The following is a 60948-nucleotide window of genomic DNA, read 5'->3' as shown; positions in this document are numbered from 1 at the left end:
AATATTATTGTATATGTAATAATGTAAAAATGGTTCTGTTTAAAATCCAGTATAAATAAAAATCAATCTACATAATTTTCTCTTATTCTAATATACTCAAAAGTAAAGTTGTCAATGAAGCAAGAGACACTTACCATTTCGGAACACCTGGTTTTATTCTCTGTGTACTTTTTCTAGAGTCTTTGTGTAATGAATGAAGAGATTCAACTAGGGTTATCACAGATCAATTCAACATGATTACAACAATTACTGTTCAAAAAATTAACAGTTCCTGTCCCTAATATACCTCCACAATGCATTCTAAATATATATAAATAACCTTTAACGTTTCATAGTATAACAATTACCATTGCAAAGCATTCAACAGAGGACCTAAGGTGTGACCCCCAACAGACTTTCTCTTGTTGTGTCAGTCGGCAGCAACAAATGCTTTACCAAGTTACCACACCATATTGTCTTGAAAAGAAACCATGGGTTGTTTGCATAAAATTTCAGAGTCTAGTTACCTTAAAATAAGATAGTCTCATCACCATTGGTTGCTTTGTAGGAATTTCATTGCCTTTAGCATTAAAAATATGCTGGTTTCAAAGATAAGCCACAGATCCATTGGAGATAACAGCATTGAAAATGTCAAGTTTGATACCTTTAAAGGCCATTTCACTTAGTAGGTATCTTTTTAATAATAAACTAATATTCTCCAATCAGTGTTCAAATTCATGTTATTGTTTACATTTCCGGTATGTATTCTCCATTTGGCCTTAGCAACAATATTGAATGTTTACACTTAGGTAAACGTGACATCAAGTCTGACAACCCTTCACACTAAAATGGAATCAGCTGTTTCACTATTCCATCAGTGGTCTGGCTGTTCCATCAGTGGTCTGGCTGTTCCATCAGTGCGTCTAACATCCAATGAATGATGATTAATAATTTTTCAAAGTAGTGTAAATTAACATATAATTGTCAAAATGTAAATATAAGAAATAATATTCCTTTTTCTTGTTTACTGGTGTGTGAACTGAAATTTTTTTTACAGATATTTAAACAAAACATATGTCATTTAAATCATTTGTATAACCTAATGTAGTTTACAAACCAATAAACAACAGGAAAGAAAAAAAAATTTAAATAATTTCTCACTTTGCATGCAACTACTACTTTGAATATAGACCAATATTGAGTTAGTCTAAAAACAAAAACTTTAAAACCCTTCCTATAAAATGACATATGCTATGGCATATTTTCAAGATTAAAAGGTCTTTTCCTTGCAGCCACTTTTAAAGAAGTAACTAATTAAATGAATCCTAAATGCAGCAAGTGTTCCAAGAATTTGAATTTATAAATCCCAATGTACAATATGTATGCAGATTGAAACGTTAAGAAATTTAACATGCACTGTAATTCAGCTCTATCAAGGTAGACACATAGTTACCAAGTTCTATGAAGTCCATGCCACAGATACTGATTCCATGGCTTCCAGTCTTCTTATCCTTAAGCCAGCTGACAAAAAAAGGCGCCAATTTTTTTGCAAGTGTATCTTTAAGACTACTACTAAAGTTAGCAATAACTGTGGCCACTCCAGGTGTGAGGACACCTTGCCACACATAAAAAACATTGTCTATTCTCCCTGTCTTGTACTGGTTATCCAAGAAAGACATCAAGTCTGGAATATTTGGAGTGTTTGCCCAGGGTGCTCGGATTGTTGTGCCAGGCCAAAAGGTCAGGTGTTCTTTGACAACATCATTCTGATAGAAAATGAGGACCTGAAGATTGTGCTCCCACATCATATCCAGAGTAACACTTTCCATGTCTATATAAGGACACATCTTGCTCCCAAATTTGTCTGTCAGCATTGTTAGAAGATTAACATGATCTGTATTGGACATGCAGTAAAAATGATTGAAATCCAAAATCAGCACTTCTTTTGGATGCTTTTCTAAGAATGAACTGACATCATCTAAGCAAGCTGATACTTTGGCCCCAAGCAGCCCATGCAGGAAATGGAAATCTTGTGTCTTTGATGACCAGCAGACACGACAGTCGAGGTACCGTATTCCTTGTTCCAGCTGTTGAGATACATTGAGATTCTGGGTGACGGACCATCGGTACATTATGTCTTTACCAGCTGTACCAAACATACGGATAAGATCCTGGATCCACTGTGGTTCATCTGGCCCCACATCTCCTGCTGGAGTGACGGAGTAGCTGAAGGAGTCATGGGATCCTTGGCAAAAGGAAAAACAAAGTTAAAACAAACCCATTATCTAGAAGTAGAACACGGGATATCAAGCTGCACATAAAAGGTCTCAAGGTAAATTTTCAACCTCAGTGGCAACCTGACCTTTCAAAAAAATTTCATACTTTCATTAATTTGAAACTTTTAATTTCATGTTGAATTTTCTCTCTTCTTCTTCATGACAGTTTTCAGTCTTCTTGTTTTGATGACATTCTTTACTCATTATCAATGAATCAATCATTGACTGAAGTGCACCCTGGTTTTAATTTGTATCTAATATCAATATCTTTCTTTTCCATTAATGGCATATGGACTTTAATAAAGATCAACCACGGTCCTTGACTGAAATTTCTTAAAGTCACCAATCAATATGAAGAAGATAATTAGAGACATTTTCAAAATGATGGCTACACAAACTAGATACACATTTGATGGATTGGCCAACAAGATATTCTTGTGATGGGTCATCTAACAAGATTACCTGTACCAGAGATGGATCAGCCAACATGATCAACCTGTGATGAACCAGACAACTAGATACACATGAGATAGATCAGCCCACGAGATGAATTGTCACCAAGCTACGATGATGCAGCTATAAAAGATCAGAAGCGAGGTTCTCGATCCTTCACATTACACATCATTGTAATACTTCTCTTGGGATCTGTTAATCACTGCTACCATCATCACTCCAAGTCATTCAGATATTTTAAATATAGTTTTCAATAGTTAGGAATTTCTTTTAATACAAAACTTCAATTTCAACTTTGCAGGTACAAGTCTATTGGGCATATTTATATGAGCATCTTATACTTGAAAAACAAAGGGACATAAAACAGGATTCCTTTACTGATACATCAACCAGCACCAAGGCATTGGACTTTTCCAACTCTTTGTGTTATCCTTCCAAAGGGACATAAAGTACGTGCCAAACATCAAACAGTGGGAAATATACATGATACATGACTGATACATTACTGCCATTTTATATACAGAAAAGATATGTTACATACACTGGATAAGGTTGACGCAGGAGATAGGATTTAAACACATAACTTTTGACTGTAAGGGCATTTATCCATGCTAGGTGGGGCTACTGGGATGGGTAGACAGAGATACTTTGGAGGTGTAATGGGTACATGTTTTATACACAAGATAGTAAATTATATTGTTGAAAAGTATTGAACCTTATCCCTACCTTTTCAGATGATGATCCGAAACAGAAACAGAAATATGTGTATGCCTGCTATTATATTGAAAAAAAATCTATAACTGTGTGCCAGAATCACTATAACAGACTACCCTATCTGTATACACTAATTCATACCAAACTGGATATTACCCATTTACCATTAAGCAGTCATTATCCAATTTCACTGATAAACTAATCTATCTGAACCTGTGAAGGAGTTGAGAGTACAGGTTGCCTTACAAGTTTTGGCTTGTGAGAATTTCCCTTTAGTTGAGCTGTAGAGTATACCGAAAGGTCATTAGTTGGAATCCCAGTGGTTGCATTGTGTTTTTATTTACTCCTTCCTGTTACACCTGTTTAAATCTTGTGCCCATTATTGCTATGCTAGATAAAAAGGATTCATAGATCATTCATTGAACATATCTGATTCAGTATGTATTGCATATTGTTTGATGCAACAGAAATGATACATAAATTACAAAAAAGAAAAAATGTGTTTGTGGATGCACACTTTAGACTGTATACCAGTCTATGTGATGCATACTTATATACATCAACCAGTATATTATGTAGGTGTAAACCTTTTCAGTATTGTATAGTCATGTATAGATGTATGGGTTACAATACGGGTAAATACACATACCAGCTGTATGTTTGATGAAGTAATTAGAATGCAAACTTGATACAATAGAAATATGTTTGTATCTTTTAGGATAGAGTGAAACTTTATCGACAGAGACGTCAGATGTATCTTACCTACTGCAGATTTTGCAGTATTACTTAAGCAGGCCCAAATTCTGCTAAAAACATAACTTGTATCTACAATAAACGGCAAAATATATATTTAATGATTTCAATATTTTGGAAAAAAAGTATCAAACCCTAAGACTCACAGGGTAATATTGTTATCAAACTTTAATACGAGATTTTTTTTTTGTGATTCGATGCCATTAGTAAGAGGGGCAAAAGGCGTCTTTCCTTCAAGCTACTTTCATAGAAGCAATTCATAAAATCCGATCCAATACTGAATTGAGAAACTTATCTTCCTTTCTTGGTTTCTACTGTATGCATCTAGGCTACTGACTTCAGTTATTTCAAAACCGGCAAACAAAGCTCTTGGTGAAATAGTTTGGAGAAAACTGCGACACCCTTGGTCCAAAATCTCTTGATCAGGGTACTTTACAGTACAGTAGAGCATCCATTGAAGTTAAAAGTTATCACAAACGTGACTTTCCTGCTCCCTGGTAAGTGACAATAAAGTGAAAACAAAAGGACTGGGTCGGAAATTGCTTAAAAATAATACCCGGAATGGCTAGAAGGTTTAGTGGTGTCTGTACACAACTCTCGGGAAGATGTGACATCCAGTCTGCTAAGTGGTAATCAGTCTTCGGACCTGCCATGTCTAAAGCCTGCAAAAATGTCAGTTCCGCGTCACAATGTTGGAGTGGTCTCCCCTCTACATTTCCATTCGGAAAACAACTCGGGCCATTCGGCTATCAATTATTTAACAATAGCAGTTGGCCTTAATGAATCGATTGCGCTTCAGGCAAAATGTATTCAAAATTTTAAATGTAGAGCGAAATCACAAATATTTCGAAGAATGTTCTCGCAGAGGAATAAGTCCTCGATTCTCATCAGTGATTCGGTTTAATGAAGGTGGCGCTGTCAATGGTACTTTCGGTTTCACCAACCATTTGGCGGAAAATAGAAAAAAATGTAAGTGGTTGGCTTATAGGCAACTTGTAGTCTTTAAAATGTATTTTAAATGTTTCACCCAATTCGTTTACACCATTTGCAATAAAACCATAAACAGATTGATGCCACACGATGTATGTTTCGAACATCTCAACGTCAACATTTGACAAAACTACCATTTCTTGGTCACTGCAATGTAAAACACATTAAAAACTACACAGCCAGTCATTTGACCTCTTTTGCAACACCGGATACAGAAAAGAGTATGTAAAGACCAACCACAATATAGTATAATTTTACTGAAAAATAAATAGGAACTATTGCGTCCAAAACGTTAAAAATATTGATCTATTAATATGGCAGTATTAGTTTGTATGAATTGAAATAAACTATTTGTTTGCTTTTTTTTCATCCACCGAACATTCTTAATTTTAAGCCAACCATCATCAAATTTAGGGCCTGTTAAAACCGCCCATTGTCCGTCGTCCGTTTGTTCAGGCTGTCATCGCTAGTCCCTCTCCTGACAACAAGACATTATTGAAGATATAACATGATGGCAAAAAGGTCAAACTTATATACAAACTACCTAAAATGAAAAAGTAATAAGAGAAAGAAAGAGTGGGGAGGGAGGTGACAAAAGGGGACAGGAAGATGGATGGGCGGGGATTCTGGTTACAGTCGCTGTCCACTAGTTAGTATCAAACCTCGAACTTGATTTTATAAATGACCGTACAGCATGTACTTTGTTACTATTTGTTTCAAAAAGGGTGACTGGATAAATACCAATGTTTGCATCAAACAATCTTATTCGAGGATTAGAAAATTTTGAATAGAGAAAAACTAAATCTTCATTACCATCACCACACTAACGCTCAGGTTAAACACAAATACCTACGTGGTACTTTTAAGACCATTACATTTTTGTCTAATTCATGCTAAAAGAACAGAGAGGTATCAGTTACCAACGTTAAGACAATTTAGTGAAACACGTGATAATGTTGATAGTTTGGTATTGAATGTAAAAGTTTATGGGGCACTTTTCACAGAATTATCGATTTCTTCCATAAGTTAATTGAAGAAGAGATAAAAGATTTTTAAGAATATCTTATCTAAAGCGTGGTATCTGATAGTTACCTGGATTACGAAAATCACTATGAAGATCATTTCTTCTAAAAGGAAGCAAATTATAAAGATACTCTGGTACTAATCGATTATGTATCTTGTAAAAAGTAGAAAGTTTACATTGTTCCCTTCTAAACTTTAAAGGAATCCAACCAGTTTCAAAGTAAAGTGCCTCACAAGAGGCAGCAGAGGATAGGCCAGTTACAACTCTGGCTGCTTCTAACTGTACCCTCTCTAAGGTTATTGACGTTTCAACAGAGCAACCATCCCACACATTAATTTCTATGAGTAGATACAAAAAGAAGAAATGACAATAAGTGAATGTGATTTCGTGTGAATTTAAGATATATTATCTTATTAACAACTTATATCATGAATCTAGCTTAAACTTTATTATATTATTTACCATATCAAATGAATGGTAGTCTGGCCCCTATCTCTAGAATACTACATTATCAAAAAAAATCAATCTAGTAGTTCTGATCTCTGCAGTAGACCTGATCCTAGACTGAATGCTATATCTATATTATTTAATCAATTTAAAAAAAAATTGGTCCAATCATAATTGTGATCTCTTCGACATCTCTGATACCCAAGTTTCACAGTAAGGAGAGATAAGCTAGAAGACCGGACGATTTAGCAAGATATTACTTGAACATAGGAGCTGACAGCCAGTCTAAATGACTGCTATAGTTTAAATAAACGTGCATTATGTATGTGTATAAACCCTTTTAAAAAGCCAGAGATAACTTTATGTTCGTTCAATCTTTTTATTTCACTCATTAAATTATTTTGAAATACAGTTTGGTTAGACAAAAATAACAAGCTGAAAGTTCGTGCCTGCAAGATCAATCGTTTTATTTAAGGCACTAAACTTAACAATGGAACCATATTCACTACAGTTGATTGCAATTTTCGCTGAGAGAAAAAGCACTTTGGACCAACATAGACTTGAATATTTACCAATCCAGCTGAAGAAAGGACAGGTCATCAAATGTAGTTTTATGTAGGCCCGTCAGCATTAGTCTCGTGAAATAGTGACATTACATATGTTATTTACGTTGTTGATATTGCTGTGAAAACAACAATACTTAAACAAATATAGGACGTGTAAACCCAATATTCTGCCTCTTAAACAAACATTTATTTTAGAACGATTTTCATTATTTTTTAGACTGATTTTGTTTTTTCTACATTTTTTGTTGTTTAGGGTTTCTAAAACAGCCAATGGAAAACAGATCAAATCAGTGCATATAATTGTCATAAAAGGATAATTTGTTTTAGAGAATTTCGGTCTAATAGAACCACTTTTCGTTTTAACACGTATTTAATGTTATCTCAAAACGTACAGTGGACAAGGTCCCAACACAACACGATTCACCTAAAAGGAACTTTTTACACAGATAAGTAATATCTTCATACTAAATATGTGTTCTTTATCATAAAGCTGTATGGAAGTCACTTAATGTATAAAGGCCTTACAAAACATTCAATAAGTTTGCCAACCTCATTCTATAAACAGTATAACATTTCATTTTCAGCCATAGCAGCGTACTTCACTTTCAATCACACGAAGGAGCAATTCATTGGTACTTTATCACCCCAAAATATCACTTCCAGATTTGTTGTGAAGTACCCCAGACTTATGTCCCTTAATGTTCTACTTGAGATCTGGCAAGATTAGAGAGAGTAAAATATGAGTTGGTGGTTCTGTCCTTTACGTTCGTAAAGTGAAGAAAACCTAAACCTTTGGCATTACTTGTGTTGAGTATCTTTTTTTATAAATGCTATTATTTGTGTTAAAATGTATTTGATTCGTATTTAATACTGGAAAAAATTATCACAGATAATGATCACGGGTAGACTTCGTGACTGAACACCTAAGACAGGCGTTTCCACTACGTCACTAAATAGCGGTGATCCGTAGATATTATTACGGTCAGATCACTTCCACCAAATCCAACATTTGTCTGGCGATGTAAGTTTTAAAATACTATTACAATGAGTTCGATTATTTATTATCCAATAAGGATCCATACGATTCCAAAATGTCTTGTAGTTCAGCTTTGAACTGTGTGTTCATTTCAGTTTTCATGTCAAACCTGGAAATATAAAAATACATTTGTTAATATGTAGAGAACATTTAATGGTTTCCAGTTTGATATCATATGTATTTCACAAGTATGAGGGATTGTCTTCATGTTTTTTAATGTATCTCTATACGACTTCTAGCTTTCTATCAAACTAATAGTTTTGTTTATTTCACCGGCAACAATCATGACGTTCATGTCATCATTATACTGATTCTGAAATGCCAGTCCCCGAATCAAAGAATCCTGACTTCTCTGTCAGGACATATCGAGATAAAGTGGTAATGTGCCTTGATTATTAAGGAAAATAAGTATTTAATAATAAAATCAATAATTTACTTGTTCCCACTATAATATGCGTTATGTCATCATCAATCTATGACGATACACCTACCATTGTCGAGATGCTACCATCGTCCACCTCACTCCCATATTCATTTCAAGGGTTATCATTGCGTCCAGTAACTTCCGTAAAGCTACTACGTGGCTCTGAGCTCCATTTCGACCTTCCAGTAAAATCTGCACAACATATCGCATAGATTACTTCAATATGTTTATTTCAGTCGATGATTATGACAGATACATGAGTTTAAGAAGACTAATAACTTATTGACAAAATACAACTTAAAAAAGCGTGAAACTGACAACAAAAAAAACAACAAAAAACAAAAACAAATTGTCACAAGAATTCATTTCACACCGTAGCCTTTACTGTCATTAGGATTAATTTAACCCTTTTCGAAACAAACATTTTCATTGGCCAATTTTGTTTATGTCTTCACCCCATAACATAAAAAATCAACATCTTTTTGTAACTTCATTTTTGATAGGTCTAAAAATTAATAATCAATTATGAATATCAAAAACGTTACAACTGTAATCAAACCATAAGAATTCATTTCTGTCATAAACCGCAAAGTACATTCCGTTTTTATGCTATGGTTCGATAACATAAAACGTAGAAAGTTAGATAAAATTCATACTTTCAGCATCTTAAATTCATCCGAGCTATTTCCTTTCTTAAGACGTTCTATGTCTGTTTTCTGTATATCTAAGTGTTTGGCGATGTCGAGATTCGGTGTTAGTGCCTGGGCTAGAAGCAACAGGAACTGGTCCGACATTGGCTTTGGGTAGTCTAGCAAAAAATAAAACGTATTTTGATATACTGTCATATAACGATGTACGATAGTAATTAGTGTCCAAGAATTCTGATGAATCTTTCTACATCAGGCTTTAAGTAATATAAACGTACCATTTTCTACTTCAGTCACTCCTTTCAATATAAAAACAAAATGGCGATTCGCCCAACATGCCTTTCAATTTTTTAACGATACTGTGACGTCTTGATAGCCATTAACACTTGTTTAAATCACTAATGTTCCGAATATTTATGTACTGTAATCTATTGCCTTGGAGTAAAACACCATAGTTTGATGAAAATGATATAAGTTGTATTTACCTCCAGGGTTGATAAGGTCAGGATCTTTGAAGGCCATCTGAACCCATTTCCAAAAGTTGGATTTCTGATTGCTATGCTGATCGAACCTGTGAAGGGATAAAATAGACTTAAGCAATAAACTTTATTTAGAAAACAAATACAATTTTAGATATATAATTTGTTGGGATGATCTTTGAGTCAGTGTCATCGTAAACCTACGGACAACCTTCTCGCAGAGAGTTAAAATGTTCTATTATCAAGGTTTTCTGAACATTGTAGGTCATATTCTACGATACCATAAAACACTTGACATGATTGTCAATTTCCATTCTTTACAAGACAGCAATAACCATTAGGAGGTAGTTTATATCATTTAGAGGGAAACAGTCTGTACAGGATGATATACCATTCATCAACAGGAGTTGGTTGACAGTGTTCATTATGAACTTTACTGATGTTGCCGTCTTTACACGGCAGAATAATACGGTAAACGTACATGCTTTAGCGGTAATCCTGTTATAGAACTTTATACACGGTTAATATGAAAATAGGAATAACGCTAATTGCATTTTCTGTATGTCGTTTATATAGGAATTATTGCGATGGCGCGAATTCATCTTTGCCCTTATTTGTGATTGCGCCGAAATAAGTACGTTTTCAGTATAATACATTTTTCGAAGTGTAATATAAATCACCTACTAGCAAGTGTATTAATTCTGTAAAGAAGCATACTTTACCATTCTTTCATCATAAGAGACACGACTGTACAAAGATCACGACGACCTCCCTTGGCTAAGGCCGTCAACAGGACAGGCAATCCAAGATCATCGCGCGAGCGGCCATTTTCCTGCCATTCTTTGAAAAACTATCGAAAAAAATAATCGGAATAGGTCTAGAGAATAGCTAATTGCGTTCATTATATCAGCATCAAAGAATGAAATAATTAGATATACACGTATATGGAAAATACCAATAAAGATGTATACTTATTTGTGTAAAGCAAGAAACGTTTTTTCCAAGGTAAAGTGACTGATTTTAAAACCAGTTATGTCTTGGCCTTAAAAAGAATTCTATTTTTGTAAACAAATAAGGAGTGTAAAGAGTCGAAGCAACTTACATGCATGATCTTGTCTTGTTCAGTACCATTAGGTTCAAGAAGTACTTTCTCTACTTCTGGAAAATTCCATCCCATCATCACTGCGATTTTGTACCACTCCTCGTCCAGTTCCTTAACTACCGTGTACAGAAACTCGTCATTTGTGAAAACTGGAAACAAACCATATTACAAATGTAACCTGCAAGTCACGCTTTAATTCACTTAAATTATCAGATATATGAACGAGATTGATTGAATTATGGAACTAGTGTTCTATACGTTGGTAGGTTTTGGCTTTTCTTTCGATCACTTAGAATTTCCCCAGTCGCCTTATTGGCTTCATAAGTTATACTCTTGCCATCAATGGCGAGTCATAGAAGGACGAAACGGCTGTATGTCATAGTTTAATTAATTATTTAGAAGGTGCTATTCACCACTGTGTCTTTAGTACAGTCTTGTATAAAAAGAACTCCTGATATTAAACTTTACCTTTCTCGCTTCCTTTCCCGCCCTGGTATTTGACTGGTTTCGATGCGGCTACTGGTGTTTTAGTCGCTGGGGAAGCCTTAGGAGCTTGCGGTGATTTTGGAGGATCAGCCGTTACCGCTATAGGTTTTGGCTCTTTTTTCTCGACGTCAGTAGGTTCCTGTACCTGTATTAATGGTACGGCAGAAGCCGATGTATCCTTTTCTGATTTATCAAAAGCGACATGAACGTTCGTGAGTAGAGTCTCTAATGGTTTTCCTGGGCCCTCTGCTTCCAGTTGTTCCGCGGTCTTCTTCACAATTTTGTACTCAAATATTCGAACACTTCCACTCTCGTTTTTAATATTGTTCTTCACGCTTGCTGTAAACACTGCAAAGTTGCCTCGTTTCGGATGGAACTGAATAATCATGAAACCGTCTTCTGCTCCTTGTGGTCTTAGATTTTTGGACGCAATAATTTTGAATCGTTGTCTCGTTGAACCTTTAAAACAAAGACTATCACCTGGCCTTTGGTCGATGAAACCATCACTTATCCATTTTTTCTTTGCTTGTTCACTTGATGCTTCAGTATTGCACTCAACTACTGTTTTGAAAGTGTTATTTTTCTTGTCATGTTTTGTTAAAACTATGAACACAATAGAATATTCATGATGTGTAGATTTTTGAAACACGAGACCAATTTGAGGTTTTAATTTCACCATATCTGTTCCTGGTTTGACTTCCACAATTACCTTCCTGTAAATTAAGAATTCTTCTATAGATGGAAAAAAATAAGAATTTACTTCTTTGAATTAATTACTTCTTCAATTAAAATGGAAAAGTTATTAACAAATGCAGAAAACATTAAATCATTATACTAAGGCCACGTTTTGTAATGCAATTTATAGCAATTCACCTCTAAATAAAGGACTTTTGTGTCTAAAGCTACGTTTCCCTGCTCCCCTTTACAGACATTTGTACTTTGTATAAATTAAGTCTATGAGACAGGTTTGACTGGTTTTTTTTTTTTTTAACTTTTGTAAACAATTTATCAGTTAAATAGCAATATATTGACCGTAATATTATACTTACATCGCACTGTCGCTGATGCTTATGTCGACCCCTTCAGGTGTGACATTTACTGGGTCATCCCTAGCACTCCAGCCACTGTCAGTAATAGATGCTGTGGCAACGGTGTCAGCAGAAAACAGTTTTAGATTTTTACCACCGCACGGTAGACGAAGCAGTAGTGGGTTTTTGGGGTTTTCACGAGTCTCTGTTTTCAAGCAGTTGAATGACGTCATTGATACGATATCGTTTACCCCTTCCGAACCAATAACACCGGGATTAGGGATTGATACAGTCTACAAAAATCCGACGAAATATCCTAGCATTAATGATAGCTATACATGTAACAGCCAACTTAGCAGGAACATTAGAAATATTCATTGATAATTGTCATCTTTAAAAATTGATCGAAAATATGTATGATTGATATGGTAGACATAGAGAACAGACAATTTATGTATACACTGACTGATATTATCATTATCTCTGAGACAAAAACGAATTCATTTACCTGTAACACTAATTTTACGTCACGTGAGTAAGTGTTTGGTTGAACTTTAACCTCCATCATAGGGTTGACTTTGGAGGTAAATGTTCCACCTTCTGTTGGCACCTTAAACAGGTCAGTCTTGGGCCTACACACCAGGACAAAGGAGCTAAACTGGGAAATGTCCACCATTATTACACAGTAGGGAGTCTATAAATAGTAATCACAAAGAAAACAAGTCAATATCGAACCAATATATATATTGTACATGTATTGTCCATCATGATATTGGGCAAGCTCAGACAGTGGGCTTATAAAAAGATGCATTTGGTGATAGCTCTGAACTGCAAGCGGGCTTCTTACCCGATATGGGATTCACTCAAATAGGCATATTACCACTGCACTCTTTAATTGTATTGGCTTTCTTTATTAGTGAATAAGAAAAACAATAAAAAAAAAAATGAACCATTATGAAATGGCTTGAAATAAATTGAAAAAAAAGTCGAAAAGATGTTTTCCAGGTTTTTCAATATGTACCATGTGACTGAAGTACAGATAAGCATTTATCACGTTTCTGATGGCAGGGCTTTCCTGTTTTTATGTACGTTATCAATGGACCAATAGAATTGTATTCATATCCTGATTATATATATATATATATATATATATATATATATATATATATATATATATAGTGTTATAACAACGTAGAATTAGTATATACTCACATCACTCTCGACTTTATTAAGGGAAGCAATGGACATCACATGACCTTTCTCTGTTCTGAGCACTATTTCCTCCTTAGCTTTGGGTCCCGAGTAAATAGGAACTGTTAGTCTAACAAGAGTTGGTTTTCCCGTTCTTCCGAGTCTGTACTGGAAAGCATCGCTGCATATATCTTCGTTATTTTCAAACTCAAATCCTAAATCACTTTCGTCTGTGGTCTGACGTCGACACATCAGCGAGAACTTGTCGTCTGCTGGTCCTGAACTGTAGTCGATAGTGAGGCCAAGTTTCCAACATTCCGTTATACCGCCACCTTGTACTTCAACTGTCTGCATCGTCATTTCTCTGTACACGATACAAACAGAATAGTGACATACAAAACAAGAAGCACTCGTAGTAGGACTCCGAGTATCCGAACACAGTATGACTCTGATTATTCGAAGCTAAATGATCCGCAATTTCAATTTTCCGACATGTAAGTTATTCAAACATTTATTATATGTACCAATAAATATGATACAGAGGTATTTCAGTAGTGTGTTTATGGAGAAATGTTTTTGTCTATTACTGGTTAGGAAAGAGTGACAATACATGATTTATTATGACCACATAATAACACATGATAGTGTAAAAGTGACAACAAGAGTTTTCATTATATGAGATTTACAAAATGAGTAATAGAATTTCTCATTTTACCGAATCACTGGTGGGATTATATAATTAATTCGAGACGAGTTTCGTAAATCTCATATAAAATTTAATGTAAACTTCTATCTATCACATAACGTTTTGAAAGCTTTTGTGATAACAACATTTTATCAGACCAAAATAAAATCTAAACTGGCGATGTCTCACTCCACAGCTCTTTCTTTGGTAACATCACAATGTGTAGACACCATGGATCTATAGCTTCGCAACCTTTAAAAATTGTAACTTTAAGCCTATCACACAACACGCAAGATGTCATGGGTGTTATTCCATTTTTAACAAGGTATTTTTAAGTTAAGTTGTAAATGTTACATTCAATATATCTTTTTTCTACGCATCCTAGTTTGAATACTGGAACGTTTGGAGGATTGTTCGTATCATATAGAATACTACAACTTCTTACCCTGGTCGGTAGCCTCCGGAAGACTGAAGTGCTGTAGACAGCAGCGCGTACATCTCTTTTGACCGGCATAGTGCTAAAGGGGTTCTATTGTTCTAAAATAGAAAACACGTCGAACGTTATTTACACACTACTGCACTGACCAGTTGAAACTCTCTCTCTCTCTCTCTCTCTCTCTCTCTCTCTCTCTCTCTCTCTCTCTCTCTCTTACGTTACTTGATGAAACTTTATTATAAAGTACACATAAGAAACCATGATGGTGTTTATTTGGCAAAAACCAAGAAAAAAATACCGATATGTCAACAGAATCACATTTGATGGAACAAAGGCAAAATATAAATGAAAACAAAAGAGTTACTTAAGGTACAAGGAAAATAAAACAAGGAGTTCCAAAAGAGTAAGCGTCTGTAAACGTCTTTTGCTTCAATAAAAATATTCCCATGCAAGTTCTGGTAAATCGAAGTAAGTAATGCTAGCTCCCAAATTATAAAACAATGGAACTAAAACGTATACTAACGAGCATCAAACTGATAATATGTAGTAATCGAAATACTAAATATGAACACACATGTAATATCATGAAACTTCTGGGAGAAAAACATCCTAGAGATGGCAAAATGGAAACATTTATCGTAGACAACACAAAAAATTAAGTTAACAGATAATGTCTGAAACACAGGAGACATTAAAACACATTCTGTAGACGACAGAAGGATCTAATCACAGATAGACACAAAGATGACGTCACGAGGTGAATTTAGGTGTTTATAAAATGCAGCAACTGTTTCCTGAACCACAAATCGCAATCATTGAGACATCGAAATCCTTGAAGTAGATAATGGTACAGCGAACGGGTATTTTATCACTTAACTTTGGAAACATTGGTCAAAATAGGACAGTTAACAACTAAGATGGAAAATGTTGCTTACATCTTTATCTGGCAGTGAAATTATAGGAGTCACATCCTCTTCATCAAAGGTAATGGACTCCTGGTCATCAGAATAAATACCTAATCCTCTGTTTGGCAGGTAGTATATGTACTGTGGCTCCGCCATATCAACGACTTTCACCCCGACCCTTTATATACTAAACTCTACGACCAGTTGGTATAAAAATCTATTTTTACACAACTCAAACAATGTTGAATTATTTCTATTCTTTACTATCACGGTCATATATTTGTTATATGTGTACTTGTAAAATGTATAGATTCTGCCACGTTTGGCTGTATATGTTCAGTGTTCGTGACTATGGACAAAAGGACTAACGCATAATGTATCTTTGGAAATCCTTTTCTGTCCATCACAGACAACAAATACTCGTTTGTATTGTTTCTTTGTCTGTTTTGATTGCTATATCATTGAAGTTAATCAGAAATATGCTACGTGATTAAAAATACATACTATATTTGTTCACTGTGGAAGTTGGATATGTTGCTTCATTGCTCTATGAATTATCCTAGATATTATGGGAATTCCTGCATATTAGATGACTACGATACAATATTTCTAAAGGACTCCCTCTGTGTCAATGTTTATTACATACTCAGAGAATAAAACGCATAGTCTCATTAGTAATTAAATACACTTACGAGGCATTTCTGTTCGTTTTTTCTTCAAAATTAAAAATTATCTCCAAACCCAATGTAGAGTTGTAACACAGGGACATATTTCTTTACTATAATTGTGTGGAAACGAGGTGTCTTATATGTGCTGAATACCGAAGGATACGTGTAAACACGATCCTCACTGACTTTGATAATATAATGACATTTGTACAGACATTTAACTCTAACAACATACTGATATACTCCCAACAGTACACAATTCCATACAAATATCACAAATAAAACAGCAATTAACGTAAATGACGTGCTATATAATGTTGAATAGACACGCAAGCGAAAAACACCTTTCTAATCTTTACACAGTGGGTGTCGTCGATAAAGGATAAGATGATTACTCTTTCGTAAGACTTGGTCTTATTCCCCTTGAAATTTTTTGCTGGAATCTCCGCGTAAATAAATATGAATTTTGTTAATATTTTCCCCTAGTTTTATTGAACTTGAGTTTGGATTTTGATTATATTCTATGTTGGTAAGTTCTTGTTGGTATAGATGATATGCGAAATAATGAATTAAACTGCATCACACGGGTATTTCGTATTTCAAGGATTTTCGGGGATACTTAAAGGACTGAAATCGGAACTGCCAGCACATAAAGTGCAGAAAATCTATTTTCTAACTACCTATAGGATTTGTATCTTACGATCGTGCATTTCAATATATTCACTCAAAGTTTAACAAAAGCATTTGACCAAAACTCGTTTAAAGAAAATGTCAATTAGAAACTGTCCATGTCCAATAATATAGATGTCTGCACTAGGAATATCTGAATTGACGACAGATATTTCAGCAAATTGCATACCGAAACAATACTTGTATCAAACTTGTGTAATCAGTGAAGCTCACCTTGTCTTTGATTTGTATACTGGCGCCACTAAATACAAGTAATTCTGTTGTAGCCAAGTAGTTTTTTGCAACAGCAAAATGTAAAGCCGTTTGTCCGGTTTTCTGAAAATAATGAAAAAAAATTTTTTGTTGATAAACATCTCATGTTCACCAATGTAATAGACATTTTTGTCCTTTTAAACGAATTTAAGATTTAAAATCGATAAGATAATACCGTACATAACCTAGATATAATGTAGACGTATATATTTTAATGGTTTTATTATTTTAGCATTTTTGCTCTCAGGAGATTGTGCAAAAACATAATAGAGGTGGTTGCTGTTTCTCTGTGTTGTTGAGATAATAGTTATTGCGAATACGCGAATTTATCGTCGTGCCTATTCGCAAATTATGTACGTTATAATTAAATCTTTTAGATAATACTATATAACATATCCTACCGGATATAGCAAGATGATTTTTTACAGTATGATGAATATGGTAGAACAAACTATGATTTGTTTTGTTTGTGGGTCAGATTTGATTGATGAAAATTCATCGCTTTAATATTTCGACCTGTTTTATAGAACATAAATAAAACAATCTTGACCTCTTCAGGTAAATCGAAGTGTGCACCATTGACGATCAGCAGCTCTGCAATGTCTGCGTAATCCTTCTTTGCTGCATAGTGTAGAGCAGAATGTCCCATCTAGATATAGCGATAAAAAAAACCAATGATTACTAATGTGTCGTTATTAGGGTGAAATATTAACTTAATCTTATAATTGAAGAACTATTCAGCAACGTCGATAGATTTTGTTTCTGTTTTTATAACGCAGTTATAGGAACTATAATCTTATGTGGTCAGCTACTTTATGAATATGTTACTGTCAATCGGTGTTAAAAAAGATGAATTTTAAAGCCAAAATCAGATATTTAAAGATATGAATTTTTAGTTACTGTTTAAGCTTTACATCAACAAAGAGAGCAAGGACATAACAACATAACATTAATTTAAAAGCGACAGAATACGATAAACCATAAATGATCGATTAACACGGAAACATTTGAAAAAGTACAAGGAGAACAAGACCATGGTTTCTTCCTTATAAATACTGGAAAATCTAAGTTAGCAAAGCAAATTCCCAATTAAGAACAAGATTAAAGATATGTGCTGAAACTATCATGGTTATAAACCAAATTTTTTATGTAAAAATCATTCACGTCGCCAGTATGAAGATATGCCAAGTAGACAGAAATCGCCTCTCGTTCCATTTGTTTTAATGTGCTTCTTGTTCATATGCTCGTTTGATAATGTCAAGCTTGGTTACTTCCGCCATACTTTGTGTCCATTAATAACAAGGTTATACAATAATTATCATTTGACTGTAATACTATGTACAGTCATAAGTACATTTTGACGAGTACGTAAAATAATATCATACTTACGTTATCTATTCTATTGACAGGACAGTTTCTTCGCAGTGACAAAATGACGTCATTTTTGTTACCAACGTTTGTACAAAGATGTAGCAGTGTTTTTCCAGACTGAAAACATTTGTGACAAATTATCATCATTAGAAATGATTTTAAAGTTTACTTGTGCAATCGTTTACTTAAGCATACCTCGATGGGTATTACCTTAAAACATGTCAACAAATTCATTATTTATAGTTTGTTCAAGCTGGTCTAAATTTTCACAAACATATACAACAAATTATTCTTGTGCACTTTGCGGAAAACTGAATTCTCTGACATGTAAAAAAGGACGCTTTCATTAATGGTTACTTTTGCGAATGAAACCAGATATGTCGTCAATCAATATTCTTCTTAGTGTCGTTTTTTAAAATCTTACAATTATCATCTCTTTGGTATTTGTTTCATTATCCCATCAGTTTTCGTTTTTTTTCTTTTAACACGATATATGTCACAGAACAATGAACAATGTGATTATAACATTGAAGCCGGAGGAACGGCTTTTGTTGTAGATAATTTCACATCTAGGTGTTTAATAGGCCATGCTCACTGAAACACATATGTGTACATTCTACCAGAAATGCGAAAAACTACATTGATTTAATTCAAAAACAATAATTATTCAGGTAAATCCATTCCGTATCGCCATAAAAAAGTAAGTTATCCACGTGAAAATATTTTTGAATTAGTTCAACAAACTTAAGAAGGATAACAGCAACATACGTCGTCCGCAAAGTTGAGGTTTAAGTTCTGCCATTCTCCTAACAAGGTAACAAAGGTGTTGGTATCACACTTCCTGGCAGCAGTCAGAAGCTGAAGGTAAAGCACGCTCAATTATTACTGTGGTATGTTTCAGCATCATGACTCATTGTAGTTATAAAAAAAGAAAACAGAGCCGATTTGAATACTGAACGAATTTTTCAGCTTTTTTTTTATCGTGTTTGTTTGTTTGCTTGTTTTTTGTTTTATATTTTATTCGTTATTTGTGTAGTTATGCAATATTAGACAATAAATACGTTATGGAAGTTTATGATTCCTGAGCACTTACTTGTTTCTTTACTCCATTCAGCATTGGATTGTATTCTTCTATCAGTGGTTCCGGACTCTCAACAGACGCTGGAAGTGTTGCCAGAGAACCTGTCTCCATATTAATACCACTGACAGATACTATGGATTTGCGTGTGTCGAAGGACTGCTTCGACGACGCTGTCGACTGTCGCGACACGGGTGACGGCTGTTTCGTCGTCATTCTGGGAAAGGTTTCCTGTAATGAGAATTGTTATCAATCAATCTAGGGAAGAAATGCCATTACATCACGACAGCATAAAACATACGGCTGGGATGTAAGCTATTATGTTTTAATATGCAAAATCGTCATTGCATAAAAACAACACAAAAAATGTCAACATAACAGAACAATAATCCAAACTCAAATTCCATAAAACAAAATGTGAACAACATGAAAAAGTGTGAAATTAAGAAGTAAACAGGACGACTCTTACAACTTCTTAAATCATGATATACTTACCATACTAATTTCAATATTTTATTAATTGTGTCCTTGAATATGTAAATCCCTTCATGTCATGTTATTAAACTGGCACTTTGTTAGAAAAAGTATCTTTAATGGAGTTAGATATAGAAGGGACGTAATTCGCAGGTTTAAACACGGGATACAATTTTACGGTACATTAACAAATATTCATTAAAATATGAAAAGTGTTTTTTCTAAAGCATATTTTAATATCTGATCGACAAATTCCGTCTGTTTTCGATTTTTGTTCTAAACCACACTATAATATCGATCAGTTGTGGTTAATAATAAGTGTTATATATCAAAGAAGGAAAAAAAATAACAACTGAAAAAATACACATTGAAATATATCTAAGCATGATTTTATATTGCTGATACAAACTCCCCAGATTTATTTGATGTTAATGCATGATCACATAAAGAGACTTTGCTCAATCGAGTGTTTACATGATACACGAACGTCCAAACTATATGCGTGTGTATAGGCGCTTTGGACGAGATATTGGCCCTTGAGAAGCCAGATAACATCGGTATGTTGTTGTCTGTCGTGAACACGACCATCTCGTTGACGGACAGTTTTATCATTGACCGTGTTAAAACAAAAAGTTGAATGCAATTTAAAATTAGTAATATCAGCTTAAACGATACGACTGACATGTGCCAGCAGATCAGTTTTTCACTGGTAACTTAGATAATGAAGGTCAATATCTGTATGTACCACATTTAATCAATTTATAACAAGTATTGACCTCAGCTGATATCCATATCATATTACTGTACATTGAATGATTGAAACGTGACCAGTTGGCATCGTATTTCCCAGTGGATGCCAAAACTTACAGTAAATCACTGTAACGTTTGTTCTAAACTTTTCCTCTTGCGTGGATATAAATCCACAACATACCTATGTTATATATACATGTATAAATATGTATATATATATATATATATATTATTGAGAATCGTTCATGTCAGAAACTGAAAAAATACTTTCTTATTAAAACCATTGGAATAACTAAATATCTAAATGCATCAGAGAGATAGACGTATCGTATATATCCTACTGTTCATTTGTTTGTTTTGGATTTCATCCTCGAAACAGCACGAGTCGCATGAAGACTGTTTTATAAAGCTAAGTGTACTTCTGTAAATTGAGTTGAACCAGTAGAAACTGGTTTAAAGGAAGAAAGGTAGAAATTGAGTATAGCAATGTAACCCCTTACCTGATGACTTTACAGGTACATTCCAGTCCTATATCTCGTTAACAAAACCCTTATTTGTAGTAACAGTATTGGTCTCATCAGCGACAGTCGTCTTTCTAGGTAGAATATCAGTTAAACAAATGGACGAAAAAATATAAATGGAACAATTTGTATGGTCTACTACATTTAATTCTAGTACCTAATGCCACTTAGATTAAATTGCTGTAGACATGCCCTGCATGTAATCAGATATAAGCAGTACTGGAACAAAAGACATTTGTTTTAAAGTGGATTGGTGTCAGTAGGAGATTTTAAATTGTATTATGTTAATCAAGGAGCTAAAAAAGAACACATGATATGATTTAAAATCAGCGATACGTTGCAATACCACTCCGACGAATGATAGAACCAATTTGGGCCAGTATAGACTAGATATTAAGTCCATGTATACGATCTCACGATGTCGTTTAATGAATAGTGTAAATATTTACAATTAATTACGATGGCGTGGCATTTATTTTTGAGGCAATAAGTAAATATTGAAAAGAAAAAATTAAATACCCGGTACATTTTGACTCATTGAAGAGTACTACACGGATATAATTAATCTATGAAAGCTATTGTGCAGGGTTATGTTTTCGTAAGGTGTTATATTCACCTTTACATGTAAACACGGCATGTTGATTTGATTACATTTGGTCTGAAGAGATACTAGCCTAGCTGTAGAGGTCCTCTGTAGATATGTAATTGCAAATTTGCAAATGTACAAAAGATAAAACGGCGAAAACACTTCCACACACTTACTATAATATATATATATATATTAGTATTACATTAAGCTGCACAATACAGCTGTTTTGTCCTTCTTGGACGTCAGTAATCGTCCTTGTATGGCCCTGTTCTAGAACTTCAGGGTAGGCCCTTGTACGGACCTCCTTTAGGACTTCAGTGTATGTCCTTGTACGGAAATGGTCTGGGACTTCAGGGTACGTCCCTGTATGAACCTCATCTAGGACTTCAGGGTACGTCCCTGTACGGACCTCATATAGGACTTCAGTGTATGTCCTTGTACGGAAATGGTCTGGGACTTCAGGGTACGTCCCTGTATGAACCTCATCTTGGACTTCAGGGTACGTCCCTGTACGGACCTCATATAGGACTTCAGTGTATGTCCTTGTACGGACCTGTTCTGGGACTTCATGGTACGTCCCTGTATGAACCTCATCTAGGACTTCAGTGTATGTCCTTGTACGGACCTCCTCTAGGACTTCAGTGTATATCCTTGTACGAAAATGTTCTTGGACTTCAGGGTACGTCCCTGTACTGACCTCCTCTAGGACTTAAGTGTATGTACTTGTATTGACCAGTTCTGGGACTTCAGGGTACGTCCCTTTACGGACCTCATCTCGGATTTCAGTATATGTCCTTGTACGGAAATGTTCTGGGACTTCTGGGTACCGACCTCATCTAGGATTTCAGTATATGTCCTTGTACGGAAATGTTCTGGGACTTCAGGGTACGTCCCTGTACGAACCTCATCTAGGACTTCAGTGTATATCCTTGTACGGATCTGTTATGGGGCTTCAGGGTACGTCCATGTATGAACCCAATCTAGGATTTCGGTGTACGCCCTCTAATGATCTGTTCTACGACCTCAGTGTTCGCCTCTGTACGGACCTCATCTAGGACGTCAGTGTATGTTCTTGTATAGACCTCATCTAGGACTTCGGTGTTTGTCCTTGTTTAGACCTCATTGTTTAGAGACTCATTGTTTGTCTCTGTACAATCCTGTTCTACTACCTCATTGTTCTTCCGTGTACGGTCCTGTTCTACCGACTTTGTAAGGACCTGCTGTACGACTTCAGTGTTCGTCCATGTACAGACCTCCTCTAGGAATTCAGTGTTTTCCCTGTTCTCCCCTGTTATATGACGTCGTTGTTCGTCCCTGGACGGACCTCTATAGGACTTTGATACAATAGTAGGACTCGTCAGTGATGCTCGAGCCTAAATTTTGAAATTACAGAGGGAGCTGTGGAAAATACCGTGATCGAAAGAAATGTCAAAATTTCAATGCGAAGGTGCACTATTCCCATAATTCAATAAAATATAATAGGAAAATAGTTAATGATATCATTTGTCCTCTCTTTAATGTAATACAACTATGTACACAAAAAGATATGGTAACATGCACAACATCTTATTGTGTAGCCTCCCTTACACCTCTTTTATATAGACATCTAAGGCATTACAACAAAAACACTATGGACGTTTCAAACCGAAGTTGTAAATTGCACAAAGTGGCGCCTAGACAAGGCCTTTCATGAACATTAACAAATCAGCCAAAACCATAATGTAATGACGACTTTTAAGAACTTTCCTTCATCTAAGCTAGCTCCCCAAGTCTTAATTTTCGTCAATGCCTTTTAAGCATGATGCTATGTATGTAAAATTAACATACCTTTTCATTCCTGTCGCAGAAAAGACATTACTATTGCTACTTCTACTTGGATGTCAGAGAATTCCTGGTGTACACACGGCGTGTTTTTATGTTTTAGCACCCACGAAACTTTCGACACGCCATCTCAAATGTTTACAAATCAAATATGACCTTAATTGGTGCACTATATAATACAGCTTATTAAAAACATATATAACTTCAGTTTTCTAGTCATAACACTTTCTTATATGAACTACATGTCTATAAAGTTTTACGAAAGATACGAAGTTCAACAGCACCTTTGAATATAAATTTAGAATTAGATCAATAGCATCATACATCTGTTTCGTCCTTCTAAGTTTCGCCAATTATCCTACGGGAATCAGGGGCCTTGGTTTTAACGGATTATGTTTTGTTTTATGAAAAGTGTGATGCAGACAGGTTTTGTCCACTAAAATCTAAAAACAATTATATGATGCACATGTCATTACACTATCTCACATGACAGTGTTATCTGATGTAACTGTGGACTCTAACGTAAACTGTATGTAGATAGATCTTAGTTCAGGCAGTAACGTTAAAACAACTAGATAACTTGTTTGGCTAATAATGATGAGTGAAAGTGATATTAATAGGATATTGTGTTTAGAGTGTTGTGAAGTATGACAAGCATCACGAGTTTCGGCTGGACTTTAATTATTTTGATGTTTAACCCAGCATTGAGTTCACTTACATGCCAGAGTACCTGTTACGGATTCAATCACAAAGTAAGCTAATTAATTTGATCGATAAGTATTAAGTTAAGGCTGTGTGATAACACTGAAATAATTTTACTAATTGGTCCTAGACTCGTTCCAACTAAAGTTGACATGGTCATGGTGTAGAACGACCCTCTACTTCCAGTGTACTAGTGCAGTGCTTAATGTGTTGCCCTCGTATTTGTTGGTTCCGTAAATCAATCAAATTGTCTTTTCAGATTTTGAAATTTCAGGTTTTCATAGAAAGTTTTAAAGCACGTTTTTGTTTACGTTTTTCTTGTCATACATGTATCTCTTTTCATAACATGGCGAGTGCTATCAGTGAATCACACGCATTTATCTCTCCTCTATGGGACTTCAACGTGACACTAGAGTTCAGTGTCAGTGTAATGCTTGTAAAGTAGGTGAAACATGTTCACAGGTAATAACTATTTACTCGTTTGCAGAGTAAATTTACTCTGGTCTCTACCATTATGAAGGCATTTTACTGTACTTTCTGTCTGAGGTCGTCATAAGTTAGAGTACTGCTGAGGGTTACTTAGCTTGATATTTAACGATTTTTATACAATCCTACTTCATTAAGACATATATTTATAAATTCGTACTAAAAAGATACGAGTTATAAGTTGCTAATTGTGACAATTAGAACTATAACAAGTATACAGCTAAAGTCAGGTTAATTGCGTTAACACTTAAAGGAATGCGCGTGGTTAAGTTAACTGATCCTTAATACTAATTGATCCAGTTACACGTTATATCAGTAGCCTGGCCGTCCTATGTTCAGTTTACATATTAACAATGTTGTTAAACATGATAATGGTGTCGGCACAGTCGTTAATATATATACATGCAAAGTGATTAGTCGTAGTGTTACCAATACTAGCTGCATTAGAGTATACATATCGTGATATTGACAGTAAAGTAGATATATCAACATAGCTTATCGTACAGATATATTAATTCTTTACATACTTTAAATTGTTAATAACAGATAAAGACAAAGAGACAGATGCTTGTTATGTAAAGTTTATAATCATATACTTAGTAATATCATATTTTCATAGACATACACAGGGATTGGGAAAGTGAGTAAGAATGTTCTATGACAGATACATAGTTTTATAGAGAAACACAGTGAGTGGGAATGTTCTATGACAGATACAGAGTTTTATAGAGAAACACAGTGAATGGGAATGTTCTATGACAGATATATAGTTTTATAGAGAAACACAGTGAGTGGGAATGTTCTATGACAGATATATAGTTTTATAGAGAACCACAATGAGTAGGAATGCTCTGTGACATATATAGCTTTTGTCGTATAGCAAAAATAACATGTAAATCAAAACGTTACATCATCCTTACACTATTGAATGAATAATCTGTTTGCTTCAATGTTCGATACTCAAGGATGCTTTGACAATTGGCATGCTAAAGGGTAACAGATAGCATATTTTTGGAATGCACTGATGTTGTACATCGTTGTAATTCGAGTGAAACTGAAAAAATGAATAAAAAAGCTTAATTACTCACTGATTTGTTTGAACAGGAAAACGTCACGTTCCCGTGTACATTGCTTGAAGTAGACGAGAGCACAGGTATGTTATATTTTGTATTCGTAAGTGTTCAGTCGAGTGTAACGGATTTTAAATGTCGACATATTCCTCTGTATTATGTATGGTATTGTCAGTCTAGTTTTCAATACACGTGTATTGATATTGATTAGCTACAGAACTTCCTATCGATTGTCTCCCCCTCGCCACACATACACGGATCACAGGATAGATACACCGTTTCACAATGATATATACATTGATCCCCCCTCCTGTTCCCTCCCTACAAACACACACACACACACTTTAATTTTACCCTATTGATTTCGTTTATCAAGAGTTCAATTGATTTTTAGAATATGAGATAATTAGGATTTTCAACAATAACTCGCTGGTCAATAAATAACTTCAATATTCAGCTGAAAAGAACTACAATTAGCGAGATTTTCATTAGATGAAAGTTGAATTTATATGTTCAATATTGATTAAATTATTTATGTCCAAATAACAGAATGATTAATTATTTTAAGTGTGTTGGATGTTAAATATTAGTGTTTTTATGTAAATCTTAATTTCACGCAAAATTTCAATATATGAGTGTGTATCTGGGTATGTGAAAGGTTGAAATACTTCCCCTAATAACAGATAATGAGAGTTCGCATCAAATAAGGATTCGGCGTCTAAGAATGCTATGTATAACAGAATATTGAACTTTTTGCTTTTCTATTTTACTCCTCTACAAACAGATAACAGAAAGAATTTGTGATATAATTTGGCGGTGAGTTATGTACATGAACATTGGCTTGGTATCATTGTGGTCTCTCGGTACTGTTTTTGCTTTCGTCCTCTCTTTCTAAACACCGGTGAAAAGTATTTGCTTGTTCATTAGGAACACGTCCCTTGTTTCGGCTTGTAGGACATCAGTATATAATGACCTTTCTGTAGAAGAGATTCATTTACCCTCACTTGTCATTAAGTACATATTGACAAATTCATTCAAGTCGGTGTCTTACTGTAGGACAATTTTCTCACCAGTTGTTACTTTTTTCACTATGGATAGATTCTGTTACTAAAGTAGGGGGTTCCTATTAAGATTTGTACATTGAAGTTGTTCCTAATCGGAATCTTTAATGTGACAGTATTCACAATTTTAGTCGAACTGATGGTTTTTCTGAAGGTAAAGTTTTCTGTGTGATCATTTGCAAGGTCAGTTTATTTTACACCACTCTTCCATCTAATCAAGTGTTTTACTAGGGATTAGAAATGAGACATATATATCGGCAGAGGTTAAATCAATGATGTGTGATAGATGATAAGGTAGTCTTACTTACTTTTTACAATTTATCTGTACAAATTGATATTTAAGTACCTCAGGAATCATTTAAGACGTTTCGATGTTTTTCCGAATTAGTTTAAATTAGAAATGTTTTGGGAATTTGGCAGTACAAAGAATTGCCGAGTTCGAGGTCGTTGATTAATTCAAATTGCCATCATTTTAAGTTGTTTGACAAGACGTAACAGATTGGCATATGACCAGATTCTTATCATTTCACGCACATCTTTTGAGCCGTTGACCGTTCAGTGAGTGTAATGGACGACACATCAAGGGGAGAATGTGTACATATTCTACGTGTGGTTAACACATTTAACATATGTTTGAAAAATCTTTTGTTTGAGTGAATTCAGAAATGTTATGGTGTTAAATTAATTATGCTGTAAATATATTTTGTGAGTGTGACGATGTTATATATGTTCTGAATTTGTACATATTACGGAAAATTTATTTTGTTTTCCTTAAGATACCTTTATATCTGACTGTGGTCCCCTCCGTCCTAGTCCTGTTACCTGTGACCAAGAACATGTTGATAACGAAACTCAACTTAATTTTTCATGGCATCCACCTGGAGACTGTAAGATACCTTTTGTTTCATGTTGGTTTTTTATGTGTTATTTGTTGAATCATAGGGCAAGTGCACCGCCCTATCTAGATATTTACTTTTCTTTCGATGATGATAATAATAATAATAATAATAAACTTTATTTATTTTACAACAATTGCGAAGTAAGTTCTTCCAACTTATATATATCACTCTTGTTCGCTCGAATGGAAGCGCGCGAGGGGTCTTAATCTTTCGGTAAGTTTTGGTCCTTCTCAGCAACTTATTAACTTTCAAATTTTAGGACCTTAGCATTACTGACGAGCCAAAAAGGACGAAACCGCTGTATGATACATTCTCATTATTTAGCTATGACGAATTTAATTCTAAATTTGTATTGAAAAATGCTATTCAGTTGTGTGTCTGGTAGGCTGAATTTTGTATACAGTGTATGAGTATCACAATCGTACTGTATGCAATATAAAGATTTGTTTCTTTTTCAATTTTTTTTCCAGATAAAATGAGAATAACGTCTTATATACCAAATTAAGAAAATAGGCTAAAACACATGATGCAATACGTTGTTGAGGTATCAAAGAAATCGTCTGTATTTGATACATATTTAAAATTATCACTCGCTCAACATAATATTAAACTTTTGTAGCTTCGTCAAAGGACATATTGGGCTTCAGAATACAGATATTTATCTTAACTGGAGGACATCTCTATCCACGAAAGTCTTACAGAATGAATCTCACAAGGAGGATTCAATACCTCAATAATCCAGTAAGTGCAACTAAAACAATAGGATGATATGTCTTTAGTCTTGTTTTGTAAAGTTGTAAAACAATAATAGTAATATCGATGAATAAACATTGTGCGTTAGTATCGCATTAAGGCCAAGCACATCGCCCATTTATTTAATATATATACACGATTCTTTCTTGAGCACATTTGGCCTGATTATTTACAGTTACAAATGATTCTACTCTACTAGAAAGGCAAATTGTGTATCCAAGGAATTGGATAATGTACCATATATACTATGATAGAATATTGTATCCGAAAAAAAAACCCTATATACTACGTGGTCCTATAATGATGCCTATGATATCTGAACTCCTACAGGACTCCACGTTTACATTGCGGTGCTTGTTTGATGAGGATGTTGGCATTCAAAACTTACCCGTAAATATATTTGTTACCAGTCTACCGAAATCATATAGGACGTCTTGTTCACGAAATGCGTCTTCTTGTCAAAAGAAAGGTACTTTTATACAAGTTATATCACAAATGTAATTCATCACCTGTATGTACCAATCATACGTGTTTAATAACCCTATAAATACATATTTATGAGTAAGAACTTAATATTCATCAAATATCAATTGATAACAAGGAGACTGTCTCGACGATAACAACATATATACTCAAGGGATAAAGAAACGCAGGGTAACAACGAGAACGCGTTGTTCAAAAACAATTAAAATCGGTCGAGTTACTCTCTAGGTTACAGTACACGTAGCCCTGTATCGAATGTTGCATTATTATATTGCGTGACGATGCCTTCTGGGAAAAGACGAAACGGGAAAATCTCGTGCACTGCATTGTTGTAACATTGCGTTACACTGTTCGTCATACCATTAGGTAGTCTTCATAGAGACATATCTTTTTCCGATATATTGAATAATTTCTGATAGCATTAAACAATGGCACTGCTGACGGAAGTTTAGAATGGTGAGGTCATTGTTATGATTATGCAAGGTCAAAAGCAAATACAGGTTGCCAGATATTTCTGTGTCCATACTTGCACTATAGAACGTCTTGTTAGACGTCAAAGGGAAACTGAGCTGGTTGCTGACAAAGCTAGGTCTGGGCGTCCGCGCGTGACGTCAAAACGTCAGGAAATGTTTATTCGTCTCGCACATTTTCACAGTGGGCACTTTGCTGCCACTGAGTCTACCCTTCATGCCATTTGTACTCATAACCGTCATATTCATGTAGAAGCAGAAGACGCTTACCTTTCCGGAACACGTTGTCATTTTTTCATTGTACTTTTCTTCCATAAGTCTTCGTGTAGATCGTTCTTTTTTCCATATTTTGCCCTAGATTTATCGAATTGGGTGCTGATTATGATAATGTTGACGTGTTGGTATTTTCTTGTTTTGAATATACGATGACCGATAAGTGATCAGTTTTATGTTATATGTATTTTATAATTTTAGTTCAATGTCAATACAAAAAAAATTAGTATAAGTAAGAGGCAAGTAGAGAAAATATGGGGAACAATCACCAATATCAACGCGTGTGAACACATCTATTACTGACAGCCGAGGCGACTACGGAATCTATAGAATAACACGTCATCATCAATTCATTCCACAGAGAGTGGGATACCCTTGGTAATACTTTATGAAAACAGCTCCTTCTGAAAAGAGAAATAAATAAACAAATTGAAAACTGTTAGCTCTGCCCACGATGTAGATGCTTCATAGCGTCAATGATCAAAGTTTTGTGTGACCTTACAGAGCTGAGTCAGCCATGTGATGGTCAAGTTCCGTGTAATGATATCCACTCTGAGTGTACTACTGGTGATTCTGGAGGAAATGTTTGCAGGTGTAAGGCTGGGTACTACGACAGTAATGGATACAGTTCAGTCGGTGGTATTTGTACAGCAAGTACGTATGTGACAATGGTAACTGTTCTGTGTGATCAGTGAATATGTTCTGTGTGTAGGTGTACATTTGTATATTTGGATAAAAGTATTACTATAGTATTTTGGTAACTTACAATTTTATATGTGTATGTCTTGGGATAAATCATGCTAACTTACTATTTTTGTGTGTAGGTGTTTGTAATCATGGTAACTTACCATGTTCTGATGGTAACGAACCATGGCAGGTATTATTCTTCAACCATGGTAACTAGTCATATCTAGATGCAAGTATTTTGATTTCAGTGACTATGTCCGTTGTGTAGCTGTAAATATTCATATTAGGTAACTAACCATGTTTGTGTGTAGGTTTAAGTATGGGGCGTACATTAATAATTTTGCGTAACAATACTAACTTTTTACTTTCTTAAAAACGCATATATTTTTTCCTGACTACTTTTGTTATTCGACAAGATACCAAAAAGGTGTTGTTGATTTTGACTGTCTAGTGTGAAATTTAAAACGCTGTTTTTGGGCTTATCTGAAATCTAAGACGGTTGAAATGCCAACATATTGCAGTAAACATCTTAGATCGATTCACTGATGCTGCCAGTGAGCTTGATAAAATCTGGTTATTACGTTGATAAAAATCTGGGATTTGTTTTAAACTCATTTGAAACCTGTTAATGTATTTCTTTCTGATAACTGAAAATGAGAGAACACGAGGTAGTATCAATCCCGTATAAAAAAAACTTATTCGAATGAATGACCTCATCTTAAAGGTCACAAGGATTAAATGTATTAAATATTATATGATTTTCTTTTGTCACTGGCTACTTGTAAAATATCTCAAAATTCTGTATTTTGTGATATCTTTAATAAAAGTATTACCTCGACCAACTGTTCACAGTGTCCACCCTAGCAGTGACTGGTCTTAAAGTGGTAAAGGCAGGAACTAACACGGTCAACATCAGCTGGACGCCTCCATCGGATTACATTTGTTGCGTGAATAGGTATGAAGTGCATTGGACCCCCTCATCAACCATCAATGAGAAGACATTATATAATGCCCGACAAACCACATATGTACAGCTGAAAGGATTTTCACCGGGGCAGAAGTACACCTTCTCTGTCGTCACTGTGGAATCTGGGAGTCGTTCAGGAGAACAGATTTTTTCTATTACAGCTCCTCCAATAACAATGAGTATGTACAAGAATTTTTAACCCAAATGATAAACAATTTTAGGTACAATTTCAATTAATAAATGACTAGGAATATTTTTTTTAATTCAATACCACCAAAATACATTTTGACAGACTTCTAGACACCATCGTTTGAACAAGAATTGAAAGTGTCTAAGTATTTTAAATACCTTGAGCATTACGCAATACTCAACTCTGAATTTTACTGGCTTAATTTCAAGATGAAATGCAATGTAATCAATTTTTAGATATTATTGTAATAAACAATACGCTATTTCAGCATTCGAAAAGTAAATATGACCTAACATTGACCTTCATGAAAACGTTTTGATTTTTTTTTCATTTTTCATGAAAATTTTTATATATCTAATTCATTAAAAGTTTTCAAAAAATCATTATAACTTTAAGCAGACATATTTCAATCTACAGTTAACATTTATGTTCATGAATAACTCATAACCACTTACTCATGCATTTGCATGGATGTTAAATATGTTAAAATATTTATTGTAAAACAATTTTAAAATACTCTTTTTGACTGGATGGAACTGTGAGAGGAAACTGGAGTACCTGGGGAACACCCACGTCTGCCAAGTGACCTCCATACCTTTTCATGTTCGTACCGAGAATCAAACCCCGAACGCCTGGGACAATGATTCATGATATATATATATTTGTGAAAAATTATTCATGAATCCCATATTTACCGTATTCTTGAATATTAATTACTCATTCATAAAACATTGGTGACTTCTATCTCGCAGGGGCAGCATCAATTTCACCTAGTGTGACGAAAAAGAACTTTGGGGTAATAATCGGAGTACCAGCAGGGTTCGTCATAGTTCTGGTGCTAATAATGGTGACATGGAGGTATTTTCTCAGAGGTATGTTTATCATGATGATATACCATAGATATATATCAATGCTTTCAGATGATAGTAAACATCTTCCTTTGACAAATGGTGTTTTTGGCCATGAAGAAAACCACGCTTCATTTTGACATGAAGCAAAACCGATTCCAACATAGAGCAATGTTATCCATCATGATTATTGTTAAAGGATACATTTCCGCATGGCTCCAATTTCGCGATTTTCAAACAAACTGATTTCTTCGTTGGTATGAGTAGTTTGTACTCACAAAAACCTTCCTATACTAACATTGTATGAACTGTTCGTCATTTCCTGGTTTGAGCAATTCTTGGAAAGAGAATATCTACCAGATCAGCAATTGATATGAAATATGCTTGGATCAGGTATCTCAGTAGATATGAATACTAGTAATTTTCCCACTGCGATAAAGATTTTTACGAATCACAGGAGTAGAAAACGATTGGTCGTAATCATCTTCATTCATTTAAGACGATTCTCGTTTAACTTTAAAGGCAAAAGGAAAGCATGCTCAGTGACATCTACCATTCCAACCGATGGACACGTGACAGCATCTACAATATCGAGAGAATCTGGAAGTACAAAACTAGTACCAACAGATATCAGGAAGATACCAGACGATAACACACAGAATTTGGATGGTAACAGTACGAAGAAATCTAAAACAAAACATGAAAAAGATATGACAGAGTTCATGTGTTTAAAGCCGATATCACGGGAAATTAAAAGAGAGACTTTTGGACACATGACAAGTTATGAAGCTGGACTAGATATAGGATGTACAGTTCACGGATTTCCTGCAGAGTCATACAATAATACACAAAGTGCTTTATCCGAACAAAGTCCCCAGGTATGCATCCAGCCTCTTAGTATCTCCTCGAGGCAACGAATAGCAAAGCATCTTGCTGATTTTAATGAAATGTCTTTATCATAGAAAGATGTCACCTATCCTGTTTAATAGACTTTATTTGAATTCGATTACACATTGAGTCAAAGACTCTTCTCACATGTGGTCAAAAATATAAAATATACAGTATTTACAGCACATGTTCAGACAAACAATGCTTTAAATGCTTCAATGTTTTACAATGATAACAGTTTTCTCTCGTAAACCTAAAAAAAGAATTGTTACAATATAATGTAATCAAAAGAAATCCTATAAAACAAATTCTGTAAAACAAATATTTCTGATAAAATGATTATTTGTTGTTATATCTAACACTTACTCGACAGAGTAAACTACATATACACAAATTCTGTACTTACAAATATTTCTGATAAAATGATTATTTGTTGTTATATCTAACACTTACTCGACAGAGTAAACTACATATACACAAATTCTGTACTTACAAATATTTCTGATAAAATGATTATTTGTTGTTATATCTAACACTTACTCGACAGAGTAAACTACATATACACAAATTCTGTACTTACAAATATTTCTGATAAAATGATTATTTGTTGTTATATCTAACACTTACTCGACAGAGTAAACTACATATACACAAACAAATGAAATGAAGAAAAGAGGCTTGGGGGGTGGGGGGATGGTGGATAGGAAGTCTTTCAAAAGAGTCGAAACCTTATGTTGTATTTAGATGCGTGTTAACAAACACCATATTTTCTGGGACAGACAGATTGGTTTCCGTAATGACGTCGCATGACCATAAGGATTATTTATACATGGTGTTTTAGAGGAGATAACAATAAATGGTTACAGGTATGAATACTATTGTAGTTACGACAATGGTGGGAATTCTACTTCTCATAATAATAGTTAATCAGCCCTAGGAGGAAATGTCAATCGTCACTTCTTTAGCACGTATACATAAAAACCATCATGACGAGGTTCAAGGCTTCATCAATCATTCAGTAAAACCGTATATCATTTACAGTTTGTTCATTTATAAAAGGAAGTAAGTCTTTCTACAAGTGTGTCGCTTTTGTATGGAAATATATTATAATTGCAAATACAAAGTATTTATGTGTTCACAAGGAGTCTTGATTGTCATGAAATAAACAAGTTGTTTTCTTCTCTTTTTGTATTGAAGGTCTTGTAATTCAAATACACATGCACTGCTGCAGCTGGCTTTTCTAAGAAAAATATGATCACGTTTCGTGTAAACAGATATCATAAAAAACACTGACTGCTATCTCTTCACATTAAATGTTCAATGCTTAAAGATGGAAACAATCATCCATGTATGTCAGTAGTATATGAACAATTCGTCATAATGGTTAACTCACGATTTACCCGTTTCAAAATTTCAGTGAGCTCATGCCGTCGGACGGCGTCTGGCGTTCGACAGCATACTCGTCTCCTTTAAGCACTATTAGACAACGACACCTGATTGAACTTGAAAACTTGAAAAAAATGGTCTTCGAATCAATCGATAAAGGTAACTGGACTTATATATGCAGATGATATTTAATTGTTTCCCGTTTAATATCATTAATGTGAAATGAAATACATATTCTTTATAATGCATTTTTGAGATATGTTAGCGCGTTCTTTGAATTCAGATAGTTTGACTCCCTATGGCCCCTGTCTGCAAGACGGCGTCAATTTGAATAGGATGGTTTATGTAGTATTCCTCCATTTTATGTTATTATCTGGTCAAAAAAGGCGAATTTAAATGCAGTGACGAGGTCAAAACTACAAAAGTTTAATCATCACTGTATATCATTACTGTAGCAGTGAAAGAATTATTTATCGTATTGATATAATTTCCTTTTTTCACTGACAAAAATCAAATATATAGCAAATCTGACACCTAATGTGCAGATAAAAAAATCCAGGTAATATTTCTTCTTCAGCTCGATAAAAGGGAAGGTGTCGCTTTATCTGACCAATCACATTCCTTCACAGGAATACATCTGAGCTAGGGGCTGGTCTGATAAGGTAACTTAAAGTAAATCTGAAAACCCAGACTTCTGTTCTGGCTGATTTGATCAACGACTTCCTTCGGTACTGGTAAGGATCTGCCAGCCTCACCCACATCATACAGGGTGAAAAGCACCACAGGGGAAACATTTTAAAGATTTAAACGACATTTTTTTCTTTTGAATAGATACCAAGGCGAGGAAATATGATATATCAATATTACTGCATTTTCCGTGAATCTGGTGACACAGAACGTTTAGTATTTTTTGACCGTGAAATACTGACATATACCTTCTTTACTCGCGTAATTATTTCCCTCATAACATTATTCATATTTTGTCGTATGTTCTTGTTGTTTTCTTTCTTGGTACAACACAGATTTTACCTCAGAAACAATATGTGATTTGCTTGGTTATCAGATTAAGATGTTTTTTCCTTATATCAAGATATACACGCACCTTAATATATATATATACAATGTTTTTACAACTAATATATGCGAAGCAGATTAAAATTGCAAATGGTGATAAAAAAAACTAAGTCGAGGATGAAGAGCGTGTTATCAAGGAAATTTCAAGATAATGCAATCTTCCCGACAAGATAGAGGATAAAAGTACCAAACGTGTTCTTTGTATGAGGTACTAGGTTTAATACGGCTTCCTGTATGCTGTTGACCTTAGCGGCCATTGGATAACCTATCACGATGTTTTTGGTAATACAAATAATGTCCAGATAAAGTCACACGGAGAAGATTCACACCGGGTTAGAGTCTGACATACCTGCTCAAAATTTTTTTTTTTAACTTTATTCTCCTAGCAATCAAAATAATTCTAGCTCTATATGTGTATTCGACACTTTCAAGCTAATATTATCGGCAGTTTGCAGTTATTTAATTTCGCGTATATGGAAGATACCGATTCATACACTTATCGCACTGAAAATAACTTAAATCTTCTGTTTGTATAGATATCTTCCGGACACCGCAGATTTAAAAACTATCCATGGGGATAAATACTAATTCTACGTTAAAATATGTATATGTCAAAAACGTACACGCAAAAAAATCAACACAATAATTCATAAACATTGCTACCAAAAAACAATTTTAAGACTGTAAGCGAAACTGTGACATGTTCAAAAACCGCATAGTGCACACCTCGAAGGGAAAATGAGTTGTGAAGTACCTGAATAGATAGATTTAGATACCTGAATAAACATCAAAATAGTCCGTCAGAAATAGATGAAATTCTTTGTCAAGAAACAAAACAAAAGACTATTTAGATAGTATAAGTATCCGAGATAGATACTGGGTCAGTATTAGGTTCTTTGTGGTGATGTCACACAGGTTCCTACAGATTACAGGATAGTGTTATCAGGATATGTAGAGGGGACAGAGAGATAGTGTCAGTACCTTATACGAACACCTACCAGTATTCACAGTGATATGGACTGAACAAAGAATACAACGTATTTACCGTGTTTATAGTGGAAGTCATGACGTCTGTTAAACGGGATGACTTTGTGTTGAAAGTACTGTTACTGCCAGCCGATTTGCGATCGTTGTTAACAAAATCATTATTCTTTCTTGAATACAGCTTTTCAGTAATGTTGGAGACTTAATGTTTAGAACCGTCATAAGTAAGTGTTGAAGGGGATATAAGACAACGCTGAATCTCTTAAACATTCCGAAGATCTGAATTGTATCGGATATAAGATATCACGAACTCATCCCGATGATCAGGTGTTTGTGTGAAATGAGCAACATGAAAAAATCAGCGGCATTTCCTGTCAAAATTGTGATTTTTCTTGCGATGGTAACTAGAATATTAGCTTCTTTGGAGTGTACGGGGACCTGTCGAGCTAAGCGAGATAAGGTGAGTCAAATATGTAAACTCTCTCTCCTTTATAAACATTATATTTTATACAGAATTTTATTATATAGCTTTCTTATTATGATGGCAGAATATATCTCTATCTGGTATGATAATTTGACAGATTAACCAACCAGTGGCATGCAGCCTTCGGAATTTCTCTGCAACTGACTTCAGTCTATTGTGTAAGTACACAATAAAAATAAAAACATTCGGTGCTGTATCTATGGATGGTTATATTCGGCCTTTTTGTCGAAATACATTCGCTGTTGTAACGATAAAGCCATACCTTCGTTGTTGCTATTAAGACGACATATCTTATCATAGTATCAGCGCATTCACCTGATTGTTTCCCAAATATCATACTTTATCTTGTCTTTCTTGTAGCACCGCGTATGGATCCTTGTGGGCCTTCTAAGCCCGTAAATTTTGAAGGTCGCGTACTCTTCCCTACCAATGACCTCAGTGCTGAACTGGAATACACATGGCAAAGCCCTGAAGATTGTGAGTGTGTTATTTGATTATCAAAAAGGTTCCATCGAATTGTCAAAAAATAGCTTACGGGATGTTTTTTTAACAATTAATGATGCATATTGCTATGGATCTTCAAAGAACGCAATTTTCTTGCTTTGCAGTATCAATTTATAACTTAATGCGAAGAATATCACTCCGGTTGCTTGTGACAGTTATCGATTTGTCCTGCACTTACAGTGATCCAATTTAACACAACTATTGATTAAGCTTGAATGTAACACTAGGTACAACAGAAAAATGTTTCTTGGACACTTACATGTAGTGAAACAAATCAAGAAAATACCAACATGGCAACATAAGCCTAATTCAAACTCAAATTCCATAAAACTAAGGCAAAATATGAACAACAGAAATATTTCACGGCGACTGTTGAAAAAATACAAGGAGAATAAGACTAGGTGTTCCGGAAAAGTAAGGGTCTCCTGCACATCGACAACACCAGCCATGTAAACCTTGGTCAATGCAGGTAAGCAAGATCACGTCCTCAAACGCGAAAAAGATATACAACAACGGAACCAACAGGCAAACTAACTAGCATCAAACACCTCCAGCTTCATGTCACACAAAGAAATAGATTGCTTCTCAATGAGATCACTATGGTGACCATATAACTTCCCCATAATTTTCATCAACCTGCATCTTTTGAACCCTTGTGTAACGAGTTTGTCAGTCAGTTAGAGTCTGTCGTATCTTTAATTTCCAGCTCTGGTGGATATGTACGATGAACGTAATTAATAAATTTCTTGATATTTAAAGACAAGACGTCAGCAATATATTTGAGGGTGAAATTAAACGACTTTGAAAGGTTTCAATTTAAAAAATACATGTGTAAATGTAAGCATAATATAAGCACCAAAGTTGTATTCCTATTGACTGTAAACTACTATTAGGTTAAGGTCCATTTCTTATAACTGTAAAATATTACTATAAAGAAAATGAATTGTAAGTCGTCCAAGATGTTAGATCTGGGAAATCTCATTAAATTTTCTCAAAAGAATAATTACCTCCAGAGAATTGTACTCAGGTCTTATTACATTCAATTTTCTTAAATGTTCTATATTGTATTACAGCGTCAGTTGATGACCTGGTTGGGTTCCAGATCAACATCGTCTTCCCGGAAAGAATGATAAAATCACCACCTCGAGTTTACCGAATATTATTTGACAATTCATCGACACATAGAGGCTGGGTAAGTAATGAAGAGATACTGGTAGTTTTAGTCTCTAGTGTGACCTAGTCGGGGAGATATTAAAGCAGTTATCAAGAACATGTAGGAACAAAATCATTTAGTCTTTTGTTGTATTGCATCATATTGAATCTCAATCAGTTTGCGAACTATAAATGTGTTGATAATGTTTTTCTTGCATTTCTTTTCTGTATTCGAAAATTTGCCATTTTGACATCACAACAACTTACAGGGAACGGCAGTGTTTTCTCAATTTATTTATTTTTTTTTTTTTTGTTTTTTAATTTTTCGTGACGAAAAATGCAGCAAATGTGTGAACGGACATTTTACTAAATGTGTTGATAGCACACAGGATATATAAGGTCATGTGTAATTGTTTCGGGATTCTCTTTCAGTCCTACGAATTATCATGTAAATACAACGAACCATCCTTCAACGTCCGGGTCTTAGCTACCTGTCTGAGTCTCCCCATGTGTGACAACAATTTCTCAAATTACTCCATGCCAATAAACAGTAAGTATTTTAGAGTAACACTTTACCGCCAAAGGCAAAGTATCTTGATAATGATCATTACATATGAAAGATTTCGCAATTTTCTGCCCCCTCCAAATTATATAAAGTGGAGCCAAGATCTAAGACACCTTTGTCCTCAACAAAAGTACATGTAGATGGTCTGTAATGGATTTATTACAACTGTTTACGAAAGTCAGTTTCCCAAGTAAACTATCAAATTATCTAAATATTGACCCAAAAGTTTTCTTTTTGACACAAAGATGGTGATGGATGGCTTTGACACGAAATTCCTTTCATATGACACTCTGAGATTATACGAATGCTGTACGGAAAAGACAAAACCCATGACATGTGTTTAACCCTGTATATTAATCGGAATAGGGCATTAAGTGTCCGCCAGTTCGACAGTACCAAGGTTTAAACATAATGAATGGTACTTGAGAGAATGAAAAATGCAAGACCAATGTCTTTGTTGTTTACTAGTGACGAACTGGTGCTTGATCACATTCACTATAATTCATGTCTCACCATCTTCAGGCTAAGAACATGTGTCCCAAACGTTTTAACAGTAACGTAACATTTTTACCACTTCTTAAAATAAATTTCATGAAATGTTTGATGTCAATTTTTATTTCTTTATTGAATAAATGTTCTGATCGAACACCCCCTTTAACAATTGAATAACTACCTCTAGGAGAAATCCGTGCTATCTTTATTAACTTATGGTTTATCACGTCGCATTTAACATATCGTGTATTAATTCATAATTTTTCGTTTTGTCGACAAAATGTGCTGTACAGTTTGGTCTATGACCGTTTGATTCTTTAAATTTCTGTTTGACAATGTCGACTATGACTTTCCTCTCCATATCGACATGCTATGCTGTCCAGTAATGTCTATGACTTTCCGTCTCTGTATCGACAGGCTTTGCTGTCCAATAATGTCTATGACTTTCCGTCTCTGTATCGACAGGCTGTGCTGTCCAATAATGTCTATGACTTTCCGTCTCTGTATCGACATGTTGTGCTGTCCAACATTTTCCATGACTTTCTGTTTCTCTATAGCCACATGATCTGCTCTTTCCCATTATCGACATGATATATTATAATGATATTTTCGATGACGTTTTATTTGGTAGTATCAGCAAAGCAGCGGACCCCGACCACAACTACTACTCTTACTAACTATGAACTGAACACCATATCTGCATATTCACTTTATGAACACGTTTCATCAACTTCAGATCATGATCGTGAGTCCAGTGTTTTTCACGTTTTAGAGAACGTATCAAATACTTTTTGATATTGTCACATAAGATAGTAGATATCTCTTTTGCTCTCTTAATCAATTTTTTTCTGCTTGGCAATGTCGACAAATTTGGTATGCAATATTTTTCAATCACTATCGTCAATACCGTATCGATATGATATGTTATTTACTATTTTCTGTTACATTCTGTTTCCCTGTATCAACACTGTTTCCTATATTTTGATATTTTCTGTATTTTCCTTTTTTCACAGTATTGGCAAAGCAGCGGACACCGACAGCAACGACTTCGAATCGTGAACTACATGTCATAATTGTCGTCATTACGCTGGTAGTAGTGGTGTTCCTGGCTGGTTTTGTTTGGTTCATTCGGTGCAAAGGTCAATATTTCTTTGAATTTTTAACATTGATCAAGTTACTGTTGCAAGCCACTTGATATTCGAAAAAGTCAGATGTTGCATTATGCGTCTCGTTTTCGGCGGTTGATGTCGACAGCTTTCGGGGTGTTGACAGCACCACTTCTCTAATACAAACACACCTACCTCACTATAAATCAATTAATGACATATTTATTTATCCAAATACCTCTACTTTTATAACATGTCAAAATAGATCATGACTTTAGTCAGTTCTTAATTTCAAATTTTATTGTACACGTAACCAACGATCCGATACTCGAGGATCTTGAACGGAAGCTATAAATAGTCAAATACTTTAGTACTTTATTACAAAGTTCACTCCCTGTTATCAATAACATGTTGGTATTCTGAGTTTAACACGATAATGTAAAATAAGACAAAATCATTCAGATAGATCCATTGTTTTAAATACTGACGGACATTTTCCTCTAAAAATTCTTTGTTCTGGCTGATTATAATAGCGACCTAACGGACATCTCATTGGTTTTCCTATCCGTTGTATGTAGGTATTCTGTCATCGCCGATTAACTGTATCTGTATCTGTGATTTCTAGGTTTTTGTGTAGCGAAGCGCCACGCAGATATCAATTACATATATATATATATATTTGTTAACTTTTTTGTTTGTTTCCTACTCTGAACAAGTTTTGAGTATAACTGTGTTACATACCATTATTACTTTGTAAGGTTTAACAGGTTTTTTTCTTCTTCAATATCAGTCCTGACTTCAAGGAAAACGGAGATATTGAACCACGCCAAAGAAGATTGTACAGAACTCACAGATATACCTTCTACATATAAAAGGCATGTCGACATCGGTGATACGAGTGACTTCGATCGACATGGGCAAAGAAAATTTCATAATGGACAGGAAAACACCAGAGAAAACGTAAACAATATTCCGTGTCGTAATGTTCATGAACACATGAACTTCACAGTACGTCCAACGCACCCGTGTTCCTTACATGGTTGTGTGCCTCCAGCGATCCACGAACCATCGGATATATTGGCAAACAGAATTACAGTAGAAAGTCACATACAAAGTAATCCTCGCAGAGAGAGGATATTAATGGAAAAATTTCCAGAAGGTATTTATGAATCAAAACCGACAGTAGATACTAACACCATTATAACTGCAGACAACAGTGATGATGATAACGGTGTGTACAATTCGATGACTATTGAGGAAAAAATGTGGAGATTAAATGAAGAGAATATGTAATTCAATAGTGTTGAATTAATGACATTGAAAAATACCTCTTTCCATTTTAAAAATTAAAACAGAAAATGTTATGAAATAACTTTCTTTAATTTCAAACAAAAACACAAAAAATATATTCGTGAATACAGTTTCAACTACCACTAGTTATTTCCCTTTATTCAGACTGTGAATTGTTTGCTAAACGCGTCAACTATCGGTAGTGATCTCCCTTTAATCAGGCTATAATCACTGGAAAACAACTGCTACAATTTTGTAAATTGTGTCAGCTCTCAGTAGTTATCTCCCTTTAATTAGGTTAGAATTGATAGTGTTGTGATTGTTTAAAAGCTAAAATTGAGTGACTAGCGTGTCAACTTTCATTTGTCATTTCCCTGTAAGTTAAAACTGAACATTTGAATTCCTGATCACCCGACCGTCTCTATTTTTTCGGTACAATTTCCCCAGTTATTTTGGCAAAATCAAAAAACACAAGAAAGGAAACAAATGATAATAATAAAAAAAGCTGTTGTTGCTCATTTGTTTATTTGCTGGCGATCCACAGCGGTACCAATACCCCATGTTAAATGCATTTAGACGCTTGGTATTATATCTATAGATCCATGTCAAAAATTTTCTTGTCAGTTTTCTGGGAAGATGGTGGTAGCCAGGCCATCAAAGTTAACGGGTTAGAATAAAAATGACCTTTATATTTGGAAGTTTTCAACTTATTAAATGTATTTCGTGAATCTGATTCTTCACCGTAAATGTTTATAAATATGTTAAAATTCAGAAAAAAAGGAGAGACCAAACCACAAAAGTTTGTGCGTTTGTTTCTTAGACAAATCTTACCAGTGCTGAAACACTTATCTTGTTTTCGGTTCTCATTCCACAAAACAGACAATTTTATCATGAAGATTAAACAACGCTACTTAAAGTCAATGACAAGTATTCAGGTTAAAGCAGCAAAACACTGTTCTGTTCGAGAACTAATCAGGGCGTCAACCATATACTGTATTTCACCTTTTCTGTCTGTCTGTCTGTTCGAGAACTAATCAGGGAGTCAACCATATACTGTATTTCACCTTGTCTGTCTGTCTGTCTGTCCGTTCGAGAACTAATCAGGGAGTCAACCATATACTGTATTTCACCTTTGTCTGTCTGTCTGTCTGTCTGTCTGTCTGTCTGTGTGTTCGAGAACTAATCAGGGCGTCAACCATACACTGTATTTCACCTTGTCTGTCTGTCTGTCTGTCTGTCTGTCTGTCTGTCTGTCTGTCTGTTCGGAAGGAATTCGACACATTACAAGAAAGACAATCATTTTAAAAAATCAAGCGGCATAGGTGTTCGGACAGACTGATATCCAGCATGAGAAACAGCTCATAATACACACAAGCGATATTGATACAAACATAATGCTTAGGCATAAACCATTCTCTAATATATATGTGGTCCCTGAAAAGTCGGTGTCAAAAACATTTAGACATCGTTTAAAATTAAGTAAATGATAATAAGAAAAAAGAAATCCCTACCTACCCACCTTATTTTTTTTCAGACAGAAACTGAAAACACAGCCATTGTTTTCTGCTGTATAAATTGTTTTCAGCTGATGTTGTTGGTGTTCTATTTCATCACAAACAATCTTAATTGTAGTCTGACATTTAATCCACCAGCTGATATTACATGTCAGTTTTGACAGCCTTTAAGATGGCCAGGTATTGAGGTTCTTCCGGGGTAAGCTCAGACTAGTTGTTCTTTTGGTCTTATTGCAATTCAACAGTGCTTTTTCTGTCAAACAACTCTACCAATCAAAAATGAAAGGGGAAAAAAGAAAGAAAAAACTAAACAAACAAAAAAACAAGAGAAAAAAAAAAAAAAAAAGATAAAAATATGATAACTAGAATAATTGTGATATTAGGGGGATTTTGTACATACAGTGAGAAAGATACAGTAAGCATATTAAACCATATTCCTTGATGTGTGCTAACTGTGAGATCACGTGAGGAAGAGCAACAACGGTATGTGTTTACGTTATAAAGAGGATGGTGAACTAGATATACAAATTACAGTTTTAACTGCTGTTATGTATTTGTTTATTTATTTGTCTCCTAATATCCACCACTCCTCCAACAACACTCGCCTTGCAAATAGGTGTTTATCAGAATACTGAAAACGAACTTAATTTGAAAATCATTCTATTAATGTGTCTAACCGTTTGGATGACGTGCTTTGGTTTGATTAGAACGCTTAAAAGTTCACCAGGTAAGCTCGCCAGAAAGTCAGGAATGACGGGATCGTCATACACCTTTGTCGACCAGGAAAAATCTGACGATGCCTACCAGTGTCTGTTGATCAGGTATGGACACGCGATACAGACACGTTACTATCAAACAGCTGAAACATACTCTTTGAGATAATTAGATCCTACATAGTATCTACATGAACCATAGCCTGTCATTCAATTCCTGATATTTACGACATTAGTCAAGATGTTTCTTCGAATGAAAAATATTTTTTGACAATCTCCAACACCATTTGCTGTAAAATTAAAAATATAAATAAAATATTTGTTGTAAAATGCTTCGTCACAGAGAAGAAACAGCAATGACAATCAAAAACTGTTCACAGCTGCCATGTTAACTAAAGTGACATAAATATATAAAAACGAGACGTAAACTATAAGCACAAATATTGCTGTATTTCCTTGTAGTTTTATTTACGATAACACTAAAATGTGATTATTAAATGTATATGTATATTGTAGTTCCTTATTCAACATTAATCAGGTTCGAATTGTAAAACGTCACAAACATTATGTCGATCGTCCTCAATCCTCAATCCAGATGGTAGCTACCGATTGATATAACAGATGAAGGACCGATAAATATCTGTCAGTAAATTTGTTATTTGACAACGCATTTTATAGCAATTAAATTGTGTCAAAATACCTATATTTTTTTCATATAGCCTTACTTCAAGTATTCAATGTCTTACTGGAAATCAAATACACGGAGAAAAAAATGAAATCTAACGATTGAGTCTAGACCACTGATATAGACAGGATATAGCGAGAAAAATCTATATTTAAGACATAAAATATACAATGGTTGAACATAGCCCTAAAGTCAGGTGTACTGTAATCCATTTAGGAACCTATTGTTTTTCTTTCTATCTGTCTGTTTATCATATGTATCATAAATTTATCAAAGATCAATAGTCATATGTAATAACGTCTCGAGATATTGTATACACCTGTCAAGAAACACCATGTAATTATACCCATCATACTTGGTTCAGCAAGATATATGAAATGATAATAATTATACATAAGCTTGCTAACAGTATTTGTTTTATGAGTTTTAAAAAAATTGTAAGATTGTTTGTCTGTCTGTATGCTGTGTTTATCGTATGGTGAACAGCAAAGACCATCTTGAGGCGGTGACTTCTTGTAGTAGCTGGTTGCTTCCTCACTGAACAACATACAGAAGGCCTGTGACATGCTGTCAGGAGCTACTAGGGTACAGTGTCTTACCTATGGACAACCACGACAATACAGATCGATCAGTTGCTTAGCTTAATATAAAGCACAAACCGCTAAATGAAATGTTGAAATTCCTCCTTACACCAAAAAACAACAAGAAAATACCAACATGTCAACAAAATCATAAATCGAACTCACATTTAAAGAAAGTCTGAAAAAGTACAAGGAATATAACACCAGGTGTTCCGGAAGAGTAAGCGTCTTCTGCTTCATCGATGATACCCGGTAAACCCATGTCAACCCAAGTAAGTAATGTCACGTTCTCAAATAAGAACAAGGTATACAACAATTAAGTAATTTTACCAAACCTTCAGTTATGATAAACCCAAACGTCAGAGTGTTTCCGGTAATTTTACCAAACCTACAGTTATGATAAACCCAAATGTCAGAGTGTTTCCGGTAATTTTACCAAACCTACAGTTATGATAAACCCAAACGTCAGAGTCTTTCCGGTAATTTTACCAAACCTACAGTTATGATAAACCCAAACGTCAGAGTGTTTCCGGTAATTTTACCAAACCTACAGTTATGATAAACCCAAACGTCAGAGTGTTTCCGGTAATTTTACCAAACCTTCAGTTATGATAAACCCAAACGTCAGAGTGTTTCCGGTAATTTTACCAAACCTACAGTTATGATAAACCCAAACGTCAGAGTGTTTCCGGTAATTTTACCAAACCTACAGTTATGATAAACCCAAACGTCAGAGTGTTTCCAGTAAATTTACCAAACCTACAGTTATGATAAACCCAAATGTCAGAGTGTTTCCGGTAATTTTACCAAACCTTCAGTTATGATAAACCCAAACGTCAGTGTTTTTCCAGTAAATTTACCAAACCTTCAGTTATGATAAACCCAAACGTCAGAGTGTTTCCGGTAATTTTACCAAACCTTCAGTTATGATAAACCCAAACGTCAGAGTGTTTCCGGTAATTTTACCAAACCTACAGTTATGATAAACCCAAACGTCAGAGTGTTTCCGGTAATTTTACCAAACCACCTTCAGTTATGATAAACCCAAACGTCAGAGTGTTTCCGGTAATTTTACCAAACCTACAGTTATGATAAACCCAAACGTCAGAGTGTTTCCGGTAATTTTACCAAACCTTCAGTTATGATAAACCCAAACGTCAGTGTTTTTCCAGTAAATTTACTAAACCTACAGTTATGATAAACCCAAACGTCAGTGTTTTTCCAGTAAATTTACCAAACCTACAGTTATGATAAACCCAAATGTCAGAGTGTTTCCGGTAATTTTACCAAACCTTCAGTTATGATAAACCCAAACGTCAGTGTTTTCCCAGTAAATTTACCAAACCTACAGTTATGATAAACCCAAACGTCATTGTTTTTCTAGTAAATTTACCAAACCTACAGTTATGATAAACCCAAACGTCAGAGTGTTTCAGGTAATTTTACCAAACCTTCAGTTATGATAAACCCAAACGTCATTGTTTTTCTAGTAAATTTACCAAACCTACAGTTATGATAAACCCAAACGTCAGAGTGTTTCCGGTAATTTTACCAAACCTTCAGTTATGATAAACCCAAACGTCAGTGTTTTTCCAGTAAATTTACCAAACCTACAGTTATGATAAACCCAAATGTCAGAGTGTTTCCGGTAATTTTACCAAACCTTCAGTTATGATAAACCCAAACGTCAGTGTTTTTCCAGTAAATTTACCAAACCTACAGTTATGATAAACCCAAACGTCAGAGTGTTTCCGGTAATTTTACCAAACCTTCAGTTATGATAAACCCAAACGTCAGTGTTTTTCCAGTAAATTTACCAAACCTACAGTTATGATAAACCCAAATGTCAGAGTGTTTCCGGTAATTTTACCAAACCTTCAGTTATGATAAACCCAAACGTCAGTGTTTTTCCAGTAAATTTATCAAACTTACAGTTATGATAAACCCAAACGTCAGAGTGTTTCCAGTAATTTTATCAAACTTACAGTTATGATAAACCCAAACGTCAGTGTTGTTCCAGTAAATTTATCAAACTTACAGTTATGATAAACCCAAACGTCAGAGTGTTTCCAGTAATTTTATCAAACTTACAGTTATGATAAACCCAAACGTCAGAGTGTTTCCAGTAAATTTATCAAACTTACAGTTATGATAAACCCAAACGTCAGAGTGTTTCCAGTAATTTTATCAAACTTACAGTTATGATAAACCCAAACGTCAGTGTTTTTCCAGTAAATTTATCAAACTTACAGTTATGATAAACCCAAACGTCAGAGTGTTTCCAGTAATTTTATCAAACTTACAGTTATGATAAACCCAAACGTCAGAGTGTTTCCAGTAAATTTATCAAACTTACAGTTATGATAAACCCAAACGTCAGTGTTGTTCCAGTAATTTTATCAAACTTACAGTTATGATAAACCCAAACGTCAGTGTTTTTCTGGTAAATTTATCAAACCTACCTTTATGTTAAACCAAACCGTCATAGTGTTTCCGGTATATCATGACAACATTTATGATAAAACCTGTGATTCACGATGTTCTTTGATGTTTCAATCGTATTGTTATAATAATAACTTCTAAATGTTCCCTTCCTCTCAATAACTCAAAATTAAAATGGCATTCACAGGAAGATGGAGCCTAAGTGACATTTATTACCACGCTGTTAACTTCTTTAAGTATAAAGATGATGTTGATTTCAATCATTGAGTTTTCTATTTCTAAGCTGGAGTATTGAATAGGCATGTTTTCATTGGTCAATCTCAGAACAGCACACAGTCCGGTTTATTACATTTTAAACATCGTTAGAAGCAAGTGCCCTTTCATTATAATGTAGTATTTACTGTCACACGGTCAAGTTTGCAACGCTAAGTACCCCGCACCCCTTCCAAGTTCAACAATATGAAATGATATACAGACATAATGAAAAAATTCTTGAAATTTACCTTTGAAAAGATAACGCAAACAAGATCGACAGAACAGACATCCGCCATTTAAAAAAGGAAAACAATTATAATACATTTCTGAAACGGAATTAGTAACCAGAAAGTGTAAAACCTTCTACATTTGTCGTAAAGTGTTTTCAATGTTGGATATTTCTAATATCCTGCACATTTTCACCCCTCTCCATCTCAACATGCTTCGTCAAATATACGCTGTAAATAGATCTCACTTAAACGTCCAGCGATGTTCCTCTATAAAAATAACTTTCGGTACCAAACGTTTTAACAAGGGGTTCCCATCATAAATTCACCTTGTTGAAAGGTTGAATATCTTGATTGTAATCGTGTCTGACCAAGCGTCCCCACAATTAGTACCTGGGTGACACTAACTACCATCAGTTTGTATACTTCCCAGATCTGGTGACGGTTTCACATATCTACCTGTGTTTGTAGTGAAATCATCTACACCATATCTACCTGTGTTTGTAGTGAGATCATCTACACCATATCTACCTGTGTTTGTAGTGAGATCATCTACACCATATCTACCTGTGTTTGTAGTGATATCATCTACACCATATCTACCTGTGTTTCGTAGTCAGATGATGTACACCATATCTACCTGTGTTTGTAGTGATATCATCTACACCATATCTACCTGTGTTTGTAGTGAGATCATCTACACCATATCTACCTGTGTTTGTAGTGATATCATCTACACCATATCTACCTGTGTTTGTAGTGATATGACGTACACCATATCTACCTGTGTTTGTAGTGATATGACGTACACCATATCTACCTGTGTTTGTAGTGAGATCATCTACACCATATCTACCTGTGTTTGTAGTGATATCATCTACACCATATCTACCTGTGTTTGTAGTGAGATCATCTACACCATATCTACCTGTGTTTGTAGTGATATCATCTACACCATATCTACCTGTGTTTGTAGTGATATCATCTACACCATATCTACCTGTGTTTGTAGTGATATCATCTACACCATATCTACCTGTGTTTGTAGTGAGATCATCTACACCATATCTACCTGTGTTTGTAGTGAGATCATCTACACCATATCTACCTGTGTTTGTAGTGATATGACGTACACCATATCTACCTGTGTTTGTAGTGATATCATCTACACCATATCTACCTGTGTTTGTAGTGAGATCATCTACACCATATCTACCTGTGTTTGTAGTGAGATCATCTACACCATATCTACCTGTGTTTGTAGTGATATCATCTACACCATATCTACCTGTGTTTGTAGTGAGATCATCTACACCATATCTACCTGTGTTTGTAGTGAGATCATCTACACCATATCTACCTGTGTTTGTAGTGATATCATCTACACCATATCTACCTGTGTTTGTAGTGAGATCATCTACACCATATCTACCTGTGTTTGTAGTGATATCATCTACACCATATCTACCTGTGTTTGTAGTGAGATCATCTACACCATATCTACCTGTGTTTGTAGTGATATCATCTACACCATATCTACCTGTGTTTGTAGTGAGATCATCTACACCATATCTACCTGTGTTTGTAGTGATATCATCTACACCATATCTACCTGTGTTTGTAGTGATATCATCTACACCATATCTACCTGTGTTTGTAGTGAGATCATCTACACCATATCTACCTACCTGTGTTGTAGTGATATCATCTACACACATCTGTGTTTGTATCTACATATCTACCTGTGTTTGTAGTGATATCATCTACACCATATCTACCTGTGTTTGTAGCGATATCATCTACACCATATCTACCTGTGTTTGTAATAAGATCATCTACACCATATCTACCTGTGTTTGTAGCGATATCATCTACACCAAATCTACCTGTGTTTGTACACCATATCTACATATCTGTGTTTGTAGTAATATCATCTACACCATATCTACCTGTGTTTGTAGTGATATGATCACACCATATCTACCTGTGTTTGTAGTGAGATCATCTAAAACAGATCTACCTGTGTTTGTAGTGATATCATCTACACCATATCTACCTGTGTTTGTAGTGATATGACGTACACCATATCTACCTGTGTTTGTAGTGAGATCATCTACATCATATCTACCTGTTTGTAGTGAGATCATCTACATCATATCTACCTGTGTTTGTAGTGATATCATCTACACCATATCTACCCGTGTTTGTAGTGATATCATCTACACCATATCTACCTGTGTTTGTAGTGATATCATCTACACCATATCTACCTGTGTTTGTAGTGAGATCATCTACATCATATCTACCTGTGTTTGTAGTGAGATCATTACACCATATCTACCTGTAGTGAGTCAATATTTGTGTTTGTAATTAAAAATGACCATTTTAGCAATACAATCCAGTGTTTGTAGTTTCATCTACACCATATCTATGTGTTTGTAATATCTACCAGAGTTGTATCGTGTTTGTAAGAGTTGATCAAAAATTAATAAAAAATAATTCATTTTCTGCACAAAACCCTTCATTTCACTTCGCAAATTGATGTAATAAATATGGATTACAAAATAACTACATAACCACGTGACACGTTTCTGCAACAGTGACAACGCTATGAAATGATTTCTATACGTGCTTTTTTCACAATAGCTACTGGGTCGTAATGATATGACCTGTAGGGAAAGCGACTGATTAATAAGCATAACTGGTAACTTCAGAAATATTTTGAAATGTTATGATTTATCATGTATGCTAGCATGCTTAAGCATACACCCAAATTCCACTGAACTATTTTTACTTACTTTTGTTTTTTCCACTACCTGGATCCTCTCTTGAAAGTATAATCTCCTAAAACATTTACTACGGCACTATCATGATCATCTACAAATATATAAATCTACAGAAATGCATACAACAATTAAATTATTACCAAGACAATTGCCAACTACTTTGTTGTGCGTTTTAATTTCCATGAGTACGCGCCTCCTTCCTGGTCAAAATCCAATGTGTCATCCAATGAAATTGTGTTTAGCGTTTAATCCACGTGTAGGTAATATGTTTTAACAGTTACAATAATACATACTACAACTTGGGAGTTGAATAACCTGAACCCATTTTGGTAGTAAGAACGATAATCGTTATTCAGCCTCTGCCAAATTACCTGCGATGTTTTCTTTATTTTGCGTTGAAAGTTGAATTCGCTTATGTAACTGCGAAAAAAGAATGTTTGCGGGCGGAAAAAAAAAACAACTCATTTAGTCAAACCTTACAAGGGATTAGATCTTCTGCGTGGATACATTGTGGCCTAGGTTATTATAATATGGAACATTAATAGATATGGTTTACTCACTCACTTTAAAGTTTGTTTTAAGTCTTGTTTTTTAATGCTGATTACCAAAATATTATGTTCCATTTTTTTTCAAACAACATTAATCGTGATGAGTGTGATTAAAGATGGCGTAATAACGGTTGATCACATAACATGTTCCTCCGTTAGGGATAATCGTTTCTCTGATGGTTTTCCCTATCATACTGATATCTGACAAGGGTTTAAAAGCTTAATGAGCTATTCTGTATAAATATATGGTCACTTAATGAATTGATATACAATATCCAGTTTATCTCATGCATGAGAATAAAAATAATATTTGATTAAAACATGTTCGTTTGCGTTATAGTACAAGGCATCGTGGACATGTACCTTGACGTGGGAATGATACACAGGTCGGCCCTTAAAGTGTTGACTCAGGGCTGGAGTTAGTTGGACCAGAATTAAAGTGTTTCCTCTCAAGCGTCTGGCTGTGCAATCAATACGAATGGACTGACCTGGTCTGAGCGTCTTTATGTGGAGTTTCTAGGAGATATATTTAGATAATATGAACAGCTAATCAGCTGATAAAAGACGGCGAAGCTAACTTTAATAGATTTTCCATTTACCAATTAGGTATGGAGCCACGGCTGACAGGTCCCTTCCTTCGTATAAATACCCGCCTGTCGTCTGGCAGCGGCAAGCGCCGTGCAGCGTCGCGTGTAAACCCCTACCGGAAATAAGGCAAGTACCGGAAGTGTACATCCATCATTTGAAGTCCTCTACACCGGAAGTAGTTGTCGTCGGAAGCATTTCTTGTGCTATCATAATTTAAACAAATGGCGTTTTCCATGAAAGGGGAAACGCATGTATACGAGGTATAAAAATTTCCGTAATTGAAAATATGACCGAATCACATGATACTTGCCATGTGATAGAATATTCCGCCAGATATAGGGCGAGGTAGCATGATAGGGAATGACAATAACAATTGAGTTTTTCTGGATACAAAATTATAAAAGTTTTTTTACCCGTCAAAATAGATTACAAACACTTGTTAAAATGTTTGTATGGACGAGACAAGAAAATTAAGCAGAAGACCGTCGCCATATTCCTCGTTAGAACAACAACAAATTGATACACTTGTAACACGTGATTCCATCCAGAAGAAAGTAAAAATATTGGAAAATGGTTAGAAAAGTGCTATTTGATAATTTGTTTTAGATTATATAGATAAATGAGTTCCCTATTTTACTAATAGCCCAAAGGCAGACTACACGAAATGTTAGCACCCTGTGGTTTTTTTTTACTTAATTAGGAAACGTTTTTGTTTGTTTGTTTTCTTGGTTGGACTGCTCGACTGTTATCAAAATGTAATAGATTATGAAGACCGGAAATTCCATTCGTGTCCTATTAGAAAAAAAAACGATTTAACAATCAGCAGATCTATGTTCACTTCTACTATTTTATGTCAAATATCTTTATTTGTGCGATATACTTTACGAAGTTACTTGAATCTGGAAACAAACCGTTTTCTCTAAATTCAACATGAAATATTTACAACATTTGTACTTTGCACTTTTCTAGATTAAAAAAAATTGTCGGTAGCTGTTAGTTGGTTAGTAGAGATCGTCTTTCCTGTCGAGTACGTTACGCAACGTATTACCGATACCGTGAAGTCGACATATTGTAATGTCAATTCAGCTGCCACACAATCCCCTGTCGGGAGTCGAATATTTGGAGTTCGGGTCCGCTGAGAATACGGACGGATAAGTAATCCTGAGTTTTCCTATTTCCCCAATTAGTCTTGTGCTCCGGGGTGGCTTCATATCACAGTGTAGCATCGTGCATCCTAAATAATTCAGGCGTGTTTAATATCCTTGCGCATTTAAAGCTCTTTGACATTTAATGCCGGGCACGTGCTCTCGTGCAAAGGTCAGCTTTACACTGCACATCCATTACTTTATCTGTGTCGACCTTTCCCACCTCTATCTGTTGCCGTGTGATGTGTCAACACCCAGTCTGATTACCAGTCCTCCTCTGTCTCTCCTCAGGATGGACGAATGACTAACTGTTCCTCTTGTCGGAGATATGGTAGAAGAGCATCGACACCAAAAATAAACACATACAAACTATAACACCAATCAACACGGATCTAATTTTTTTTAAAAAGTATACAAACGGATGTTCCGTACAGGTTTATGTTAATCTAATCTCAAATCCAATTAACATCATCATCACCGATGACATCCCTACGCGATCACGATACGAACAATGAAAATGGTTTACATTGAATATGTTGCAAGTTTTGAAACTAGCTGCAGACGTCAATACATTAGGAAAATGAGAACCAGACTTTGAGTTAGCCAATGAACTACGACATGAAACTATCTGAAGTTGTGGAATTGGAAATAGAGATCTAACACCTACACTTTATCTTTAACTTTATACAAAGTGTTTCATAATATCTGTCCTTGTCCTTCAGGCTCACATTTTTAATAGTGGCAATGCAGACTATTCAGTTTAAACTGTAGTTATTTTACAAATTATTATTGTTTATTTGTGCAAAAAATATTTCAGCAATTCAATATCAGCCGTTTAATGCTCCAATCTCCCAAAACTTATTTTACAGCCCACGCTCGATATGACGTCCTATTAGGTAACGTCAGTTCCCTCGGTGAAGTTTCCAAACAGACTTGCCCATGTTTCTTTGTTGACAGAACGATTTTGCTCTTAACGGCCAACACTTGCTGTAGGTGGCTCCTACACCCTAGCTGTAAGATACCCACAGGAGAAAAGGTGTAATGGTCTTAGGTCTGTGGAGTGTGGAGGCCATTTGCGAGGAATCACTCGACGTCCAAAAGTTTGTCAACCATGGAATATCTGTTGTAGTTTGTGGAGCTTGTTCTCTTATAACATTGGTGTAAAATATGTGCTAAGATCGCATGATAGTTATTTCTATCGACAGATATGTTACCTTTACCCTCCCACAAAAAGCAAAAAGGTAAAAGTGAGAATTATGGGATTTTATCCACGACGTCCATGTTGCCGCTCATCCATCGTGCAAATGTCTCTCCATTTTGCTTGTGACAAGATCTGCATAAGACCTCCACTGATTGATATTTTCAACAGTCCGTCAACAGGCCTGTGATTGTTCAAATGTCTTCCCAGTTCTCTGTATCTGTTTTGTGTTTTACTGTTTTGTATTTTACTGTTGTGTTTTACTGTTTTGTATTTTACTGTTTTGTATTTTACTGTTTTGTTTTGTGTTTTATTTTGTTTTACTGTTTTGTATTTTTGTATTTTACTGTTGTGTTTTACTGTTTTGTATTTTACTGTTGTGTTTTACTGTTTTGTATTTTACTGTTGTGTTTTACTGTTTTGTATTTTACTGTTGTGTTTTACTGTTTTGTATTTTACTGTTTTGTATTTTACTGTTGTGTTTTACTGTTTTGTTTTACTGTTGTGTTTTACTGTTGTGTATTTTACTGTTTTGTATTTTACTGTTTTGTATTTTACTGTTGTGTTTTACTGTTTTGTATTTTACTGTTTTGTGTTTTACTGTTTTGTATTTTACTGTTTTGTATTTTACTGTTTTGTATTTTACTGTTTTGTATTTTACTGTTGTGCTTTACTGTTTTGTGTTTTACTGTTTTGTATTTTACTGTTTTGTATTTTACTGTTGTGTTTTACTGTTTTGTATTTTACTGTTGTGTTTTACTGTTTTGTATTTTACTGTTGTGTTTTACTGTTTTGTATTTTACTGTTGTGTTTTACTGTTTTGTATTTTACTGTTTTGTGTTTTACTGTTTTGTATTTTACTGTTGTGTTTTACTGTTGTGTATTTTACTGTTTTGTATTTTACTGTTGTGTTTTACTGTTGTGTTTTACTGTTTTGTATTTTACTGTTTTGTGTTTTACTGTTTTGTATTTTACTGTTGTGTTTTACTGTTTTGTATTTTACTGTTGTATTTTACTGTTGTGTTTTACTGTTTTGTGTTTTACTGTTTTGTATTTTACTGTTTTGTGTTTTACTGTTTTGTATTTTACTGTTGTATTTTACTGTTTTGTATTTTACTGTTGTGTTTTACTGTTTTGTATTTTACTGTTTTGTATTTTACTGTTGTGTTTTACTGTTGTATTTTACTGTTGTATTTTACTGTTTTGTATTTTACTGTTGTGTTTTACTGTTGTATTTTACTATTGTGTTTTACTGTTTTGTGTTTTACTGTTGTGTTTTACTGTTTTGTGTTTTACTGTTGTGTTTTACTGTTTTGTATTTTACTGTTGTGTTTTACTGTTGTATTTTACTGTTGTGCTTTACTGTTTTGTATTTTACTGTTTTGTATTTTACTGTTGTGCTTTACTGTTTTGTGTTTTACTGTTCTGTATTTTACTGTTGTGTTTTACTGTTTTGTGTTTTACTGTTTTGTATTTTACTGTTTTGTATTTTACTGTTGTGTTTTACTGTTTTGTATTTTACTGTTGTATTTTACTGTTGTATTTTACTGTTTTGTATTTTACTGTTTTTTGTTTTACTGTTTTGTGTTTTACTGTTTTTTGTTTTACTGTTTTGTATTTTACTGTTAAACACTGTTTTGTTTTTTACCGTTTTGACGATAAATTGTTCTTTTCGAAGGTTAGAATAAAGTTTCTAGTGATTTGAATTCATAATACAATTGTTCTTTGGATGGAATTATCATAAATGGCCGACAAGTGATAATGTCATAGATAATGTCATAAATGACGTCATAGATAAAAAAAATGGCCGACAAGTGATAATGTCATAGATAATGTCATAAATGACGTCATAGATAAAAAAATGGCCGACAAGTGATAATGTCATAAATGACATAGATAATGTCATAATAATGCCATACATAGATAAAAAATAGCCGACAAGTGATAATGCCATAGATAATGCCATACATGATGTCATAGATAAAAAATGGCCGACAAGTGATAATGTCATAGATAATGCCATACATGATGTCATATTAAAAATGGCCGAAAAGTGATAATGTCATAGATAATGCCATACATGATGTCATAGATAAAAAATGGCCGACAAGTGATGATGTCATAGATAATGCCATACATGATGTCATAGATAAAAAATGGCCGACAAGTGATAATGTCATAGATAATGTCATAAATGATGTCATAGATAAAAAATGGCCGACAAGTGATAATGTCATAGATAATGTCATAAATGATGTCATAGATAAAAAATGGCCGACAAGTGATGATGTCATAGATAATGCCATACATGATGTCATAGATAAAAAATGGCCGACAAGTGATAATGTCATAGATAATGTCATAAATGATGTCATAGATAAAAAATAGCCGACAAGTGATAATGTCATAGATAATGCCATACATGATGTCATATATAAAAAATGGCAGACAAGTGATGATTTCATAGATAATGTCATAAATGATGTCATAGATAAAAAATGGCGGACAAGTGATGATGTCATAGAAAATGCCATACATGATGTCATAGATAAAAAAAATGGCCGACAAGTGATGATGTCATAGATTTTGGTTCATACCTCATTCTTCTGATATAGGATAAAATCGTTTAGTATTAAGGAAAATTCTACCACCCTGAATAACCATGATGGACTGGTGTTTGTGTCTTACAAACAACACTGGAACTGCCAGAAATTGTGCATCAGAATACAATATATATACAGAACATGTATTACCAGATTATTTGGTGTTATTTTTACTGATTCGTTTTCATGACGACTAAAAGTTAACAAGAACCTTTTGTGCAAACAGGAATGTTACCTTAGGACCCGAGACAGAATGTCCGTATATTGTAACAGTATATACCATAGCGTCAATACAAAGGGAAAATATACCACAGCGTCAATACACAGGGAAAATACACCACAGTGTCAATACACAGGGAAAATACACAACAGTGTCAATACACAGGGAAAATATACCACAGTGTCAATACACAGGGAAAATATACCACAGCGTCAATACACAGGTAAAATACACCACAGTGTCAATACACAGGGAAAATATACCACAGTGTCAATACACAGGGAAAATACACCACAGTGTCAATACACAGGGAAAATATACCACAGCGTTAATACACAGGGAAAATATACCACAGCGTCAATACACAGAGAAAATATACCACAGCGTCAATTCACAGGGAAAATATACCACAGCGTCAATACACAGGGAAAATATATCACATCGTCATAACACAGGTAAAATATACCACAGCGTCAATACAAAGGGAAAATATACCACAGTGTCAATACACAGGGAAAATATACCACAGCGTCAATACACAGGGAAAATATACCACAGTGTCAATACACAGGTAAAATATACCACAGCGTCAATACACAGGTAAAATACACCACAGCGTCAATACAAAGGGAAAATATACCACAATGTCAATAGAAAGGGAAAATATACCACAGTGTCAATACACAGGGAAAATATACCACATCGTCAATACACAGGTAAAATATACCACAGTGTCAATACACAGGGAAAATATACCACAGTGTCAATACACAGGGAAAATATACCACAGTGTCAATACACAGGGAAAATACACCACAGTGTCAATACACAGGGAAAATATACCACAGTGTCAACACACAGGGAAAATACACCACAGCGTCAATACACAGGGAAAATATACCACAGCGTCAATACACAGGTAAAATATACCACAGCGTCAATACACAGGGAAAATATATCACATCGTCAATACACAGGTAAAATATACCACAACGTCAATACACAGGTAAAATATACCACAGCGTCCATACACAGGTAAAATATACCACAGCGTCAATACACAGGGAAAATATACCACAGTGTCAATACACAGGGAAAATATACCACAGCGTCAATACACAGGTAAAATATACCACAGCGTCAATACACAGGTAAAATATACCACAGTGTCAATACACAGGGAAAATATACCACAGCGTCAATACACAGGGAAAATATACCACAGCGTCCATACACAGGGAAAATATACCACAGTGTCCATACACAGAGAAAATATACCACAGCGTCAATACACACGGAAAATATACCACAGTGTCAATACACAGGGAAAATACACCACAGTGTCAATACACAGGGAAAATATACCACAGTGTCAATACACAGGGAAAATATACCACAGTGTCAATACACAGGGAAAATACACCACAGTGTCAATACACAGGGAAAATATACCACAGCGTCAATACACAGGGAAAATACACCACAGTGTCAATACACAGGGAAAATATACCACAGCGTGAATTCATTTTTAAACAGGATTACCAACCCAATTTTCACCATATTCGTTAATATTTACTGAAGGTTAAAGACATATTGGTAGGTGACGAGTGTTATTTGTCCTTGAGAACTATTTTTCTGACCAATTTATTTCCGTCTTGCATGTTATTGAGCTTTACTTTATGGTTATAAGATCACGAGAACATGTGTCGACTTTTGTGCGTTGTAGTTGTTCTATTTTTGTGGACATGCTATTTTCTTCTATTGGATCTTAATGTACCAGTTTTAAAGGTTTAGCGTCATTAGTCCACAATCTGTCCAGTCTTTTGGTGATTTAAAATTACTTTCTCTTCGTTCTCATGTTCATAATATGGACACTGTGTCGAAAATCAGTTTTCTTTTAATAGATATCTGTCATCAAGGATGACTTTCATAGTTTTTTTTTAATCTCATTTTGCAAAAGTATCATATCACTGACATGTAGGTTCATTTTTATAGGAAAAAATAGAAAAAACATAAATAGAAAAAATCCTGATCTTGTAACTGTATAGTGACGTTTTTTTAGAATTCATTTTTACTAACATAGTGTATATTTCTATAACACATTACATAGCTGTCGGTCGGCATCACTGGTCACGAAGAGTGTAATCGCAATGTAGATTTATCTGTCTCGGCCCAGTCGTAAGATGTTGGAAGGAACTTAATGTCTAGAATTCCATCGATACCCTTATACACAATGGCATGAGCAAATTGTGTTTGTTCGATATGTATGTATACACTACGGGAATATAAAGTTACACATCAATCAAAATTATGACCAGCAGGCTAGAAAAGTGAATTACAAACATTTAAACTATAATAGATTTAATTTCAAAGTCTGGACAGGGGAATTTTGTTAAACTGTTATAAACACATTGATGTGACCAGTTGCGTTGGATAGTAATGGTTTTTGTCTGAAGTGTAATTTGGAAAGGTGACATACGTTGCCGTAGAGACCGATAATAGTCCCTTACCCTTAAAGGACTCAACCGACAAACCAATAAAAATCGGCAGGAAGTCTTTCGGACCAGCAATAGCGACACCTAGTGTCAGAATGATTTACTAACGCCATATACATACAAAGAAAACGTGGGAAGTCAGAACATTTTTTAATAGAAAATTGAAAATTTAAAGAAAAAAACATAAATAAAATCTGCAAAAATAATTACATATAAAATACATGTATTTGTTCTTGAACCGCAACCTTGTATACAGTTCAGACGAAGGGTCTATAAACACAAATGTCATCATCAACAGT

The 60948-nt window shown here is 34.7% G+C and overlaps 2 protein-coding genes across 2 annotated transcripts; both read right to left on the bottom strand.

The window, feature by feature from the left end:
- Positions 1 to 1034: 1034 nt before the first annotated feature.
- On the bottom strand, positions 1035 to 4828 carry LOC132555310 (PI-PLC X domain-containing protein 3-like). Its single transcript, XM_060219667.1, has 2 exons — positions 4732 to 4828; positions 1035 to 2224 (listed from the first exon to the last, which is right to left on the bottom strand). Exons 1-2 carry the CDS (start codon positions 4826 to 4828, stop codon positions 1386 to 1388), a joined length of 936 nt encoding a protein of 311 aa, XP_060075650.1. The 3' UTR covers positions 1035 to 1385.
- Positions 4829 to 8256: 3428 nt separating this feature from the next.
- On the bottom strand, positions 8257 to 19896 carry LOC132555322 (uncharacterized). Its single transcript, XM_060219678.1, has 16 exons — positions 19696 to 19896; positions 19371 to 19460; positions 18621 to 18719; positions 17782 to 17880; positions 17193 to 17294; positions 14726 to 14817; positions 13617 to 13959; positions 12913 to 13098; positions 12426 to 12697; positions 11359 to 12089; positions 10891 to 11039; positions 10511 to 10638; positions 9795 to 9880; positions 9319 to 9470; positions 8730 to 8854; positions 8257 to 8347 (listed from the first exon to the last, which is right to left on the bottom strand). Exons 1-16 carry the CDS (start codon positions 19894 to 19896, stop codon positions 8257 to 8259), a joined length of 2946 nt encoding a protein of 981 aa, XP_060075661.1.
- Between the last annotated feature and the right edge of the window lie 41052 nt (positions 19897 to 60948).

Source organism: Ylistrum balloti, unplaced genomic scaffold (assembly GCF_031769215.1).
Source record: "Ylistrum balloti isolate Yb309-2 unplaced genomic scaffold, AGI_CSIRO_Ybal_v1 Utg370470, whole genome shotgun sequence".
NCBI classification, from domain to species: Eukaryota; Metazoa; Mollusca; class Bivalvia; order Pectinida; family Pectinidae; genus Ylistrum; species Ylistrum balloti.
The sequence above is the reverse complement of the archived record's forward strand: the minus strand, read 5'-3'. Positions and strand labels throughout refer to the sequence as shown.

Coding starts and splice junctions, on each gene's coding strand:
- LOC132555310 (XM_060219667.1), bottom strand. CDS start 4,828: ATGGCAGGTCCGAAGACTGATTACCACTTAGCAGACTGGATGTCACAT. Junction 2,225..4,731: donor AAACCTTCTAGCCATTCCGG/GTATTATTTTTA, acceptor CCTTTTGCCAAG/GATCCCATGACTCCTTCAGC.
- LOC132555322 (XM_060219678.1), bottom strand. CDS start 19,896: ATGACGACGAAACAGCCGTCACCCGTGTCGCGACAGTCGACAGCGTCG. Junction 9,881..10,510: donor TCTCTTATGATGAAAGAATG/GTAAAGTATGCT, acceptor ATCCCTTCACAG/GTTCGATCAGCATAGCAATC. Junction 8,348..8,729: donor ATGGTAGCATCTCGACAATG/GTAGGTGTATCG, acceptor TTATATTTCCAG/GTTTGACATGAAAACTGAAA.